At 46.5% G+C, this 71604-nt stretch overlaps 3 protein-coding genes across 3 annotated transcripts; 1 reads left to right on the forward strand and 2 right to left on the reverse strand.

Annotated features, from left to right (window-relative positions):
- The first annotated feature begins 20769 nt into the window (after positions 1-20769).
- Positions 20770-24456, forward strand: LOC103635065 (phosphatidylinositol 4-phosphate 5-kinase 4). Its single transcript, XM_008657625.3, has 8 exons — positions 20770-21169; positions 22164-22328; positions 22439-22604; positions 22715-22831; positions 22985-23178; positions 23259-23365; positions 23470-23539; positions 23630-24456. The coding sequence occupies exons 1-8, from the start codon at positions 21144-21146 to the stop codon at positions 23925-23927; spliced, it is 1143 nt and encodes a 380-aa protein (XP_008655847.1). The 5' UTR covers positions 20770-21143; the 3' UTR covers positions 23928-24456.
- A 452-nt stretch (positions 24457-24908) lies between these two features.
- LOC100281414 (uncharacterized) lies at positions 24909-37704 on the reverse strand. Its single transcript, NM_001154332.2, has 22 exons — positions 37391-37704; positions 36173-36209; positions 35550-35626; positions 34385-34455; positions 34207-34285; positions 33965-34109; positions 33766-33885; positions 33592-33669; positions 32879-32934; positions 32707-32776; positions 31439-31526; positions 30791-31034; positions 30404-30628; positions 29514-29828; positions 29327-29376; positions 28405-28465; positions 28241-28324; positions 26937-27050; positions 26681-26850; positions 26298-26364; positions 25469-25657; positions 24909-25387 (listed from the first exon to the last, which is right to left on the reverse strand). The coding sequence occupies exons 1-22, from the start codon at positions 37475-37477 to the stop codon at positions 25199-25201; spliced, it is 2616 nt and encodes an 871-aa protein (NP_001147804.1). The 5' UTR covers positions 37478-37704; the 3' UTR covers positions 24909-25198.
- A 3311-nt stretch (positions 37705-41015) lies between these two features.
- LOC100282536 (TRAF type zinc finger domain containing 1) lies at positions 41016-46596 on the reverse strand. The gene is made up of 5 exons (NM_001155444.2): positions 46249-46596; positions 42729-42864; positions 42123-42260; positions 41915-42036; positions 41016-41562 (listed from the first exon to the last, which is right to left on the reverse strand). Exons 1-5 carry the CDS (start codon positions 46314-46316, stop codon positions 41394-41396), a joined length of 633 nt encoding a protein of 210 aa, NP_001148916.1. The 5' UTR covers positions 46317-46596; the 3' UTR covers positions 41016-41393.
- Between the last annotated feature and the right edge of the window lie 25008 nt (positions 46597-71604).

A 71604-nucleotide genomic window follows, 5' to 3' on the forward strand; every position in this document is an offset into this window, starting at 1 on the left:
TAGCAGTTTATTAACGTTGTCTTTGTGTAATTAAGCTAATCCGAATTTTACTACTTATGGTACTTCCTGATGTTATTATGGTCAGTTCAGTGTTTTTTTGTTTTCTTCTTAATCCGAGAGCACTACGTATTTTCAAAACGTTACACTTGTTTTGCACTAGATGGACAAGTCTGGCAAAGTGATTGCAAAGTGGGATAGTAGAGCAACCAAAATTTACACAGAAATTTGTGTAGAAGAGGTCAATGCTCGGAACAGGCCACAACAGTTTCTAAATGCCGAAGGATATGCTAACCTCATAAGGAAGTTTAAGGAACGCACTGGTCGCACTTACACTAGGGATCAAATGAAGAATAGGTGGGACTCCTTAAAGAGAATGTTCACACAGTGGAAAACTCTTAATGAAAGGGCTACAAGTCTTGGTCGAGACCCTCATACTGGTTCAATCAGTGCGCCAGATGAGTGGTGGGCCAAGCAAAATGAAGTAAGTAGATCTTTTTTTTAGACTAACAATAGTATTGGCCATCTCAAACTAGGAACTACCATGTTGGTGCAGGCAATGCCAGGTTGTATTATGTTCAAAACAGCCTCCCTAGAGAATGAGGACGAGCTAAAGGTTATGTTTGGACCCATTGTCTGCACAAATGAAAGAACCCTTGTTCCTGGCGTCGAGGATGCTAATTCATCATCTGATGATCATTTCGAAGCCACTTTAGGTGGGGGTGAAAACAGCACACCTGACCCATGCACAAATGCGACTGGGAAGCGTAAGATGCGGCATGATTCTCCTAAACCAAAGAAAAAAAAGATTCGAGGGAAGAGTACATGAAAAGACTAGTGGAGGCTTTTCAGTCGCGTTCAATGACCACTAACAAGTCCATTACCTCTGCTGACAATGACCCAGTTCGAGTTGAGGTTAAGGCGCAGTTGCAACAAATTATCGATGATGGATCACCAGAAGGCAGCAAACTACATTTGATTGCCACTCATCTATTGATTGAGAAAAAGTATAGAGATGTATTTGCAACACTGCAGACAAAAGAAGGAAGGATCGCTTGGCTTCGCAAAGCTTACGAGATAGATCTTAAAAAGTGCACTTAGATGCTGGTCGTCCGACAACAGAGGCTTATGTTCAGTATTATGGTTGTTTCTGTCTGTTTTATGAGTCATGTCGTTTCTTTGTTATGAGGATTGTCGTCTTAGAACATAAACTTGTCGTACGCATCATTTTCCCTTTCAAACATTTTTCGAGATATTCGAGTTGAACTTGTATTTCAATAATCAGAGTTGTCAGCTTGTGAACAATGTGAATCTGTGAACTTTCTGTCTCCTTTGAAACATGAATATATGTGGCTTGTAAAATGTGGTTGTACATTAATATGTGACTTATAAACTGTGGTTACATATGAATATGTGGCTGTTGTTTGTGTGCATGCAGATGTGTGACCCTGCTGCACACACATATGATCATGAAATGGATGACACAGATGCCGAATTCCTTGTTGCAATATATGTTGTTGACATTTGGGGCAGGAGTTTGAGTCAGGTTTCTAGAAGAACATTGGTTGAAACTGGTATTCAATGGGTGGAGAGAACGTTGGAGAATAGTAACGACTACTTCGATTTGTTTCGCATGCGACGAACTGTTTTTAGACGATTGCATGACACATTGGTGGACAATTATGGTCTGCTTCCAAGCCGGGGTGTCAGTACTATGGAAGCTCTTGGCATTTTCTTGTGGGCATGTGGGGGTCCACAGTCATTTAGGCAGATAAGGAATAAGTTTGGTCACTCCTTGGAAACAATTAGTCGCAAGTATAGTGAAGTCCTTAATGCACTGTATAAGATGTCATCTGACATAATCAAGCCCAAAGACCCAAATTTCATCGAGATTCATCCTCGTTTGCGAGAGGCGAGATTTTGGCCACACTTCAAGGATTGCATAGGAGCAATTGATGGTAGTCACTTTCCAGCGGCAGTCCCGGCCTCGGAGCTAGCCAAATATATTGGACGGCACAGTTACGCATCGCAGAATGTAATGACCGTTTGTGACTTCGATATGAGGTTCACATTTGTTGTCACAGGATGGCCAGGATCCGTACATGACACTAGAGTATTACAAGATACTTTGATAACTTATGCGGACAGGTTCCCGCAGCCACCAGAAGGTATATAAATATGTTGTACTTTTTTTGTCATATGCTATTAATTAATGTCTTATGTATTTTACTTTTGTATTTCATGTTTGTGCAGGTAAATACTATCTTGTCGATTCAGGCTATCCAAATAGAAAGGGCTACCTTGCGCCTTATAAGGGTCAGAAGTACCACATTTCTGAATGGCAAAATGCGAGGCAACCTATTGGGAGCAAAGAAGTATTCAACTATGCACACTCTTCGCTACGCAATGTTATAGAGCGATCGTTTGGGAAATAAAGTGGAGAGTTCTATTAAGTCTCCCTTCTTTTTCGCTTACCAAACAATCCAAGATAATTATTGCTTGTATGACATTGCATAACTTCATTAGAGAGAGTGCTCTACACGATAGAGACTTTGATGAACTAGGACCTAGCCTCAGTCAAGATGTACCTTTAGGTGAGAGTAGTAGTAGCACATCTGATGAGTTAGACATGAGTGCTTTTCGAGATGCAATTGCTAATGCATTAGTGTCGTAGTTAAGTATGTCAATGTAACGGTACTTATGATGTAATCAACTCCACTAATTATTGTGTAATGACCTTTTGTTCGTTCTGGGTTTAATTTTATCGTTTGTTCGAACAGAATCTGCAATATGAGAATCTGATTATCCAAACACGTAGATTCTCACGAACAGCTTTTCTGCACAGCTGGCGAACCAAACACCTAAATTCTAACCACCAGCTTTTCCCAACAGCCAGCTTTTCCCCACAGCCAGCTTTTCAAAAAAGCTGGTCAGAAAAAAGCCGAACCAAATAGGCCCTATATCTATCATTCTCATTCCCCCTCCCCGCAAAGCCCATTCCTCATTCCCCCATACAGCCGACGCCTAGCTAAAATTAAAAAAAATACACATGACCCCAAAGGGATTTGAACCCACAACCTCTCAAGCAAATGCTAGCGGTAGCTACCACTACACCACATATGTGTTTATGTCTATATATATATAACAGAAAACACATCTACTACATCTCTCCACAAGCCCACCTGCTACCCTTGCACAATGTGTAGTAGTAGATAAGTATCACCGAGATTCTTGAATTATATTTTTGGATGAAGGGAGTAGTATTTAAAGAAGAGTCTTGCATGCAATTTCTTTTGTTTGAATAATGTTTTCAACTTAAATTCTTTTTTTGCATGCGTGACATTTATTCTTCGTAATATTTTTTCCATGGATCTGACTTATGAGTCATTTTTATAAACCAACGCCAAACATGAATTCATGTTTCTTACTTGAAAACCCCGAACAAACACCACTAGCAGGAGGCACTCGCGTTAGGGTCGCTCATCGACGACAAGAAGAAACTTGGCGACTGCCAGTTCTACCTCTAGAAACAGTCCTACGTGGTCGCATGTGCCGCTATGTACGACAAGCTCCGGCGCAGCCGCCGCTTGGACGCGGTGCAGAGCGGCTGCTCCACGTTGTCCATCGTCAAGCAGGGGGACCTCATGGTCGTCACCAACGTCGGTGACTCTCGGGTTGTTCTGGGCACCGTATTCGACGACGACGCCATCACGTCGTTCAGCTCATCGTCCACCTGAAGCCCAACCTGCCACGTAAGTCGCTACTGACTAGCCATGAATTCTTGTGCACTGAGACAATAGTCGTTGCTGACGTTGTATGAGTATCCTCGAACACGATGTATGTATAGGAGTAGCGCATCCGGTGGTGCAACGACCAGGGGTACTACCTTGCTGATGAGTCCGGGGTGCACTTCGTTTTACAGCACAGCCAAGAGTCATCAGTACTCGGTATGTCGCGCGCGTTCGACGACTATTATATCGAGGACTGTGGCGTCATCTTGGCACCAGAGGTGACGCAGGAGAGGACCGACAACAATGACCAGTTCGTCATCCTCGCCACCGTTGGGGTAGCTTTTGTGTCGACTTGCCTTTAATTCTCTTCACAAACACACACTTGCCTTTTTGTTTAAGCAAAAGCGTATGGTGGTACGTGTCTGATGACTAACAATGTACGAGAAAATTTCTTCCGGTATGTGTGGAACGTGCTCTCCAATGATGAGACCATGCAAATCGTAACATATATCGAAGTCTGCATGATACTGATGGTTGCAATGTAGTGGTGAAACAGATAGATTATAAATAACAAAATTTATGTATGGCCAGAATCACAAATTGGTTATGAAACATTTTCTCATAACGATATAACACACATTTTGTATATAAGTTATCGTAGTATACTGGTATTATATATTCCCGTTGCAACGCACGGGCATTCAGCTAGTTACAATATAAGGCTCTAATAGGTTCTACTTTGCAAACCAAGTGATATTGGAGTTGAAGAATAGGCTAGTGAACTCTCTAGCATAGTTTAGAGGCTCAATCTCTCAAAGAATTAAATTGAAAAGGTTGGGAGAAGCTTGAGGTGCTACAATGGAGTGAGAGATAGGGAGAGAGCTTTTTGGTTGAGCACAATGAGGTCTGATCACATGGGTTACCATTGGAGGGACACAGAAGTAGATATACATTTTTCCTACCCAATAGTCAATTTTAAATCATGACATTGTTGGAGAGCGACAGTGACGCTCCAAGAGTGGCAAATCCGCTTAAGCTAAGCCACCAAGAGACAGAAAAATGAGATACTTGCTAGTATGGCTAGACTTTGAGGATATATTGTGGTGGACATTTGAAGTACATGGTTGCACATTGAAACTTGCATATTGTATCCCTCTTAATGTTGCGACTTTTTTTGTACTCAAATTTGAAATATAAAATGAATTTAAACACCATTGAGTCGATTGCCACGTCCTTTTGTAATTGTGGGCTCCATCATCATGTGTATTATTCACTTTTCATTTAATAACCTGCTCATCAACTCGATAAATCTCACTAGTCCTCTAATTGTATGATTATAGTCACCATAACACATAATTAGAACTTGATTGCACTTACAACCTTTCCTTTTTGGTGATTGATGACAATATAAATAAAGATTACAGAAAATTGAAAACATAAGATAGATTTTCGAGTCATGGATGTAGGATCTCCCATAAACATGTGAATGGAGAGTTGAATCCTCAATTTGACGTAAACAACCAATATTTATAAGTTGAGTGGAGTTAGGGCTTCCCCTACATCCTTTAGATGTTGTGGGGTGTTGCACACAATGTCAAAATAGCATTGTCGGGGACCATAATTAGGGGTACCCCCAAGACTCCTAATCTCAGCTGGTAACCCCCATCAGCACAAAGCTGCAAAGGCCTGATGGGTGCGATTAAGTCAAGGCTCGGTCCACTCAAGGGACACGATCTCGCCTCGCCCGAGCCCAGCCTCGGGCAAGGGCAGCCGACCCCGGAGGATTTACGTCTCGCTCGAGGACCCCCTCCAGCAACGGACACACCTTCGGCTCGCCCGAGGCCCAGTCTTCGCCAAGAAGCAACCTTGGCCAAGTCGCCACGCCGACCGACCGTATCGCAGGAGCATTTAATGCAAAGGCGGTCTGACACCTTATCCTGACGCGCGCCCTTCAGTCGACAGAGCCGAAGTGACCGCAGTCACTTCGCCGCTCCACTGGCTGGCCTGACAAGAGGACAGCGCCGCCTGCGCCGCTCCGACTGTTGTGCCACTCGACAGAGTGAGGCTGACAGCAGCCAAGTCCGGCCTCAGGCGCCATAGGGAACTCCGCATCGCCCGACCCTAGGGCTCGGACTCGGGCTCAGCCCCGGAAGACGACGAACTCGGCATCGCCCGACCCCGAGGCTCGGACTCGGGCTCAGCCCCGGAAGACGACGAACTCCGCATCGCCCGACCTCAGGGCTCGGACTCGGGCTCAGCCCTGGAAGACGACGAACTCCGCATCGCCCGACCCCAGGGCTCGGACTCGGGCTCAGCCCCGGAAGACGACGAACTCCACATCGCTTGACCCCAGGGCTCGGACTCGGGCTCAGCCCCGGAAGACGACGAACTCCGCCTCGCCCGACCCCAGGGCTCGGACTCGGGCTCAGCCCCGGAAGACGACGAACTCCGTCTCGCCCGACCCCAGGGCTCGGACTCGGGCTCGGCCCCGGAAGACGATGAACTCCGCCTCGCCCGACCCCAGGGCTCGGACTCAGCCCTGGACTCAGCCGACGGTCTCCGCCTTGCCTGACCCAGGGGCTCGGACTCGACCTCGGCCTCAGAAGACAGACTCGACCTCGACCTCGGAGGAGCCTCCACCTCGCCCAACCCAGGGCTCGGACCGACCACGTCACAGGAGGCGCCATCATTACCCTACCCCAAGCTAACTCAGGCTACGGGGAACAAGACCGGCGTCCCATCTGGCTCGCCCCGGTAAACAAGTAATGATGGCGCCCCGCATGCTCCATGACGACGGTGGCTCTCGGCCCCCTTATGGAAGCAAGGAGACGTCAGCAAGGACTCGACAGCCCCGACAGTTGTCCTTTCGCCAGGCTCTAGCGCTCCTCCGGCGGCCACGACACCACACAAACCGGGTGCCAAAACATCTCCGGCTGCCACGACGGCATGTACTTAGGGCACTAGCTCTTCTCTGCTAGACACGTTAGCACACTGCTACACCTCCCATTGTACACCTGGATCCTCTCCTTACGCCTATAAAAGGAAGGTCCAGGGCCCTCTTACAGAAGGTTGGCCGCGCGGGGAAGGACGGGACGGCGCGCGCGCACAGGCCTCTCGCTCCCTCCCTCGCGGACGCTTGTAACCCCCTACTGCAAGCGCACCCGACCTGGGCGCGGGACAAACACGAAGGCCGCGGGTTTCCCCTTTTCCGCCTGTCTCCCCCCTTCGCGCTCCGTCTCGCGCCGACCCATCTGGGCTGGGGCACGCGGCGACAATTTACTCGTCGGTCCAGGGACCCCCCGGGGTCAAAACGCCGACAGTTGGCGCGCCAGGTAGGGGTCTGCTGCGTGTTGACGAACAGCTTCCCGTCAAGCTCCAGATGGGTAGTCTCCAGCAACCTTTCCAGCCCGGGACGGTGCTCCGTTTCAGGAGTCTTGAGTTCATGTCCCTCGACGGCAGCTACGACATGATACTCCTTCCTCCGCCGCGCGACAGCGACAATGGCGGTCGACAACCCGCCCGCCGGCGGCGGATTCGACAACGTCTTCCCCACGTGGCGGAAGAACGACATTCGGGCTTGTCCCGTCCCCTCCCCCGCCGACGGAGGAGGAGGCAGGGCAACCAAGGCCAAGCAGGAGGCGGCACCTCGTCGGCTGTCGAGCGAGTCGACGGCGCCGGCGCCCCAACGGGGGGCACGTCGGGCATCGACCTCGCGTCTAAGACGAAGACGAGCGTCGTTTCCCCGCAACACGCCAACTCCAAGCGGACGGACGACGCCAGCACGCTCGCAAAGGACTTGCTGGGCGTCACTCTCGTACCTGAGACGATCGTGCAGTCTACCCCTGACGTGACTTCGTCACTGCCCGTCGACCAAGAGGTACCGACCGATTCTCGTCTCGTGCCTTTTGGATTCAGCCTCGACCCACCAAGCGACTTCGCTTCGGTGGACACTTTCATAGAGGCGAGTCCAAACCCTCCGGAGTATCGTATGCGGTCACCCTGGGACCGGCTGACAGCCGTCTCGACCTACGGGCCCTCGGGTTCCGAGGAAGATGACGAGCCCGACTTCTATTGGGATTTCTCCGGACTTGGTAACCCCGGTGCCATGCGGGACTTCATGACCGCATGTGACTACTGCCTTTCCGACTGTTCCGACGGTAGCCGCAGCCTCGGCGACGAGGACTGCGGCTCAAGTCGTGAATGTCTCCACGTCGATCTAGGGGGTCCCGGCGAAGGCAACCATCTTGGTATACCGGAAAACGGTGATCCCCCTAGGCCTGTGCCTCGCGTTGACATCCTTCGGGAGCTACCTGTGGTCCCAGTCCCTGCGGGGGGTCAGGACGCACAGCTCGAGCAAATCCACGAGATGTAGGCCAGGCTCGACGAGGGAGCAGGAACGCTTGAGCCGTTCCGCCGGGACATCGGGCAGGAATGGGCAGGCCAACCTCCGGCCAGAGAAGCGTGTCATCTACCCCAGGGCATCCAGCACCGCATCGCCGACGATGCCAGGGCAAGGCCGCCACCGGCCTCTAGTGGGTCGGCCAGAACCTGGCTGCAGCGGCAATACTTCTCTGCGTGATGCCGGAGCCATCAACCACCGAGGGGCGGCGTATCCAGGGAGAGCTCAAGAATCTCCTGGAGGATGCCGCGGTCTGACGGGCCGAAAGCTCTGCCTCCCGAAGGCAGGGGTACCCCTCGGAACATCGCGCCGCGACTTCCCGATTCATGCGGGAAGCCTCGGTCCACATCGGGCGCACGCGCAACACAGCGCCTGCGGCCCCGGGTTGCCTCGGCAACGAACACCCTCACTGCAACCGTCGAACCCACCTCGACGAGAGGGTGAGCCGAGGCTACCACCCCAGGCGTGGGGGACGCTATGCAGCGCGGAGGATCGGAGTCCCTCGCCCGAACCACCCGGTCCACAGGCTTTCAGCCGGGCCATACGATGGGCGCCGTTCCCGACCCGGTTCCGAACCCCGACTACTATCACAAAGTACTTGGGGGAGACGAGGCCGTAACTGTGGCTCGCGGACTACCGACTGGCCTGCCACCTGGGTGGAACGGACGATGACAATCTCATCATCCGCAACCTCCCCCTGTTCCTCTCCAACACCGCTCGAGCCTGGCTGGAGCACCTGCCTCCGGGGCTGATCTCCAACTGGGACGACCTGGTCCAAGCCTTCGCCGGCAACTTCTAGGGCACGTACGTGCGTCCTGGGAACTCCTGGGATCTCCGAAGCTGCCGCCAGCAGCCGGGGGAGTCTCTCCGGGACTACATCCGGCGATTCTCGAAACAGCGCACCGAGCTGCCCAACGTCACCGACTCGGATGTCATCGGCGCGTTCCTCGCCGGCACCACCTGCCGCGACCTGGTGAGCAAGCTGGGCCGCAAGACCCCCACCAGGGCGAGCAAGCTGATGGACATCGCCACCAAGTTCGCCTCTGGCCAGGAGGCGGTTGAGGCCATCTTCCGGAAGGACAAGCAGCCCCAGGGCCGCCCACCGGAAGATGTCCCCGAGGCGTCAACTCAGCGCGGCACCAAGAAGAAAGGCAAGAAGAAGTCGCAAGCGAAACGCGACGCCGCCGATGCGGACCTTGTCGCCGCTGCTGAGTACAAGAACCCTCGGAAACCTCCCGGAGGTGCCAATCTCTTCGACAAGATGCTCAAGGAGCCATGCCCCTATCATCAGGAGCCCGTCAAGCACACCCTTGAGGAGTGCGCCATGCTTCGGCGCCACTTTCACAAGGCCGGGCCACCTGCGGAAGGTGGCAGGGCCCGCGACGACGATAAGAAGGAGGATCACAAGGCAGGAGAGTTCCCCGAGGTCCACGACTGCTTCATGATCTACGGTGGGCAAGTGGCGAACACCTCGGCTCGGCACCGCAAGCAAGAGTGTCGGGAGGTCTGCTCGGTAAAGGTGGCGGCGCCAGTCTACCTAGACTGGTCCGACAAGCCCATCACCTTCGACCAGGGAGACCATCCCGACCGCGTGCCGAGCCCAGGGAAATACCCGCTCGTTGTCGACCCCGTCATCGGCAACGTCAGGCTCACCAAGGTCCTCATGGACGGAGGCAGCAGCCTCAACATTATCCACGCCGAGACCCTCGGGCTCCTGCGGATCGATCTGTCCTCGGTCCGAGCAGGCGCTGCGCCTTTTCACGGGATCATCCCCGGGAAGCGCGTCCAGCCCCTCGGACAACTCGATCTACCCGTCTGCTTTGGGACACCATCCAACTTCCGAAGGGAAACCCTCATGTTCGAGGTGGTTGGGTTCCGAGGAACCTACCACGCGGTGTTGGGGAGGCCATGCTACGCCAAGTTCATGGTCGTCCCCAACTACACCTACCTCAAGCTCAAGATGCCGAGCCCCAACGGGTCATCACCGTCGGCCCCACGTACCGACACGCGTACGAATGCGATGTGGAGTGCGTGGAGTACGTCGAGGCCCTCGCCGAACCCGAGGCCCTCATCGCCGACCTGGAGAGCCTCTCCAAGGAGGCGCCAGACGTGAAGCGCCATGCCGGCAACTTTGAGCCAACGGAGACGGTTAAGTCCGTCCCTCTCGACCCCAGCAACGACGCCTCCAAGCAGATCCGGATCGGCTCCGAGCTCGATCCCAAATAGGAAGCAGTGCTCGTCGACTTTCTCCGCGCAAACGCCGACATTTTCGCGTGGAGTCCCTCAGACATGCCCGGCATACCGAGGGATGTCGCCGAGCACTTGCTGGATATCCGAGCTGGAGCCCGACCCGTGAAGCAGCCTCTGCGCCGATTCGACGAAGAAAAGCGCAGAGCCATAGGCGAGGAGATCCACAAGCTAATGGCGGCAGGGTTCATCAAAGAGGTATTCCATCCCGAGTGGCTTGCCAACCCTGTGCTTGTGAGAAAGAAAGGAGGGAAATGGCGGATGTGTGTAGACTACACTGGTCTAAACAAAGCATGTCCAAAAGTTCCCTACCCTCTGCCTCGCATCGATCAAATCGTGGATTCCACTGCTGGGTGCGAAACCCTGTCTTTCCTTGATGCCTACTCAGGGTATCACCAAATCAGGATGAAAGAGTCCGACCAGCTCGCGACTTCTTTCATCACACCTTTCGGCATGTACTGCTATGTTACCATGTCGTTCGGTTTGAGGAATGCGGGTGCGACATACCAAAGGTGCATGAACCACGTGTTCGGCAAACACATTGGTCGAACGGTCGAGGCCTACGTCGATGACATCGTAGTCAAGACGAGGAAAGCCTCCGACCTTGAAGCGACATTCCGGTGTCTCAAGGCGAAAGGCGTAAAGCTCAATCCCGAGAAGTGTGTTTTCGGGGTCCCCCGAGGCATGCTCTTGGGGTTCATCGTCTCCGAGCGGGGCATCGAGGCCAACACGGAAAAAATCGCGGCCATCACCAACATGGGGCCCATCAAGGACTTAAAAGGCATACAGAGGGTCACGGGATGCCTTGCGGCTCTGAGCCGTTTCATCTCACGCCTCGGCGAAAGAGGCCTGCCTCTGTACCGCCTCTTAAGGAAGGCCGAGTGCTTCACTTGGACCCCTGAGGCCGAGGAGGCCCTCGGGAACCTGAAGGCGCTCCTCACGAACGCGCCCATCTTGGTGCCCCCCGCGGCCGGAGAAGCCCTCTTGATCTACGTCGCCGCTACCACTCAGGTGGTCAGCGCCACGATCGTGGTTGAGAGACGAGAAGAGGGACATGCATTGCCCGTCCAGGGGCCAGTCTACTTCGTCAGTGAGGTACTGTCCGAGACCAAGATCCGCTACCCACAAATTCAGAAGCTGCTGTACGTGGTGATCCTGACGCGACGGAAGTTGCGACACTACTTCGAGTCTCATCCGGTGACTGTGGTATCATCTTTCCCCCTGGGGGAGATCATCCAGTGCCGAGAGGCCTCGGGTAGGATTGCAAAGTGGGCAGTGGAAATCATGGGTGAGACAATCTCGTTCGCCCCTCGGAAGGCCATCAAGTCCCAAGTCTTGGCGAACTTTGTGGCTGAGTGGGTCGATACCCAGCTCCCAACAGCTTCGATCCAATCGGAACTCTGGACCATGTTTTTCGACGGGTCACTGATGAAGACAGGGGCAGACGCGGGCCTGCTCTTCATCTCGCCCCTCGGGAAGCACCTACGCTACGTGCTATGCCTCCACTTCCCGGCGTCCAACAATGTGGCCGAGTATGAGGCTCTGGTCAACGGGTTGCACATCGCCATCGAGCTAGGGGTCCGACGCCTCGACGCTCGCGGTGACTCGCAGCTCGTCATTGACCAAGTCATGAAGAACTCCCACTACCGTGACCCGAAGATGGAAGCCTACTGCGATGAGGTTCGGCGCCTGGAGGACAAGTTCTACGGGCTCGAGCTCAACCACATCGCCCGACGCTACAACGAGACAACGGACGAGCTGGCCAAGATAGCCTCGGGGCGGACAACGGTTCCCCCGGACGTCTTCTCCCGAGACCTGCATCAACCCTCCGTCAAGACCGACGACACGCCCAAGCCCGAGAAGGCCTCGGCCCAGCCCGAGGCACCATCGGCCCAGCCCGAGGCACCCTCGGCTCGGCCCGAGGCACCCTTGGCTCGGCCCGAGGCACCCTCGGCCCCCGAAGGTGAGGCACTGCGCGTCGAGGAGGAGCGGAGCGGGGTCACGCCTAATCGAAACTGGCATACCCCGTACCTGCAATATCTCCACCGAGGAGAGCTACCCCTCGACCGAGCCGAAGCTCGGCGGTTGGCGCGGCGCGCCAAGTCGTTCGTCTTGCTGGGGGACGGGAAGGAGCTCTACCACCGCAGCCCCTCAGGCATCCTCCAGCGATGCATATCCATCGCTGAAGGCCAGGAGCTCTTACAAGAAATACACTCGGGGGCTTGCGGTCATCACGCAGCACCTCGAGCCCTTGTTGGAAACGCCTTCCGACAAGGTTTCTACTGGCCGACCGCGGTGGCCGACGCCACTAGAATTGTCCGCACCTACAAAGGGTGTCAATTCTACGCGAGGCAGACACACTTGCCCACTCAGGCTCTGCAGACGATACCCATCACCTGGCCGTTTGCTGTGTGGGGTCTGGACCTCGTCGGCCCCTTGTAGAAGGCACCCGGGGGCTACACGCACCTACTGGTCGCCATCGACAAATTCTCCAAGTGGATCGAGGTCTGACCCCTAAACAGCATCAGGTCTGAACAGGCGGTGGCGTTCCTCACCAACATCATCCATCGCTTTGGGGTCCCGAACTCCATCATCACCGACAACGGCACCCAGTTCACCGGCAGAAAGTTCCTGGACTTCTGCGAGGATCACCACATCCGGGTGGACTGGGCCGCCGTGGCTCACCCCATGACGAATGGGCAAGTAGAGCGTGCCAACGGCATGATCCTGCAAGGACTCAAGCCGCGGATCTACAACGACCTCAACAAGTTCGGCAAGCGATGGATGAAGGAGCTCCCCTCGGTGGTCTGGAGTCTGAGGACAACACCGAGCCGAGCCACGGGCTTCACACCGTTCTTTCTAGTCTATGGGGCCGAGGCCATCTTGCCCATAGACTTAGAATACGGTTCCCCAAGGACGAGGGCCTACGACGACCAAAGCAATCGAGCTAACCGAGAAGACTCACTGGACCAGCTAGAAGAGGCTCGGGACATGGCCTTGCTATCGACGCGGTATCAGCAGTCCCTGCGACGCTACCACGCCCGAGGGGTTCGGTCCTGAGACCTCCAGGTGGGCGACTTGGTGCTTCGGCTGCGACAAGACGCCCGAGGGCGGCACAAGCTCACGCCTCCCTGGGAAGGGTCGTTCGTCATCGCCAAAGTTCTGAAGCCCGGGACGTACAAGCTGGCCAACAGTCAAGGCGAGGTCTACAGCAACGCTTGGAACATCCGACAACTACGTCGCTTCTACCCTTAAGATGCTTTCAAGTCATTCATACACCTCGTTCACACACGAAGTCTAACCATCAAGGAAGGGTCAGCCTTGCCTCGGCAAAGCCCGACCCTCCCTCGGGGGCTAGAAGGGGGGAACCCCCTCTGCGTCAAAATTTTCCTCAAAAAAAGATCTTTTCTGCCAGAATGTCTTTCGTGCTTTTCGACTACTTCGAAAGTGGGATCCTGAAAACGACGGAGTACACGTAAGCAGCCTAGGATGACCGAGCCGATGGCCTCAGGGCGGACGCTGCTGCAACAATGCCCTCGCCCACGTCTCCGCTCGAGGGGCGAGGACAAGCTATCAAAGCCAAAGAGCCGGAGGCCCGGAGCGTGGATGGTGGCGGTGATCCCGTCGGCGACGAGGACTTCTTCAGCCGCCACCACCTCAGCGCCGACGACGGAAGCCATCTGCCCACCGGCAGATCCCCACTCGGATTCTCCCGGACGAGTGGAGCACTGACCTCCGCGTGGATGCGTCGTACCGGGGCAAAGGCAGGACAGCCCCAGAACACGAACGCCGCCCTAGCAGCGCGCGACGTCTTGGGCGGTCCTCCGGTGCACGCGGCACGACGACCGCTCTTGCGGCAGGAGGAGGCACCGGGAGCCGAGCTAGAGCCAGCTGAGCCAGCGAGCCCAACGCGCTGAAGCTGACGACGCTCGCCGTCGACCAGCCCCGCGTTGTCGAAGTCCGACCCTCCCGCTAGGCCGGTGAGCGCCCTCTCCCTCGAATGCTGAGGGAGAAGGTGACCCGCGGACCCGCGCAGGAGGCAGAGCTCCGGCTCAGCCCGGCCCCCGCCCCAGCCAGGATGATGAAGATCCTTAAAGTTGAGGGCGGGACCAAGATCGCAGCCCGGCTCGCTTCTCCCCACCATCAAACTGGAGGTCACCGTCTTGGGTGACCACTGGCGAGGGGATGCGGCCGGGCTGCCTGATGAAAATCCTTGAAGCCGAACGATGGCTGAAAGGTACCAACTTCCGCGAAGTTGCGTTCCTCCGGCGACAAGGCGGAAAGACTGCGAGTGTCCCCCATCCGGGGGCTCGGAAGGTGGAAAGACGTGATGCATAAGGGGAGCGCGAAGACATGGTTGCCTTTCAAGGGAGTCACCCTCCTTTTAAAGGCAACTCTCCCCACTTGCGTCCTCAGCCATCGCGGGCTAAGTCTTCTCCAACACGCTCCAAGGTCCTCCCCCTACGACACAGGGGTTGGGTCCCACGCGTCATGCAAGCTGGCCAGGGGCAGAAGAAGTCAAACCACCGCGCGCGCGGTACGCGCAACTGCCCAGCGGATACGAGCAATCCTCCACTTTCGCCCGGACCAGCGGGTGAAAGGGCGGACCGCCATGCAGGCGACATGCAACCGCACTGAAGGGGCGCACCCTTTCGACTTCGACGCGTCCAGCATGGAGGCCCAGGCCCACACGTCATATAACCGGCGCGCCGGTTGCTACGTGCAAGAAACTACACCGCCACTCGCGCCACTACCGCGCCTCCTCGACTGCGGAACCGGTACCGCAACTCGAGGCAACCCTGCGCATGACCCAACAGTGCCAACCAGGCACATCGGTCACGGGCCAGTCAGCTGCGGGAGAAGGCGCGACGGTCGATGCGGCCAGAAATGGGCCGGCAGTAATGGCGGCGGCAGGCGAGCGAAAGCAGCGGTCAAGTCGTCAGCCAAGCTCACGTCCCCTCCTGGGACAGCGGGAGAGCCCTCTCCCACGGCGTGAAGACGGCGCGCTCGTGTCCCGTTCCTCGAACGACTCGTGCACGCACAACGGCTGCCCCGCGAACCACTCGTCCCATCGCATTAACTCTGCGGCGGGACAGGCGGCACCTTTGGCAGGAGAAGCGGGCGACGTTTTGCCTTCGCCATAATGACCGCGTCAAAAAAGGTGTGCCACGTCATTCGATTTCGTATCATTTTCCTTTTCCTCTTTCTCTCTCTTACAACAGGGACCGGGAAAGGGGATACCCCAAAAGGGATCCTTCTCCGTGAAGGAAACGGGCCCCGAGCCCCCCTACTGATCAGAGGTTCGAAGGCTGGCCCCTCGGAGGAGTTCAACAGCCGCCTCAGAGCGCTCGGGCTCCGCGCCCACTACTGGTCAGAGGTTCGAAGGCCGGCCCCTCGGAAGGGTTCAACGGCCGCCTCAGGCCACTCGGGCTCCGCGCCCACTACTGATCAGGGGTTCGTAGGCTGGCCCTCGAAGGGTTCACAGCCGCCTCAGACGCAGAGCGAGGGATGACCCTGGGTACGTTCGATACATAACCAAGGCTCGGGCTACGCTCCCGAGGTACCCTAGGACATTTCCGAGACCAGCGGGAACGATCTTGTAACGGAATCCCATCAGAGGGAGGCATCGAGCCCTCGGACCCCGTCAAAAGGGGACCGGGTCCGGCAAATCACCCGCAGGTACTTTTGGAGCGCGCCTCCGGGCCTCTAGCCGACCCCTAACAAATGGGGCACGGGCGTCCACTCGGATTACCCGTTAGCAGCTCACTGGAGACACCATGTTCGGCGCCCTCCAAGGGCAACATGGCGCTTTCCCCCCTCCTCCTTGCGGAAAGGAGACGCAGGGGCGTATGTAAAAAAGTCGAGTCTATCCTTGACCGTCCTCTCGCTCTATGCGGAGGCTCGGGGGCTGCTCTCGCAAACCCGGCTCCGGCCAAACCGTTGACAGCGTCAACATACCAGCCCGAGAACTTGGGACCCGACCGTGCACCCGGGCTACGGCCAGCTCGCATGAGGGAACAACCAGAACGACCGAAGCATTGCGAAACGCATTAAGACCTCGAAGGAGTCAAACCACTCCTCCGAGGCCTCGGGGGCTACACCCGGCGGGTGCGCTCGCGCGCACCCACCGAAACAAAATGCAACCGAGAAAGGCCGGTCCCCTTGCAAAAAAGTGCGACAAAAGCCTCCAAGCGAGTATTAACACTCCCTTCGAGGCTCGGGGGCTACTGTTGGGGACCATAATTAGGGGTACCTTCAAGACTCCTAATCTCAGCTGGTAACCCCCATCAGCACAAAGCTGCAAAGGCCTGATGGGTGCGATTAAGTCAAGGCTCGGTCCACTCAAGGGACACGATCTCGCCTAGAGATGTCCAAATGGGCCGTGCCCGTCGGGCGGCCCGTGGCACGACACGATTTTGGCCCGTCACGAACACGGCACGACCTGGTGGTTGACGGGCCCGGGCCGGCACGGTCCGTTAGTCGGGCCGGGCTTGGGCCGCTGCCGTGGCACGCCGTGCCGGCCCGAGCACGGCCCGGTTTTTTTATTTTATTTTTCAGTGCATTTATTTGTATATTAGAAGCAACTTTAATAGTTTAGACACAAAATAAGTTTGGTTTAGTTGGCTAGAGTGGTGTAGCTAAGCATTTTAAACCCTCCAACCAAGGTTCAAATCCTAGCAAAGCTTATTTTTTAGTCTTTTTTTACTTATTTTTCTTCCCACCCGGTCAAAGCACGGCGGGCCTTAACGGGCTGCGGGCCGGCCCGGCACGGCACGTCTATGTGCGGGCCGTGCTTGGGCCTGGGGTGTGGCACGGTGGCCCAGCCCAGCACGGCCCGTCAACCTAACGGGCCGAAACGTGCCGGGCCAGAACGTGTCGGGCCGAAGGCGGGCCCGTGCCGGGCCGGCACGGCCCGCCCGTTTGGACATCTCTAATCTCGCCTCGCCCGAGCCCAGCCTCGGGCAAGGGCAGCCGACCCCGGAGGATTTACGTCTCGCTCGAGGACCCCCTCCAGCAACGGACACACCTTCGGCTCGCCCGAGGCCCAGTCTTCGCCAAGAAGCAACCTTGGCCAAGTCGCCACGCCGACCGACCGTATCGCAGGAGCATTTAATGCAAAGGCGGTCTGACACCTTATCCTGACGCGCGCCCTTCAGTCGACAGAGCCGAAGTGACCGCAGTCACTTCGCCGCTCCACTGGCTGGCCTGACAAGAGGACAGCGCCGCCTGCGCCGCTCCGACTATTGTGCCACTCGACAGAGTGAGGCTGACAGCAGCCAAGTCCGGCCTCAGGCGCCATAGGGAACTCCGCATCGCCCGACCCTAGGGCTCGGACTCGGGCTCAGCCCCGGAAGACGACGAACTCGGCATCGCCCGACCCCGGGGCTCGGACTCGGGCTCAGCCCCGGAAGACGACGAACTCCGCATCGCCCGACCCCAGGGCTCGGACTCGGGCTCAGCCCCGGAAGATGACGAACTCCGCATCGCCTGACCACAGAGCTCGGACTCGGGCTCAGCCCCGGAAGACGACGAACTCCGCCTCGCCCGACCCCAGGGCTCGGACTCGGGCTCAGCCCCGGAAGACGACGAACTCCGCCTCGCCCGACCCCAGGGCTCGGACTCGGGCTAGGCCCCGGAAGACGACAAACTCCGCCTCGCCCGACCCTAGGGCTCGGACTCAGCCCTGGCCTCAGCCGACGGTCTCCGCCTCGCCCGACCCAGGGGCTCGGACTCGACCTCGGCCTCGGAAGATAGACTCGACCTCGACCTCGGAGGAGCCTCCACCTCGCCCAACCCAGGGCTCGGACCGACCACGTCACAGGAGGCGCCATCATTACCCTACCCCAAGCTAACTCAGGCTACGGGGAACAAGACCGGCGTCCCATCTGGCTCGCCCCGGTAAACAAGTAATGATGGCGCCCCGCATGCTCCATGACAACGGCGGCTCTCGGCCCCCTTACGGAAGCAAGGAGACGTCAGCAAGGACTCGACAGCCCCAACAGTTGTCCTTCCGCCAGGCTCCAGCGCTCCTCCGACGGCCACGACACCACACGAACCGGGTGCCAAAACCTCTCCGGCTGCCACGACGGCATGTACTTAGGGCACTAGCTCTTCTCTGCTAGACACGTTAGCACACTGCTACACCTCCCATTGTACACCTAGATCCTCTCCTTACGCCTATAAAAGGAAGGTCCAGGGCCCTCTTACAGAAGGTTGGCCGCGCGGGGAAGGACGGGACGGCGCGCGCGCACAGGCCTCTCGCTCCCTCCCTCGCGGACGCTTGTAACCCCCTACTGCAAGCGCACCCGACCTAGGCGCGGGACAAACACGAAGGCCGCGGGTTTCCCCTTTTCCGCCTGTCTCCCCCCTTCGCGCTCCGTCTCGCGCCGACCCATCTGGGCTGGGGCACGCGGCGACAATTTACTCGTCGGTCCAGGGACCCCCCGGGGTTGAAACGCCGACAAGCATGTATGATGCATATTGTAAGGAAAATGACTCAAACCATATGATTATTGTATTTTGATGGTTGATGATTAACATAACCATTTAAACTAATGATGCTTGCTAGTGTTTATGTTTATAGTTCAAAGCATGCAATGTGGACTTGGACGAAGGCAAAGAGGTGATCAAGGAGATCAACAAAACTCGGTCGGGAGGGAAAGACCGCCCTCCCGGTATTATATTAAGAAGAGACCGAAACATGGCCCCGGTCGAGAAAATCCCCGAACCCTGCCCCCCCCCCATCACTAGCGAGTCGTCACCGCCCATTCTGCAATGGCCCATCCTCTGAAACATGGTCTCAGTCAAGAAAACCCATAAACCCTGCCCCCATCACTAGCGGGTCGTCACCGCCCACTCTGCAACAACCCAGTCGGAGGGTGGCACGCAGGATGTAACCCGAGAGCGATTGAGGCACAGCGAGGGGATTTTTTTAACCAAGTCGGAAAATTCACCCCCGAGGAGGATCAGACCCAGAACATGGAGTTGCTACTCGGAAGCCTTAACCATTACGCTAGAAGCCCTTTTGCCAAGGAGATCAACACCTTAAGCAAGACATTAGAAGACTCATTAAAAACCTATCAAGATCATGCAAGAGTTAAAGACATAACACATTAGAATCCCAAACGAAGAAACACAAAGATATGAAGAAAATAGGTCACATAGAGCCCAGACATGTTAGGTGGCACACTGGATGTCACACTGGACAGTTGTGGTGTCTATACTGAAGATTAGGTTGAAGACATAATGCTCTAGACGTTTGGGTGTGCACCGAATAGGTCACACCGGATAGGGCACACAGAGAGCCCTACAACGCGTACACGGACATCTACAACACATCGGACATATCCGATGATACACCAGATATGGCACTCATAGAGGTTGCAAAATGCAACCCGAGTTAGGTATAACTCATCAGATACTTAAGTGTCAACGGTCGACAACGACTAGCTTACAATAGCTAGTCGACGTGGAAGTCATCGGACGTAGAAGGCACCGGGATTTCTGCCTAAGATAGCTTGATCGATAGGAGCCTGCTTTGTAAAAACTTCTGGGTGTGTTTGCTCGGGATCAACCTAGTCTAGGTGATTTGGTCAGGGAATTAGGTTGGGTCCGCCATGGTCAAGTGATCGGGCAAGTTGTTTTGGGTCTGGCTTGGTTGAGGATTTTAGCAAGCCCTTTCCTTGTGTGGTTGTGGTGACCAGGTCGAAGATTTGGTGTAAACAAACCATTTTAAGGACTTATGCAAGGCCAAATTTCATGGTTTTAAATGATTTAATTTCAAAACGGACCATATGTTACAATTTTTTAGGAGAAACAATTTCAGCTGCTCTCTTTCAGTCTTTCACCACTCAAATGCACTTACTAGATGAGCCCCAAAAATCCGAAACTTTGACAAGGATGTGGTGTGATATGCAGACGTTGTAAAATCGAATTATTCGATTTCAAATTAATATAGAAGGATAAGTTGGGTGACTTAAAAAAATCTTCATGTTAGAAATTTATATATATATATATATATATAATGTTTTTAAAACAACTAAATCAACTGTAATATCTGCTCAACTTTGATTAGCATCGTGACATAATAAATGAATAATAATGTAGATCTTACCATTTTGTTAACATGCATAATGCCATCTTGCATGCAAGAATCATGCCAAATCCAAGTCAGGGCTTCTCTAGAAAGCTTGTGTGAAGTGTGTGATGTGGGTAGGGTGGTAATAGACCATGATCTAAATATTTCTTCATAAAATAATAGAACTCTAAATAAATTTTAGTTCAAAAATAATATAAATAGAGTCTAATCATAATCCGATACTATTCTTAAATCAAAATTTAGATCACTGTCACACCACCTGCGTGGCTGTACGCGGCACGTGTTGGGGAGACGAACCCGGGAGAGCACACAGCTCGGCGGGGCGGGCAGCGAGCGGGCGCGCGAGCTCGGCGTCGTGGCGGAGCAAAACTTCCGGGGGCGGGGGGAGAGGAGAGAGAAACTTTGAAAGGGTCCGGTTCTGCTGGGGTCGCGGGTCTCTGGATGGGGACAACACGTGCGGCATTGCCGAGAGGAGGTGCGAGAGCGACGCTTTTGGAGAAGGACGAAGACGACGACGAGGGGGCGCGCCGCGACGGTGAGGGTGGAGGACGCCGGCGATGGGAGGGGCCTGCCGCCGCCGTCGCCGGCGACAGGGCCCTACGCCGGCGGTCGGCGCGGGCCGCGGCGGCAGGGCGAGACCATAGCCAAGGGCCACAAGAACTACGAGCTCATGCTGAACCTGCAGCTCGGCATCAGGTAGGGGCATGCCCACCCTACCCAGCCGTGTCTCATTTCTTTTCTTCATCTGAGTGGTTGTGGTTGTGGTTCTGGCTGATGATCCCTTCCAAAGCAGAAACGCTTCGTTCACCACATTTGTCCGGTAATTGACGGCCTCTCTTGATGCCATGTGTGCTAGATTATTGGGCATTTCATCCCATGTTATGTAAATATGTGGATTTACGGTATTTGGTTGGGGATCCGTTCTTATCGTCATCGGAGATTAGATCATCGCGATTCTATATGTATTATAAAAGCTGCAAGATTTTAAGCCTAATGCCATGTTTTGCAATGTTTTTTTAACGAACATGTTTTTGCTACGATTGAGAGTTTGGTGGCTAACGCCGTGGAAATGATGACATAGAAAGGTCTGTCCCTGCTACTGCATTCAAAGGCAAAGGGTGCTATTATGCCAACACCGTGTGCCTTTAGACTGAAATTAATCGGCAGAGATGAATGCAGGGCACATGGCCTTTGGTTACACGCTCAAGCTTGCCAAGTCACTTCAGGCACACACCCTCATTTTCCATCCTATAAAGTTGAAAGCATAGCAGTTTAACAGATTGCGCAGGGGAATGTCGAAAGGTAAGGAGGCATAAGAGTTTTTGTAGATTGTATGGAGAAAGGCCAGGGACGGAACATAGGAGTTTAGCAGATTGTATGGGAACCTAAAGAGTTTAACAGATTTACACAGGATCGGCTTTTCTACATTCTAGTTCTCAACAGCATATTTTTGGCTGAATATAGCAGTCAGCATTTCAAGCTTCTTCTGGCATGAAATACACAGTAGCATATAATAAGAAACATGTAGCTACCTCATGGCAGAACCATGCTTTTTTTTTCCGTGACTAGTTTATTTTATCATGTACAGATGCAATCATACCCGTGATGTTGAGAATAAGCTTTTTAGTACATGAATACATGGATATAATAAATATGTTTACGCCCCCCACTCATCTTGTCTCCATGACAGGCACGCAGTAGGAAAGCAAGGCCCAATTACACTTGATCTCAAGTCATCAGCATTCGACCCCAAGGAGAAAGTATGGACAAGGTTCCCACCGGAAGGCTCGAAATACACTCCTCCACACAGTTCGTGCGACTTCAGATGGAAGGACTACTGCCCGCAAGTATTCCGGTCGGTCGTCACTCCCAATCTCCCATCCATCCACAATGTATACCTTACACTTTGATGGCGCTCATTGTTGGCGGTTTTTAACTTAGTTTGTCCCGAACATATAACTGTAGGACGTTGCGCAAGCTGTTCAAGGTCGATGCCGCGGACTACATGCTGTCTCTCTGTGGAGACCAGGCTCTCCGGGAGCTCTCGTCTCCGGGCAAGAGTGGGAGCTTCTTCTATCTCACGAGCAACGACCAGTACATGATCAAGACGATGAAGAAATCTGAAGTGAAGGTCTGTCTGTGTGTGCCGTGTCCTTGTCCTTCGACTCATCCGTAGATCACCAGTGGCTTCGTTGTTAATCAACTGAAACATTATTCGCTGTCATATATGATGCGATGTAGATATTTCTGAAGATGATTCGAGCTTATTACAACCATGTCAGAGCGTTCGAGAGCACTCTGGTCACCAAGTTCTTCGGTCTTCACTGTGTCAAGTTAGCTGGAGCGAACCAAAAGAAGGTCAGAAATGAGTATACCTATCTACTTCATCGTGGTATAGCTAGCTAGCTTAGGTAGTAGAGATACTCTTTTCTAGTTTACATACCATGGCCAGCATCCTGATTTGTTTTTCCCTTTCTTGTCCCGTCCTGTCCTGTGTACATGATGAGCCAGGTCCGTTTTGTCATAATGGGAAACCTGTTCTGCTCCGACTACTCCATCCATAGGCGGTTTGACCTGAAAGGTTCGTCACTGGGACGGACGACGGATAAGCCACAGACGGAGATTGACGAGTACACTACCCTGAAGGATCTTGATCTTAACTTCGTGTTCCGGTTGCAAAAGCACTGGTACCAGGAGTTCCAAAGGTGAGCGATGCTAGAGCTGGTGAGATGCCGCTGAAGCTTTATGCATATATTGACGTGGGGGGTTGGATCTGTTGGAGCAGACAGGTCGACAGGGACTGCGAGTTTCTGGAGCAGGAAAATATCATGGACTATAGTCTTCTGGTTGGTGTACATTTTAGGGACACTAGGGATAGGCTATTGACCGGAGGTTGGTTGAGATGAAAACTATTTTAGTATGTCTTTTACTACATGGTTTATCATGTATGTATGTACCTTACAAAGTGTGTTGCCGCATTAATGAATTACTTGAAGGTTCATTCGATAGCGACTGCAGCAGAGGATCGTCGCCTCACTTGTCTCGAGGAGATACGGATCCAAACAGGTAAAAAAAAATGGGACTCATGCCTTAACCTATTTCATCTATTAATGCTTTTGTAACATGCACAGTAACAGAGTGTCTTTTTTCGAACAGGTTAGCCAAGATAAAACTTGGGTCTAACATGCCGACGAGAGCCGAACGGACGATACGAAAGGGTGACTGTGAGGTGCAGATCATGGGAGAGCCTACGGGGGAGTTGTACGATGTCATACTGTACTTCGGGATCATAGACATCCTCCAGGACTACGACATCAGCAAGAAGCTCGAGCACGCGTACAAGTCCTTCCAGTACGACCCGACGTCCATTTCGGCGGTGGATCCGAAGCAGTACTCGAGGCGCTTCAGGGATTTCGTGTTCAAAGCGTTCCAGGAAGACAGGTTCGACTTGTGAAGGGACGCGTGGGAAGCTCGATCGGGAGGCTACCGTTGCCGCTGACACGGGTTAACCAGTGTTGAGATCCGCACTGCAGCAGAGCTTTTGGTGACCCTACTTCCACTTGCACTCGCCGGATTGATGAAGCTCCTGCATGCATTGCATGCGGAGTCTCCAAGGGGATTTCAGCTGGCACTCATGCATTCAAGTAAAGGCTCCAATTCGAGATACCGGTGCGTTTCAATAAGCAGGTTCAACAGTATCTTTCATTACAAAAAAAACAGCTCTGCTTTTCGGGCAGCTGCTATGTCGCACTGCACAGTGTGGCGTAGCGCAGCGATGGCAAGCTAAGCCTAAGAAAAAAACATACGTGCATATAGAAACCACTGATATTAGTGTAGACGCTGACAACCTACGGAGAAATTTGTAATTGCAGTTCAGGGATGTAAATCTTTTTACGAGGCAACAGGTCACAGTTCTTATTGTCTGGTAGTGATAGCAGTGTGCGCATTTCAATATATTCTCTGATGGAATTGTCTTGGGTTTGGATCATAAGTTGTTTCGGCTACTTTCTCAGATCACTTCGATTGTAAGTACATCCAGATTAGTCTCACGTTCTCTATTTTCAACTACCGGCTCACTGCAGTCCGCGGTGGATTGCGCTGGCGGAGAGGGACAGGGTGGAGATTGGAACGGACATTTCCTTGTTCTAAGATTTCTATTAATAACTGAACATTCAGCGGGCACCTCGCGAGCATCCATACCTTCTCCTATTCATAAGAATGTATGAACTACATAGAATTTGCCTGGAAGCCACTAGCAGACAAACAACACGGAGCGGAATCAAGCCACTGGCGATGGGAACTAATTGCAAGGATAAAATAAAACACAGCCTCAAGCCTACCCCCGAATTATTTATAAACTCGTGCTGGGTTCTCATTTGATCCCAGTTTTCCTCATCCTGTCCTTTGCCCTAGGCATGAATCAAACGGCCATACAAGCAGTCAACCTATTCAATTTCTTCGCCAAGTCGCACAAAATACATATACACCGCCACAACACTGGAAAAACTTGTCTAAAAGGCATCTCTCCATGACAACGTGTTATACAGAAAAGACTATATCACACATCCCACTTAAGGAGCTATCCTCGCACAACACGAAAGCTAAAACCATATCGAAGAGCAAAATACATTTACACTCGTATATGCAGTTTTCTGCAATCGCCAGGCGGGGAGAAAAGAACCACTACTGAAGAATTTACAATCATGAAATCAAACGGTCATCCTCCTACCTCGGGTGGTTCCAAGGAGAGGGTGGCTTGAATGGAAAGCCCTGCGGAGCAGATCCACGTCCCAAATCAAGGCTATGAAGTTGTTCCATCAGTTGCGACCTTCGCTCCTTGAAGAAATCTAGTCTAGTTGTTAGCTCTACCAAAGTGGAGGATGTGACCATTGGTTGCCTCCCAAATTCAATGCCCTAACATACGAAAATATAAATCATCTTAGAAGCTACAGAAGCGCATACTTAACAACAAAGCACACTGTGAGTCTCGCTTACCTCTGCCAGCTTTGGGACGTTGATGGACACAGAGGTGTTCTCTGTTGACATACTTGTTGAGGGTTCTGTGCCCCTTGATTCACTTGAGGAGGCATCAAATGAAAGCTTTCGTGTGAGTGGCCTCGAAGAACCATAAGGTAGCACATGCTGCTTGATGTTTCTCCATTGTGATGACTCCACCGAACTCTCCTGCAGACATGATTCAATGTAAGTATTGCTTGATGAAGTATCATCCCCCAGTTTTGCATCAGATTTAAATAGGGGTGACACACAGAACCAGTCATTTTAGCATATAAAATTTCCAATGTAGTTGATAATGGATGTACATGTAGACTAGCGTGTTATGAGCACCAAGACAAAGCTCCCAAAAAAATCTCCATTTTTTACTAGGACAAACTCAACTTTACCAGCTGCAATTTTTACAGTAAATATTAGACCTCCAGACTAAAGGTCAGTCCATTTTACCAAACCACAGCAGACCTGTGCAAGTTAACTTCGAAATTATAAGCATTAAACTCCAAGTGCTGCTTCTGCATAATTTGGCAACTAACAGACTTAATCAGTAACCAAGGCATGATATTCAGGTATTCATTTTCTATCACTTAATTTTTGCTTAACAGATGGATAGGGTTTATTTCTATTATACCAGCCATGAACAATAGGAGTACCGTTATATTGCAAAACTGAAAGTTTGTAATCAACATAACATTTCAACTGAGAACTGAATCATGCATGCTAAATTGCTAACAAGTCAAGCTGTAGAAATTGAAATTTCAACAGGTTTCAGCACTAATACAAATATTGTGTAAAGAAGAATTTCATAGCATACCTCATTTCTCTGCTTCTCTTGATTGCAGAAAGCAAGGTTCATATCAAATCCTTGTTGAACAAAGTTTCTGGTTGATAAAAAATATCATGTCAAAATCTGGGAACATGGGATATACAACACATATCTAGAAGCATTGACCTGCTAATTACAAATGCAAGAATAGTCTAATCCAGTGACATAGCGCATACAGTAGAATCTTATAATACAACTTACAACACAAGTATAGTGTGGTTCTCTGATATTTAAGTAATGCATTTGCTTGAATGGCTTAGAACTACAGACAAATGCCCTTGGATTCAGACAGTTGCAAGAAACCAAATTCCAACACCGCCAGAGATCAAGAAACATCCCAAAAGAACTTAAAAGAAAGAATTTAATCTTACTGCTGTGAGAAATGACCAGGGAGGCGGTGATGACGATCATTTGCATCTACTACAGAGCCATACTGGTGTTGACGTTGTTGATTGAGTTGGAGGTGAAGCTCTGCAACCTTCTGTTTTAACCTTGCAACATCAGCTTCAGCGAGAGCAATCTCCTCAAGTTCTGCCTTTGTCTAAAGTACACAGGGAAGAAAATGATACTCAATAAAACAAAGGTGGTAAGTGTAGGTATGGTTGCAGCTTGCAGGTAGTAAGGTACCTTCACGTCCATCGAACGAGCACTTGAAAACTGTCCAGAAGACATGCTCAAGCCAACCTCCAATGCAGCTCGCAGATCCCTTTCAGCTTGCAGTTGTTCTTGCAACCTGGAGACCTACAATTATAACAGTTGTAGAAAGTACTGTTATAAAAGTTATAAAACCATGTACACATCTGGATTATTCAACAATAATATCAGCAGGAAAATAAAGAGGAAAGTACACATTTGACACCCAACTATTAGACTATGTTCAGTTTAATAGCACGGGTAATATTTTTGTCCCTTTGCTTATTGAGTGAGTTGTGTGCGATTCAAGCCTTCCATACAGTTTCCATGTATAGGCAGGACCACTCTATCCTAGCAGGGTCATAAATTTTCAAGCCTATGCTTCCTCAGACTCCCCCCCCCCCCAAAAAAAAAAGAAGGTAAGCATATTTCCATTGTTGCGAAGCAACCAAGATTTTCACTTGTGTCTAGACTGCATATGAAGTGTCCCTCCCTCCCTCTCTCTCTCATGTTGCAACCTTGTCGAGGGATCTTTTGGGCTGGAAATAGGGCATGCAACTTAAAACTTTTTTCCTACTTCAATACAGAGGCAGAACCCCTACCATTTATCATCTTTAATGGGAAAAAACAAGTTCACCAGAGGAAGAGTCTGAGTCAAAGAGGTTTCCAGTTTCCTCACTCCTTTCTCATGTAAAACTGTGTGCAGGAGACTTTCATCTCGTAGAACAATTAAGTATACAAGGCCAAATCCATTCTTTCAAAACGAATTTTGAAGAACTACTTATCTTTTCAAGGAATCCTTCATTAGTGGATGAGAATTGTTTTTCAACTCTTTCAATCTTGGTATCACAGACACTAATTATATCATAGGTATAGGGTGTTACAAAACTATTTTAAGAAGCACATTAAAGCCAGCAGGAGAATATAATGACCTCAATCATCACATCTCCCAAACAGTCAGTAGCAAGTTCATAGTAAAAGCTCTTGAGAGTTTGAATAACATGCTCCAGAGATAGGGGACTATACCTAGAAGTCCAAGGTAAACAGGACATCCCTGTGGCTATGGTACCAAAGTTATACTCCGTAACAAATTATAAGTTATTATGGCTTTTCTAGATATACAGTTTTTGCTATGCACCTAGATACACATGATGTCTAGATACATAGTAACAGATATGTATCTAGAAAAAGCCGGAACGAATTACAATTTGGAATGGAGGGAATACTTTCATTCTTAAAAGTTTCTAAAAAACAAATCACGGATAAGCAAACTGACAAGACAAGGAAATGGTACATACATCCTGTTCCAAAGCCAATCTGCGTTCATGTAGCGCTTGTTTTCTTCTTTCCAAACTCGCCTGTAGAATTGCATTCCCTCTAGCCTGAGAGGCACTTACACTATTAGACTAAAGGAAACCACTAGATCAAGATTAATGAACACATATATGCATTCTTCCCCTACCTCTTTTGCAATTCTGTTTTGCAGATCATTCTTCGCAATCTCTAGTCTTTGAATAGCAAGCCTGAAATGTTTATTTGCATAATAAAAGAATAAATTGAACTCTAGTTACAAGCATTCAAGAAAAGAAGGTACCAAAAGAAAAGTGGGCTTTGTTTGTAAAACACAGAGGCCAATGTGACAACATAACAAGAAATCTAAGAAACAATTATTGTCATTGTTATATAGGGGAAGATATCCTATGCAATCAATCATATTGGTGCACGCCTACAATCAAGCGATCTGGTACATCCAATCAAAATCCAATGGTGACTGCTATTTTATATTTAATCTCTTCTAACTAAACCCTAGTACCTATTTTACATTTAACCCCTTCTATATGAAACTGTTGGATCTAGATTGGGTGCTTTGGATGGTTTGATTGCACGCTTGCACCAAATGAGTGATTACACGGGATGTCCTCGTTAAATAGTGAGCTTCAAATACAAACATTATTCCATATTTAAAACTAAGTACTCCCTCCGTCCACATGATTTAGTTGTTTTGGGTTTGTCCTAAGTCAAATTATTTAAACTTTGACTAACAATATATATAAGGTTAAATTGTTTTAAACTAAAAGAATTATATATTATGGTAGTTCAAGTCATGATGAATCTAAAAACTTATTTTTATGTTGTAAAATCTTATGAAACATTCAGTATAATCAGTCAAAGTTGATAATAATTGTCTTAGGACAAACTCAAAACGACTAATTCATGTGGACGGAGGTAGTAAGAATATACAATAATATGCTACAAGACTACTGTCATAAAGGGTGGTATAAATTCCCTCAATGCAAATTACTTCTTGTAGTACAACAATCAACAAATTCCATTCCATGAAAATTAGTCACATATGGTTAATGCTTCAATAGCAATGAGCTTACTCTTCTTCTCCAGATGAATCGACTGATTCAGAGTTTTGGCCCTTCCTTGCCTGCATGAATCATCCATATGAATCAGGATTATGAACGAGGTTAAGGCTATACTTAACAGGAAAACGAGAGCAAAATAGAATTCAATTAGAGATCGAAGTAAAACAGAAAAAAAAGGTAAACTACTTTTCTTGCTTACATTATTCCTCCCCCAAAAGTTACTCCGCTTCACATGTGGGTGAGATCCATTAGTTTTGTTTGTCTGTCTCTCTACAGAATATTCAGGACTATGGGTCGGTACAGAAATTCCAGGATCAAAAGAAGAAAGGATCTCCCCCATAGACAAAGTCTCGTGACCAACTGTTGGGTTAGAAGGATTATTTTCGCTTAGTAAGCTATCCACATTCGCTGAACCATTTTCAGTTGAAAGGCTGTTCTGTACTTTGCTCAAATTCAAATTTCCTTCCAACATCTTCACAGGGCGTTCAGCATCTGACTCCTCAGCATTGACTGCCTGTTCAATCAAGAAAAAGGTAGTAAGCAACAGACAGATTATGGCATGGAAACTAGGACATCAACAAATACAGCATTAAATATTAGAATTTGGTATAACAAAACCTAGAAAACATACAACACAAGAAATGTTGGCACCAGAAATGAATGTAACAAGCAAACATGCTATCATAAAGATTAGAAATCCACCAACAGACCTTAAACATAGTTATCCCTTAGATGCATATCGAAATTTTAAGGCAGACAAAATGAGGTTCTGGTCAGCACTATCATTTAATTGCATACACACTAGATGCTGCTAGGTAATAATGAAAATTGGCAACACTTCCACTCAAACCAGTCAAATTTGTCTTGACCAATGACAATGTTAAGTATATCAAGCCCATATATTACAGGCACATATGGGCTTGGTATACTTCAAAAAAACAGGACACATCATACTTTGTATGCCACCATTTTATATCATCTCTTCCACACCAGTACCAAACTCACATTAAAGACTCACAGTAGTAATAATAAAACCACCAAACACCAAGCATCAGAAAAATCAAAAGAATGAAGCACACAAAACCAAACCTTGTAGTCATAGAGGTCACTGCCAGCATATCCACTGCTCTCACTCAATTTCCCACTAAGTATACGTTCCACGCCATTGTCATCATCCATTTCTTGATCTACATCATTTTCTGCATCATGAAATCCATTGCCCTTGGCTTCCAAATTACCATCATCAGTTGATGCTTCAGTACCACTATCTTCAATTTGAGATTCAGGTGACAAGGAACATCTGAGGTGTTCATCCTGTAAAAATGGTAATCATAGATGATCAATAGGAAGTGATGCTTTCTATCTCTCTCATGTGCAAACTTTTAAAGCACTGCTAACGTGATATATGCTCAAATACATTTTTCTTGAGACATTCAATGTGGATACTGCAATGATCCAAGGCTGAAAGAATCTTACATGAAAAATGCCCTCATATTCCTCCAAGAGAGTTGCGACAATTCCTTGAGCACTGTTTGCGGCATTTGCTGCAGCAAGAAGCTGCGCAGAATCGTCACCATCCATATCAAATACCTCATCCATCTCACATTCACCAGCCAGAAGTGGACGCAACAGAAGAGGCGCCATGCAGGCAGCAACTGCCGATGCAGTCATTCGATTTTCAGAAGTGTGAGATGCAACAGTGTGCATCATTTTTAAAATTCTACACACAAAAAAAAACATTACAAGCATTTGAGGGATGGTTTTTTGTAATAATAAATGTTCCAATACCAATGTTTCACATAACTAATAGCAGGGATGAAGAAAAATGCAATAAATATATTCACTTAATGTTGTGAAATTTGTAATTCTGAATTAAGTAGACATAGTGTGAAGCCAAGGAGTATTAGTGATTATTTTAAGTGCAAGTAGCATCTGCAAGACAACATGTTTAGCCGCATCCCTCATTAGCAACTATATCACATACAAATTATCATGCAGTCCAAATAGCATAAGCTATTAACCTATCTGACCAAGAAAAAGTCTAACAATAACTTATCCAAAAAAGAAACTATATGTTATCCAGTGATTAAGGATATTGCTACGATAAAAAAATGAAAAGCGAACCTCTGCAGCAACCTCCGATTGGGCTCAGGAAATGTCTCAGATATAGCTGAACGCATAGCATTTATCCTAGCATCCTTAGTCTCCAGACCTAAGCAAGTGAAACAGGGTATGAACAGTAAACCACATAGTAAACATCGAATGAAAAGGAATGCATGAATAATCCTGGGCTCTTGGATACATACATAATAATCATCTGAGTTGTTAAGATGCAACACCACTACTAAAGTTTTAGTCTAAAACAATTTTCATAAGCTTCAGATGAACCCAACATGATCCACCAACAAAGAGAAATCCATAGGTGCAAATTCTGCTAGTTATATTTGACCAGTGACCAAAGTAACATGTGTTACTCAGATACCCAAGTCCTACATAATTGTGTGAAGCTGGACACCCTCACCTGTGTTGGATTCCAAATGGTATCTTGACCAGTGACCAAAGTCACAAGAGCACCATTTTGGACATGAATTTTGACTGCTTGTTTCTACTACAGTATGTTTACAAACCATAGCAAAATATATATTAGATTTTTTTAGACAAACCTACATGCACCCTACCAAATGTTCAAGCTTAACAAGCACAAAGTAATTTATTATCAAAGTTTTCATAGGCTGACTGCAAACAGCCCAAACCATCACTTGTATGGTTGTTTACCTCTTTACAGTACTAAACAAGATAATTCCTAGACAATTATCAGCCCCAACGTCAATCTTCAAAGCTTGTCTCCATGGCTTCATAGTCGAGGGTTTATGGCTTGGTGGGAGTGGGTTTCTATGCAGATTTCCGGGATTGCGCAGAAGGGGATCAACTCCTTGATAATCCTTGGAGCTTGGACATTGTGGAAGCAGAGAAATAGAAGTGTCTTTGACAGTTTTCCTCCTAATATGGGTGCTGCTATCTCCCAGTTCAATCAGGAGTTGGAGAGGTGGGTTTTGGCCGGAGCTAGGGATCTCTCCCTCCTTACTGCTCTCATTCCTGCCTCCAGCTGTAGTTTGTTGCATCAGCTATAATGTTGGATGTTTTATGTTTTGTTATTTTCGGCCACCATGAGCTATTTGGCGACAGACTTTTGTATTGGTCTATTTTAGACCTGTTTTTTCTTCTTAATATATATGATGTGTAGCTCTCCTACGCTTTCGAGAAAAAAATCATCAGCCCCAACACACCATCCATAAAGAGATTTAAGGCATATAATACTTACATCACATCAAAGAACATATAAATAGTCAAGCATAACTGACTTAAACTAATTATAAATTTATAATACTTACGAAACGCTTCCAATAATGCTGTACAGCAAGAAGCAGGCACGGGGGATGATGGCAGCTCTCGGAGAACATGCTGAAGAGGCATCCCAACCAATACAATTAGTGAGAAACAATTATCAATTATTCATGATCTACGAAGCATCAAGAAAATATGAAATTGCAATTGCATGCGTACCTTTACACAGTCACCGACAACATGAGCGTCTTCATCTGCTGAAAACTCAGTCCTTCCTGTAAGGAATTGAAATGATATATAGGCTAATCAACAAAATGTGATCATACTAACACAAGAAGCTGCCAAAAGCAACAACCTGATAACAAGTTCTTAAAGCACCAAGCCCGCTGTGCGGCCATTTCTCTCCTCCAAAAATCCATACAAGTGGCAGGCGGAGCCGATATGAATATAAAGGAGGAAAGAAAGGATAGGGGGCTATACTGACCCAGCCCATCCACTCCCATAATGCCATAATCATACTTCACTCGATGTCTCCCTGTACCTCCACCTATGTTTCTGCATTCCCCTTTCAAAGCAGCACCAAACACTAGATCCATGTATCCCTCCCTCATGCAGCACTGTTGCTCCTCCTTGTCACTCTCCATGCCCTATCACTGCTTGCACCACCCGTCAGATGGAATACCGATGCATCACCCTTCCAGATTGACTTCAGCCGCTACTCCCCTCTAAATCAACCGCTACCACAGCTAACTGGAGATGGTGCTTCTCTGGCCCAACAGCCAAAGCCAGCAGGGAGAGTCTTGAAGTTGCTAATTGGCCTTGTCGGCAAGTTCCCTTCCTATCTTTTCTCCCTCCCTCCCACTGAATGCCATATGCCTTGTCGTCTAGGCGAACAATGTTTAATAATATTATTCAAAAGAAATGGTTCCAACCTTGTTCATATTCTTGCAATCTCCTGTCAACTTCTTCCACATCTGCAGACTGCCTCAAAATTCCTTCCACCTTTATTCCTGCAAGAGGAGATTTGCAAAACAATCGAAATCACGCCAAGGAAACTAACTTAGCAACATGTAAAAAATCAGGTTCAAGATAGTTTTTGCCCCCACCATGTTTCTCAAGAAAGCGCAGGGCTTTTTCTAAAAAAGAAGGGCTGCCATCAATATCCTCAAGTGCAAGCAGAATTGGCCTGCCTGTCACCAATGACTTGATCGGTCTCTTCTCTCTCCCTGTGGACAATGGGGAAAGGCATAATTAATAAAGTTCTGAAGATGAAAAGAATGAAAACAAACAGTGCAACAGGCTAACAATTTGGAATAGCTCCTTCATATGTGTCAGCTGTGTCATTACGAAATATCCCATTATGTCCCATCACAAGAGCTGCATTTGGAGCTTGTGCAAGAGCTTCTTCCAATGCTGTTTTCCACTCAAACAAGTCTTCAGAAGTTTCTGCCTGTATTACGATATACAGAGGTGAACGTTTGAAGAGTAACACAAAAAGTTTTGATCAGAAGGATCTAATTATTGAGTTAAAAAGAAATTATGAATACCTTAAGAGTGAATGCACGACCATCACGGCCATCTGGGAAAAGTACAGTCAATAACTTCTTGTCTTCTCTGACTACCACACTGCAAATGAGAAGTGCTCATACTACAGTGTTACTGATGCACAACAAACACAACACAAAGGAAGATAAAAAAAAGGAATTACAAGACTGAGATAAATACCTCCCAGAATTGTTCAAATCAATCCCTCCTAGAGTAACATTCACTTCACCACCTCTCTGGGGCAAGGTACTCTGCAACTCCAACAAACAGTTATTACTAAAGTGAGACAAGGTGTGCTCACACGAGATATAAATTGGATGGGTAAAACAAGAGAGAGAAAAAGGAAATGGACATGAAGTAATTCAATTAAATTCTACTAAGAATATCAGGGAAGAACAAACTACTATGCACAGATAAGAATCTTGCTCTATAGGCTAGAACAGAATTGGGGGATCAATTCTGTAACTTCCTTGTCTAATTTAATGGGCAACAAAAAAATGCTGATTGTGCACTTGCTGCTGCATTTTCATAACATGGGGTTTACCATTTACAAATAAGTGGATCTTTGATGAAATGATATTTTTATACAACTATATAATATTCGATAACATAAGTTAGTTCTGATACATCCAAAGCAAGGAAGCAGCACAGTACAGAAAAAGATGTAGCACATAATAACATACTGATGCGTGTAAGACATATAGCAGAGAAGCGCTTATAAACATATCAGCACTTCAACAGTGAAATCAGCCAGCAGCCTGCTATTGAGGAAGTGAACCACTCATGCATGTTGTTTGTTTCTATATGAATGCAGAATTGCAGACAAAAACTGAATTTCCAGGATGCAATTTGGAGAGAAGTATCCAAGTTCTAAGTTAGGGTCCAAAAATGATGAGCCCATTACGTATGGGGGACGAGTCCGAATTTAGTGTCACTTAATAGCATGCATGCTGTTGGCAAATCTGGCTAGCTCTTGTTGTTTTCTGTTGTATGTGTGATGGGCTAACACAAGCTGCACTAGTTGCATCGGCGTTGTCACGTGGATCTCACAACCATGATTGGCTGCACGTGGCTCCGATACAACGACGATTAATTTAAATGCAACATGGAGAGGGATTTCCTCCCGTTAGTCTCAGTGCCCAACCCTTAGGCATTAATCTGTTCTGGATGGAGGGAGCATCATTGTATCAGTTAAGGAAATCTGCATTGTACGACAAGAAGTAAACCAGCCAACAGATGTTACAGTTGATGGTAATTTCTCCTTGAAATGATTTATATTGAAGTTCCAAACTAGCCAAGCATAGAATTCTGACGACACAGAGAGTTCAGGTAAAGAGGTACTAACAGGATCACTCTTGAAGAAAACCAATGATGTTCTTGTGAGGATGAACCAACGTTTCTTCCATGATTTCCATCCAATCCCTGGTAAAAGCAAGATGCATGAGCTATCTTTCTCAATAAATAATAAAATGTACTAACAGAAGTAAACATACTTAAAAGAGCATATTAACCATGTGGAACTGAACTAATGAGATCAGTGTCGTGTCAAATAAAAATTATATGGCAAAAAGATCACTTGATTTAAATAATAATTCCAATAGCTCAAGTCGTTTGAGCATATAGATTGAGAGGGTTATTTAGTTGGTTGATTTGCTGTCAAGCAAAAAAAATTTGAAAAACTAGTGTCCAATACATGACTGTATATAACAGCAGTTACTTCTCTCACACAATTAACTCAGAAGAACTGAGAAAAAAAATGATACAAGCAATGATGTTTTTTCATGCATAAAACAGCTCCTTCAGCCTCATCTTTAAGAAACAATCTTTTCATTTTTTACATACAATTCTGGAATTTTCTTCAAGTTCCTGGTGAACATATATTTGATTGCTCAACGAGGAACTAAAATGAAATGAGCACCATGTGGGAAACATTATGTTGAAAAAGATAGATAGGGGACAAGGGATTACCTTTGGATGATATGAAAAGAGGCCCACTCTTGAAAACCTGGTTAGAATGGTTATAGCATCAGACATGTAATACAAACAGCAAATAATAAAAGAGTTCAATACTGCACTAGTCCACCCCCAAAACCCTAGTCCTAGTTTTCAATCATGTACAACCAAAGGCCGATTCAGTATAAGTAGTGTGGAGCAATAAAAAAATGCCCTGCTCAGTTAAGTAATTTGATTTCAGCTCTAGTGATAACAGGAAATGCCCATCTGTATCCTAAATGTGGGAAGCATGAAAAGGTACTAGGAGTAACTGAAGTGGTTCGCTTCAATTGGTCAATGCATCTGTGTTTTTTTCTGAAATAAATAAAAAGATGTTAAGTATCAGGGTTGGTCCATTATCGACAAATCTTTTTTGAATTTCATGAAGCATCCATGTTGATCCACAAAGAATGTACACATTTTTTATGGTTGATGGCAGGTTGTGCTACAGCAAGTGTATATCTCCATATCAGCCTCATAAATTCTTCCCCTCGTTGTATTGTTGCTTCTCACAACCACAATATCACTAGTTGCTTCGTTTCCCATATTTGATATACTCTAGCATGTTTTTACTGTTTCTGCCCCATGTTGCATACCACGAATACCCTAGACTGGTCTTCCTTTACAGCCTGCCCCATGTTAATCAATATCACTTTCTTTTGCGGAAAAAAGCAATGTCACTTATCTCAGCAGCCCGCCAAAACCCCTAAGTTCTCAAGGCAGATCAGACCCACAATACTCTTCCCACCATTGTACAGCCAACAGTCCAACACGACAGACTATAGGAATGCACTTCTAATTTGTATCTCTGGCGCACCCTGATGGCAAATTTCGCCTACAGGCAGTCTGAATCTGAACTGCACTGCCAGCAATCCACCAGTATCACCATCAATCCGTTCAAATGTAGCTACCGAGGACCAAGCGGGCGGAAACTCTACAGTCCGTCACATCAGCACCGCAATCTAACCAAGGTCCAACCCGCTCTATTAATAGCAATAGAAGCAGCGACTTGTGTAGACCAACACCACAGTGGAGAAGCGCATCCTTGCAGCTCAAACCATGCAAACTTGACAAGCAAGGTACCGGGCACCCAGCGATACGCGAAATAGGGGAGGGAGATGCTCATCAGCACCGGATACGCAAACCGCACCAGACCCCCGGTACCCACGCAAGGAACCACGCGAACGCACGCACCGTGTTGCCGTTGGCCGCCGCGGGGCCGCCACCTCCGCGCTGCTGGTACCGCTCGAACGCCGCCCCCGCCACCGGCGCAGACGACATCCCTGTCCCACCTGCGCCAGCGCCGCCGCCGCCGCCTCAGATCGGCAGCTCCCGCGCTACGGCAGCCGCTGCATTGGATCCGGAGCAGCAGCAGTGGGCGCCGCCGCCGATCTGGCGCGCCTCGGAGGGGCGGCGGTTAGGGTTTGGGTTTTGTGCGGCGGCTTCTGCAGGAGGAGGCAGAGGCGGAGAAGAGGAGCGGGTGGTGGTACGGCGAGGGAAAGGGAGGAAAGGAAAGCGACGCAGACGGTAGCGCTGTGAATGCGATGGCAGCAATGGCGCTGTCCGTCTTTCCCCTCCCTCCCTCCCCTCTCTCTCTCTCTCTCTCTCTCTCTCTCTCTCTCTCCCTCGTCCAGGTCCAGCTGCACGGGCGGGCTGTCCACTTTGGAGCCTCTCGGGCGGTGGGGGAGTGGGGTTGGGGGCTTGCTCTCTACGCTTTCTCTCCCCGCTAAGCTAAGCCAGCGTTCGGATAGGAGTAGGTGATTTGTGTTAATTCTTTCCGTTAAGCCCCTGGCCCATGGTTGGGTTTGGGTCCTAACTAATCTTACCTATTATGCAAGGTACATATAATTCTTGTTTTTAATCAATCAATCAACCAACCTTAAATTTAACGAACTATATAGAAAATATGCACATTCGTAACAGGTAATAAACATCAATAAATTAAAGAGATGTATTTTTATAATAACGTATTTGAATATATTAATGCCGGTACTATTTCATATACCTTGTCAATCTTGACTTAGTTTAAAACTAGGATTGCATTTTTTTAATGGATGTAATACTGTGTGCTTAGATTTTTGAAATCAAATAGAGCGATTTTCCTTCAGTAATTAAGTATATTATTCTTTAATAAATTTATTTGGTAAATAAAAAATGAACAACAGTAACTAGAAGAAGAGTATAAAGAAAAATAAAATATAAATAAATCGATTTAGTAAATAAATATATAAGAGTAAAATGGAAAGAGCAGGCATAAACTATGCCATATTTGACAAACTCTAGCTCTAGCAAAAATATGTCGATTATGCATTTGCATGACTCCTTTCATTTATAGTTTAGATTAAATATAAATATTTAAATCACTTTAATTTAGTGCATAGTTTGTAGAGCCAACATAGATCTTGGAACCTTAGAGATATGTCAAACGAACCCTTAACATTGTATTTTGTTTGGTCATCCAAAACTCGACCTGCGAGGGGTAAGACAGCCCTCGGGCATTGAATTAAAAAGAAGATCTTCTCACACAGGTCGAGAAAAACCCACAGACAAGGGGATTTTTTTAACCACAGCCTGAAAATCGCTCCCACGGGGAATCGAACCCAGGACCTGAGGAGTGCTACTCAGACCACCTAACCAACTCAGCTAGAGGCCCTTTCGCTGTTTGGTCATCCAAAACGAGGGCAACAAAACTTCTTTTTATAATTTCATGGTGATGAGATATATGGTGTTGTTTGGTTCAGACGTTGTTAATAGAATAGTAATGGGATATCTTAGCAGCGGTAATGGTTACCGGTTATAATTGTATTAGATAGTATTATCTAGTGCTGCTGAAAAGAGCTCAACTAAACAAAAAAAAAGAATCGATGTCCATTATCTCATATAAATCATTTGCTTTACATTTCCGCGAAACAAACGACACCATAATTGGATAGGAAGGAATTTCAATGTGGTCACGCATATAGCTAGCTTCACAACAAATTTGTGATATATTCATCACTACAAACATGGTGATTTTATTGTTACAAAGAATTGACGTGTCTAAAATTAATCATAAAATATCAATCGAGACTAAGAGACAAGAGTTTGAAGTAGTCTATGGCTTGTTTGGTTTTTTTTTTGCTGAAGACCTTTTCAGAGCATTTGGATTCCTAGATAAGCTAGCTATCACAAGAATCTCACGAGCCTTGCGTTCTAAGAAAGATGAAGAGTTTTATTAGGTTTAGGTTTAGGAAACGATAAATTTCTATCATAGTAACGATTAAGCAGATTTTATATTTACGTTGATTTAGACGATTTTTACGAGGCCAGAAGCCAATACTGTCGGTTAGAAGAAAAAACAAATAGGACATATTTCTCGTCATATTCAGATGTAGCGACTTCTACGAGTTAGCCTTTGCCAGCGAGTCAGTAACAAGTGGGCGTTATGAAATAGTTGAATGCAGCGACGATTACATATAATAAAAAAAGAAAAGGTCGAGCCGCCCGTCTACGGCTTTTTTTACCCGTGTCAGTGGTGCCGCACCATTATTTAAACAGACAAGGGCGTATTAGCTAATGTGTTAGTGGGGGTGGGCTGCCCGTCCGCCTGGCTGGGCAGTTGAGACGCGTGGCTCCGCCTGCCTCTCCTTTCGCTCTTTTTTCCTCGTCCTCACCTGCTTATTTTTCCCCGTTTCCTCACCTGCTACAGTATCCGGCGGGGGATGGATAGTCTACTCTCGTCTCGTGTCGTGTCCTCGCCCGGGGCACGGGCGCGCCGGAGGCCGGACCACAACCGCTGAGCAGTGAGCGAGCGAGCATCTCTCGAATCACGACGCCCGCGTCGTGGTCTAGTGGCTCCGAGCCCGCAGAGCTGTCGCAGGTTCGACACGTTGAACGTACTGCCGTTCGGGCACGTACGTCGCTGCCGTATTATTATACGCTGAAAGTGTAGTATTGCACAAGGCCAGGTTGTGTTGTACGGGATCGGGTACACGACCCCACAACGGAACATTCCTAACGGCCGGAAACACGAAAGGCTCGAAAACTTAAAACAGCGTAGTAGGCAAGCAAGTAGTACGAGGAGTTTGGTTTTTTTTAAAGAAGACTGTTTTAATAAACAATTGCAAATCTGACGAAAGGCAAAGCTCAGAATTTGAAGTCTCCGCACGAGCTCTCAGATGCAGGTCGGTTGGTGTGGAGATGAGGTCGTGATGTATCTTGTGGGAGGGATGTTTTAAAAAAAAAACTACACAAGCCAAAGCTGGTTAAGGCCCTGTCTCAACACTTAGACAGTCGTAACAGTAAAGCATCACATGCAAGCTGCAGCCCTCATGCCATGGCCATGGGGGCTCATCGTCGCAGCCAATCTTGGCCTGTTGTCGAGGAAGCAGCAGCTTCTGCAGAGCAGCAGAGAAGATCACAGCAGTAGATGTAACCATTCTCATCAAGGCTCACACAGTAACTTTATTAGTAACCTGTCGAGTAAGCCTCTGTACTAAACTGTCGTACGTCCAACAGAAGGGCCTGCCTGTCTCTGGTCCATCGCCTTTGCACCAGTTTGTAGCTTGGGGCCAAGGCCAAGCGGTGCACATGTATGGCTGCAAGGTATGTAGTGCATTTCACGTCCTCATCTCATCACATGGAAACCAAAACTTACAGTAACTTCACCGGAGAACATGGTTACCGGGGTAAATCCAAGCCAAAGCCTTGTACGGCAGAGGTAGATTGATTTGATGAGTGTCTCATGCAGTTCACAGCAGTCAAACCAAACCGAGCGCTCCAACCTACATGATGTACTCCGTAGCTGACAACACCGATACAGCGTTCGGAGACGATCCAGTTCCCCACAAATTGATACGCTATACTCATTCCAACAGCAAAGTATCATTACAGGATATAAGCCAAAGTATTAACAGCTGCTGCACCGTGTCGCAATTCCAGATATGACACTGGCCGATTGTATAACTCATCTCTGACTTACAGATGAACAAATTCAAGTGCAGTGTCAAAGCAAACACAAGTCTCAGAACTGCCAGGGGCAGAACATAACTTCGCCTTTTGACGAATGCATGCCTGGGGCTATACTCCCTAACAAACTCCAGTTATTGTAATTGATTCGAACGAGTTATTATACATTAATACCACCTTCCTGTGGCATGACCGCATGACTCTCCCGGTCAAGAAGCACCTTGACAGAGCGAGTCCATGGCTACTGGAGCTAGAAACCCTCGTCCCTCTGGAACAGTATGGAGCCGATCATAACTGCTATTCCAGTGACGGCGATTGTGAAGAGGAGCCGCTTGTGTGGTGAAGCGTGGGCAGGACGTGCTGGTCGCGCCTGTCGCACTGGCGGCGGCGGCGGTCGTAGTTCTCTCTCTGGAATTGCTCTGGCAGTTGAAAGACATTGATCTGATTAGCTCTGAACTTGTACACAAGATTTGGCATCTAACTTCCTTAAACAAAAGCCCAAATATGATACCATATGTAAACAAATTTGAGTATCTTTACCATCTTCATGAGAGAAAAAAAATTCAAATTGGAAGCAGGATGGCCTGGGTATTTGATATTGGTAATGAATTTTAAGCATAATGAATTCCATGGATTTGGTTTGGTACGGTAATATCTAGGTTCACTAGAAATATATGATTACAGTACGTTTATATGTTGGATCATATCAATGTTATAAATACGAATGATAAAAGAATTTCTCTGTTCATGGAAAAGGATATCTGTTTATACCGGGATGTGTCTGCAGAACCATTTGAGTTTGTATGGCACTGTATTTCGTGCCCTGTCCATTCACGCAGTCTAATATACTTCCTGCATGTTTGGCAAAGCTCTGTTCGGTTTCCACATACATCCTTTATGGCAAAATAGTGTGATCAGATCATGTACAATATTTTTTTCAAAATATACAAAGTCCCGCAGCAAGTAATAAATTGTATACCTGATGTTCATGGAGATCAACTGCAGGCAATTCAAACTCGCAATATTCACAAGCGACAATTCTTTGTGGGCACTTTTCACCTTTATGAAGATCCCAGCTCTCACGTTCTATTGTTTCTTTACAAAGGGAGCAATTGATCTGTATGAAATAAGGAAAATATATTTAATGCACTAAAATATATAATTACCTAAACCAGATGTTCTAAACATCCTGGGCACAAAATGTAGTTTAATCCTCTTGATCCTATATATCGACATTATTTCACCAGCTCATAATTTCAATTGCTCAATGTAACACAAAACAAAATGTATACGCAAACTGCAAGTATATGAAGCAGCTACCGCATAATCAAGGTGATAAAAAAAGGATCGGTGCCATAAATTGACTGTAATGTTGATTCTAACTCTGAAAATTTCGCAATAGTGCAATTAGCTTAAAAGATAAAGCATGGTGCAATCATACATATGCTCCCATTTACTATGTATATAAGAGCTACAAATTTAAAACATCATTAAAATGAGAACAGGTTTTGTCAACCATGCAAAGAGAGAATGATTATGTCATGGATGTCATAAGGAGTCACATTTAAAACAATTGCAAACATACCGGGGCATGGTTTTCATCATAATGTTCATCCATAAGTTTCCTAGGAATCATTTCGCCGCAGTGCTGGCACTTTTGGAGGTTGCGGGCGCAATGTACAGAGTGCAAGTCGATGTTCAAAAATGGGATTTCTCGCTGACTGATTAACATAAAAGGTAAAGCAAATTAAGCGATACCAAACATCTAATCTGGCAAATAAAGTATGACTGCTTGAGCTCATCAGAGTATCATATTACAGTTGACCAGCAAGTAACAAGATGCATAAAACTTGACTAACAACAGTAGTTGGGCACACTGTATAATGAAAAAAAAATAGCTGATCCAGAGGAAAATCATATTCTAGAAAGAATGGAAATATAAACAGATTTAACATTTAAGTGTGCTTAGATATCGATACCCTCTCCCATGACTGATTCAATATAATTTCTAACAACTAACGCTGTGAAGAACAAACCATGTTATTGTAGGCGACCAGATACAGGATCCCGTAACTGGATGGCCGTTATCATTACCAAGTCCACCGGTTAACTGTACAACAGAATACCAGGTCTTGATCCTGCCTTCTATGTTGTATATGTACTGCACATTGTGTTGAATACAAGTCAAGCATTCTGTAACCACCTACTCTTACAGAGTTAGAGCATCTCCAGCAGGTGTGCATTAAATATATTTTCCTTCTAGCAGGGACGCATGACCATGGCCATGGCTGGGGTAGAGGGGCGCCATGGCCGGTAGGAGTGCACACATCGAAGAACTGGGCGCGGCGGAGAGGGGAAGAAGACGGCCACTGATGTCATGGGTAGGGAAAAGAAAAGAAAAAAATGCAATTTTTTTTACATGAGTCCCATCTATTGGGAGAGATTATTGGTGATATGTTGCAGCATCTTCCCCAATAATTTGAAATTTGATAATGGGCAACCACCATTATCAATTTAGGGCGAACTAGAATGTGGAGCTGCTCTTACTCCCTCCATCCCCAAAAGAATGTAAATCTCGCTTTTCGAGAAGTCAAATAAAGTTATTTTTAACTAAATAAATATAAAAACATTAATGTTTATGGCGCAATAATTTCAAGTCGTCCGATTAATCGCGATTAGTCATGATTAATCGTCCAAGTCGGTTTAGACCAATCGTGATTAATCGCCAAGTTGTCTGACTAATCGTGATTAATCGCCAAGTCGGTTAGCCAGAACGACCAGCAAGTCACCTGACTTGAAAACATTGTTATGGCGTGTACCAACTACCAAGTATCACTAGGTTAATCACATAATATATTTTCATAATAAACCTAATTGAAAATTTCAAATGTAGATAACATCTTCTATAAATTTAGTAGAATTAGTTCATCATTTTGAATAAGTAATCAAGTGAAATGACGTCTAGCTGAGTTAGTTAGGTGGTCTGAGTAGCACTTCTCGGGTCCTGAGTTTGACTCCCCGTGGGAGCGAATTTCAGGATATGGTTTAAAAAAATCGCTCATCTGTCCTATACCAAAGCATAGCTCTAAGGCCTAGTCCTAGTCACGATCATTCTCACATGGGCTATGATGCCTCTATGTATGGGTGGGCAGGGGTTCGGAGGGTTTTCTCGGCTTTTGTGAGAAGATCTTTTTCTTAATATAATGACCAGAGACTGTCTTACCCCGCAGGTTGAGTTTTTTTATAAGTAATCAACAAATGAGCCTAAAGAGAATAAACATGTGATTGCACATTGTCCTTACATTGGATAAAAACGAATATCAGTGCCTTGGTACTTTTGTACCAATGGTTAGGAAACATATCTCTTTTTTTTTCTTCAACCAACAGTTGATTAGTCCATCTGAGGTTAATTGAACAATCTGTGCAGAAACACCAACCATCGCACAAGCCACCATTCATTCTGATTTACAATTTCTTTCGCCAGCTTGAAATGAAAAATTATGGCAGATCTAGGCATAGTCACTAAGGGGCGTTTGGGTTGAGGATCAACTCATCCTAGATGAGGTCAGGTGGTGTGCATTATGAGTTCATTTGATGAATCCGGTGGAATCACCCTATTTCTCATTCATTCTGATTTGCAATTTGTTTCGCTAGCTTGAAATGAAAATTATGGCGGATCTTGGCATAGTCACTAAGGGGGCGTTTGGGTTGAGGACCAACTCATCCTAGATGAGATGAGGTGGTGCATTATGAGCTATTTCCATGAATTCGGTGGAATCACCCCATTTATCATGCTTATTCGCTTGGGTGAGGAGACTTAAAAGGATTAGGGTCAGTTTGAAAGTAAAGTATTTTTATAGTTTCTAGGAAATACTATATATGGGGGGCATACCCAGTGTCGTAGGCTTCCCGCACTGTGCGGGGTCTGGGAAAGGGTATCTTTAAGCGTCAAGCCTTACCCGCAGAGGCTGGGGCTCGAAACTATAGTTTCCAGTAATACTATAGTATTTTATGCCATAAGGCCCTGTTTGGGAACACAGTTTTTCCAAACTACAGTTTTTCAAATACTAAAGTATACTTTAGTCATGATATTACTATAGTTTACAATACTTCAGTTTTCGAATACAACAGTATCCAATACATCAAGGTGTTTGGGGAAAACTTTGGTGGAGACCAATCAGCCAGAGCGGGACCTAGCTGGCGCTCTCTTTACAGAGAAAAACTTTAGCTGAGACCAAAGTTTCCAAAACTGCAAAACAAGTGCAGTATTTACAATACTACGGTTTAGTATACAGAGATTTCAGATGAGTTGTCAAACACCTCAAAGTATATAATACCACAGTATTGCTCAATACTACAGTATTGCTTCAATACTGCAGAAAAACTTTGTTCCCAAACACCCCCTAAGTTGTTTGGTTGCATTCCTGAAAACTATGTTTTCAAAAACATGGCATTCTAGATACCATGGTATTTTTAGAGTATTGAAAACTCCACTCTAATCTAAAGTTTTCATGGCATGACTGGAATGTTGTATCCAAACTATGTTTCTCAAAATCACGGTATTTTGGGGGCTGGCCAAAACTAAGGTATTGTCATGACAATGCAAAATATAATATTATAAAGCGATGGTTTTGAGAAACATTGTTGCCAAACAGGGAAACAAAGCTAACCACGTGCCTCAACCTTACTTTGTGGCTTGGCTTCAGTACTAAAAGGCGCTTTGTTGTCGTTGTTGACGGATGAGAGATTGGTGGAGAATCTAGCTCATAACGTGTTACGGTGGACCACTACATTCCTCAAACCAAACACACGTAAAGAGTTGGACATCACATATCTCTTTTAACTCCAGATACGGTGCTAGGCCAATAACGTCATCAACATACTGATCACGCGTTACGGTGGATCAGAACTCAACAAACAGCGTCTCTCGTCACCGTAGAAATTCTCGTCGTCGTCGACCGAATCGGGGTTCTCTCCAGTCCCCACCTCAGATCCAAGACTACGAGATCAAGCGCACCACCGACACGGCGACACACGTGCACCAATAAACCGGGAAGCGGGAGAGACAGGGAGAAGGAAAAAGAAATTCTGAGGCAGGAACGGACCAGTGGGCGCAGGTGGACATGGCGCCCACAGCTGCGGCGGTGTCGGAATCGGCGGCGGCCGCTGCCATGGCGGTTCCTGACGGGCTCACCTCGACGCTTGGCCTCCGGCTCCCGATCAGATCGGCGACGGGGCGCTCCCCTCTCCTGCAGTCGAGACGGCGACACCGAGCAGAGGCAGGATGCGGTTGAGAAGGGTGCTCCGAGACGCGGTCGGGGGAAGCGGGGTGGTTGATCGGTGGGCAGCGAGAGAGAATTTATGAGAGGGCGAGACGGGTGGCCGGGTGGTGGGTAGATTAGGCGAGGAGGGGGGCGGTCAGGCGTGGCATGCTTCAACAGTTCTTCGCTTTTGCCGGCTGTAGCTTACCGGCACCATGTCAAAATCATGCCGGATTTTATTTTTAGGGCTATTTTCCCTAGGATTATCGTTTACCACACAAAAATAAACTAACTTTCCCTAAAAAATGGAGTTCAAACTAGTTTGGTAAATCTATTTTTCTAAAAGATTCTCATTTATCCAAGAAAAAAACAATATTTTTTGGAAAAATGGAAATCTTTCGAAAAAATAGGGTTGTCAAACTAGTCCTTAGAGATTTAATTTATCTGCTTTTGAGTATTTTTTAAATTTAACTTACGGTTTTATTATTAGAGCTTGACTATACGTGTATACAAGAGAATGGAAAAAAGTGTGTTGCACATAGATGATCAGAGATCATAAATGCCTAGAGCTCATCGAGAGAGACAGATTCGATCGAATGTTAACTTGTTTTGTTTGGATTCCGAATGAGTTTTTAGGGTGCTCGAAATCTGTTTGAAATTTATAAAAAACGCAGTTCATTAGAGTTTATGTTTGTGAGAGTTTTGTTCTACATTTCGAGCATAAAGCAGATTTGAGATGGTTTATGATGATGGATTTGTTTGACACATGCCCGTAAGACCAATGGCGTGAGTGCAATGTGAGCCTTTCGTTAGGCTTTAAGGCAAGTGCACAAAGAACCACATGTTCAACCCCTATAAATGATTGTTCACTTTGTTCTTCCGAATCTCCATGGTTATGTGAAAGGGAAATGAGCTTAATCATTTTCTATAATCGATTTTGGTAGTTGACGTCCATTACAAATCACGTGGAGTAATTAGTTTGCCAAGATGTCTTTTATCTCAGGTGCATAAGGTTCAACGTAAATCAAGAAAGAAATTAAGTTATGGACTCAACAAGATTTGGAGCAAAGTCTTAAGAGTGTGCTGCCAGTGGCGCACCAGACAGTGTCCGGTGCCCCAAGCCGAGCAACACTCAAACCAGCCACTCTCAGGCTTTTCTAGGGACGCGCTCCGCTATAATTCACCGGACTATCCGGTGTGCACCGGCCATATCGGGTGAGCCAACGGAGCAACGGTAACCTGATGCCAACGGTCGACTGCAAAAGGAAACAGTGCAAGTCGGAAGTCAGAGCAGAAAGTCAATGTGGCACCGGACTGTTCGGTGCAGCTACAAGACAAAGGGTTCCAACGGTCAAGACCCTCCAAACCCCAACGACCTACTGACGTGGCGTGCACCGGATAGCGAACAATACTTGTTCGGTGCACCACCGGACTGTCCGGTGCGCCCATCGACAGCAAAAACAGCCAACGACTAGGAAGTGGTTGGAAGCTATAAATACCCCAACCACCTCCTTCAATAGTATCCAAGTTTTCCGAAGTTCACATTCAATACAAGATCAATAGCATTGACTCCAAGACACATTCCAAAGATCAAATCTTCTCCAAGCCTCCAAATCAACTCAATTCTTTAGTGACTTGAGAGAGGGTGTTTTGTGTTCTTTTGTTGCTCTTGTTGCTTGGATTGCCTTTTCTTTCTCATTCTTAATTCACTAAGTGCTTTGTAAAGCTAGCAAGAGACACCTAAGTGTGTGGTGATCCTTCCCGGGTCTTAGTGACCCAAGTGATTAAAGAGAAGCCACGATCGGTCTGTGTGACTGATTGAGAGAGGGAAAGGGTTGTAATAGACTCGGCCTTTATGGCCTCCTCAACGGGGATTAGGTTCTTTGAAACCAAACCTCAGTAAAACAAATCACGGTGTTCATTTGCATTGGTCTTCACTTGATTTGTTTTCCCTCTTTCCTCTCTCTAAAGTTTCCTTGCTAATATTGATTTGAGTTTGCTCCCAAAGTCATACACATCAACTTGAGCAACTCATAGCAAGAGAAACAATCTTCCGCACTTCGATTTAATTCTAACGCTAACCCCGGCCTTAGTACGTGTTTAAAGTTTATAAATTTTAGGTTTCGCCTATTCACCCCCCTCTAGGCGACTTTCAATTGGTATCAGAGTCGGTGCTTCATTAAGAGTATAACAAACTCAAAGTGATGTCTAGAGATCACACCAAGAGGGAGATTGTCATTAGCGACAAAGCCATAGGCTCGGGAAGGACTCTGTCAAGGGAGTCCGGCGACAAATACAAGGAAGAATCCTCTTCCTCAATCAAGTCACATAGGAAGGTGACAAGAAGAAAAATAAAATGAAGAAGGTGGTCTACTACGAGACCGACTCTTCATCACCTTCCACATCTGGCACCGAATCTACAACTTCGAAGTGCCACGAGCGTAAGAAGTATAGTAAGATGCCTCTACGCTATCCTCGCATTCCAAAGCGCGCTCCTCTACTTTCGGTACCCCTAGGCAAACCACCATAATTTGATGGTGAAGATTATTGTATGTGGAGTGATAAAATGAGGCATCATCTAACCTCACTCCACGAAAGCATATGGGATATTGTTGAGTTTGGAGCGTAGGCACCACAAGTGGGCGACGAGGACTATGACTCGGACAAGGCCGCCCAAATTAGACATTTTAACTCCCAAGCAACATCTATACTCCTCGCCTCCTTGTTTCGAGAGGAGTATAATAAGGTGCAAGGGTTAAAAAATGCCAAAGAAGTTTGGGACGTCCTCAAAACGGCGCATGAGGGGGACGAGGTGACCAAGATCACCAAACAAGAGACGATCGAGGGAGAACTCGGTCGATTCATCCTCAACAAAGGAGAGGAACCGACTCAAGACGATGGTCAATCAAGTGCGCAACCTCAGGAGCACCAAATGGGATGACCATGAAATGGTCAAGGTTATTCTAAGATCTCTCGTTTTTCGTAATCCTACTCAAGTTCAATTAATTCTTGGAGATCCTAGATATAAATAGATGTCTCCCGAGGAAGTGATTGTCAAGTTTGTGAGCTTTGAACTAATGATCAAAGACTCCAGACATATTATCAACTTGGAGCAAGGCGCCACCTCCACACCCGAGGTGCAACCCGTTGCATTCAAAGCAACAGAAGAAAAGAAGGAGGAGTCTACACCAAGTAGACTCCCGATCGACGCCTCCAAGCTCGACAATGAGGAGATGGCTCTTATCATTAAGAGCTTTTAGCAAATCCTCAAGCTAAGAAAGGGGAAGGATTACAAACCCCACTCCAAGAGGGTTTGCTACATGTGTGGTAAGTCTGGTCACTTCTGCAAAATGTCCATATACAAGTGACAGTGACAGGGACGGCGACAAGAAAGGGAAGAAGAAGATGGAGAAGAAGAGGTATTACAAGAAGAAGGGTGGCGAGGCGCACATGGGACGGGAATGGGACTCCAACGAGAGCTCCACCGACTCCTCCAATGAGGACGCTACCAACATCGCCATCAACAAAGGTCTTCTCTTCCCCAACGTTGGCCACAAGTGCCTCATGGCTAAGGACAACAACAAGAAGAAGGTACATTCAAGATATACCCCTAAATACACTACATCCGATGATGAGGGTAGCTCTAGTGATGATACTGATGATTCAACTTCTCTTTTTGCTAACCTTACTAAAGATCAAAAGAAATAAATGAATTAATAGAATCCATTAACGAGAAGGATGATCTCTTGGAATGCCGAGAGGACTTGCTCGTTAAGGAAAATAAGAAGTTTGTTAAATTGAAAATTGCTTATGCTCTAGGGGTAGAAAAATGTGAAAATTTATCTAAAGAGCTTAATATGTGCAATGATTCAATTTCTTGTCTTAGAATTGAGAATGATAATTTGATTGCTAAGATTGAAGAATTGAATGTTTGCAAACCCTCTACATCTACTGTCGAGCATGTCACTATTTGTACTAGATGTAGAGATGTTAATATTGATGCTATAGATGATCACCTTGCAATAATTAAAGAACAAAATGATCACATAGCAAAATTAAATGCTAAAATTGTTGAGCATGAGCTTGAGAATGGAAATTTTAAATTTGCTCGAAGCATGCTCTATAATGGGAGACGCTCTGGCATTAAGGATGGCATTGGCTTCCAACAAGGGAGCCAAAGCACGCAACACCAAACTTAATGCCCCAAGAACAGACTGACTAATTTTGTTAAGGTTAAGGCTCCCATGGTTTAGGATAGAGAAGGTTATATTTTATACCCTGAAAACTATCCTGAACATAAGATTAGGAGAATTCATGCTAGAAAACCTCATAATGTTTCTCATCATGTTTTTATGTATAGGAATGAGGCTTCTAGCTCTAGGCATTCAACTCATATTAAAATGCCTAAAAAGAAAAATGTAAATGCATCAAATGAGCATGGCATTTCATTTAAGACCTTTGATGCATCTTATGTGCTTACTAACAAATCAGACAAAGTAGTTGCCAAATATGTTGAGGGCAAACACAAGAGCCCAAAGATTTGTGTTTGGGTACCCAAGGTGCTTGTTTCTAATGTCAAAGGACCCAAGACCGTTTGGGTACCTAAGAACAAAGCCTAAATTTGTTTTGTAGGTTTATGCATCCAGTGGATCAAGTTGGATAATCGATAGCGGGTGCACAAACCACATGACAGGGGAGAAAAGGATGTTCTCCTCATATGAGAAAAATGAAGATCCCCAAAGAGCTATTACATTCGGGGATGGAAATCAAGGTTTGATCAAAGGTTTGGGTGAAATTGCTATATCTCCCGACAATTCCATTTTAAATGTTTTTCTTGTAGATTCTTTAGATTACAATTTGCTTTCAGTCTCTTAATTATGTAAAATGTGCTACAACTGTCTTTTTACTAATGTTGGTGTTACTGTATTTAGAAGAAGTTATGATTCAATAGCATTTAAGGGAGTGTTAGATGGTCAGCTATACTTAGTTGATTTTAATGATAACAAAGCTGAACTAGACACTTGCTTAATTGCTAAGACCAATATGGGCTGGCTCTGGCATCGCCGACTTGCCCATGTTGGAATGAAGATTCTTCACAAACTTCTAAAGGGAGAGCACATTTTAGAACTAACAAATGTTCATTTTGAGAAAGACAAGATTTGTAGCGCATGTCAAGCAGGGAAGCAAGTTGGAGTCCATCATCCACACAAGAACATCATGACGACCGACAGGCCGCTTGAGTTACTCCACATGGATCTATTCGACCCGATCGCTTATATAAGCATCACCAGGAGTAAGTATTGTCTTGTTATTCTGGATGATTATTCTCGCTTCACTTGGGTATTCTTTTTATAGGAAAAATCTCAAACCCAAGAGACCCTAAAGAGATTCTTGAGACAAGCTCAAAATGAGTTCGGACTAAGAATCAAAAAGATTAGAAGCGACAATGGAACGGAGTTCAAGAATTCTCAAATTGAAGGATTTCTTGAGGAGGAGGGCATCAAGCATGAGTTCTCTTCTCCATACACACCTCAACAAAATGGTGTAGTGTAGAGGAAGAATATAACTCTTCTGGATATGGCAAGAACCATGCTTGATGAGTACAAAACACCGGATCAGTTTTGGGCGGAGGCGATTAACACCGCTTGCTACTCCATCAACCGACTTTACCTTCACCGAATCCTCAAGAAAACATCATATGAACTCCTCACTAGTAAAAAGCCCAATGTTTCCTATTTTAGAGTTTTTGGGAGCAAATGCTTTATTCTTATTAAGCGAGGTAGAAATTCTAAATTTGCTTCTAAAGATGTGGAAGGCTTTTTACTTGGTTATGACTCAAACACAAGGGCATATAGAGTCTTCAACAAGTTCACTGGATTAGTTGAAGTTTCTTGTGACATTGTGTTTGATGAGACTAATGGCTCCCAAGTGCAGCAAGTTGATCTTGATGAACTAGATGATGAAGAGGCTCCGTGTGTCGTGCTAAGGAACATGTCCATTTGGGATGTGTGTCCAAAAGAATCTGAAGAGCCTCCACAAGCACAAGATCAACCATCATCTTCCGTGCAAGCATCTCCACCAACTCAAGATGAGGATAAGGCTCAAGAAGAAGAGGATGAAGACCAAGATGATGAGCCACCTCAAGAGGAGGACATTGATCAAGGTAGATATGAAGATGATCAAGACAAGGAAGATGATCAAGAAATTCGAGATCAAAGACCGCCACACCGAAGAGTCCACCAAGCAATTCAAAGAGATTACCCCGTCAACTCCATTCTTGGTGACATTCATAAGGGGGTAACCACTAGATCTCAAGTTGCCCATTTTTATGAACATTACTCTTTTGTGTCCTCATTGAGCCATACAGGATAGAGGATGCACTAAGAGATCCAGACTGGGTGGTGGCAGTGCAAGAGGAGCTCAACAACTTCACGAGGAATGAGGTATGTCATTTAGTTCCACGTCCTAACCAAAACGTTGTAGGTACCAAATAGGTATTCCGCAACAAACAAGATGAGCATGGTGTGGTGATAAGGAACAAAGCCCGACTTGTTGCCAAAGGTTATTCACAAGTCGAAGGTTTGGATTTTGATGAAACCTATGCACCCGTAGCTAGGCTTGAGTCAATTCATATATTACTTGCCTATGGTACTCACCATGGCTTTAAGTTATATCAAATGGACGTAAAAAGTGCCTTCCTCAATGGCCCTATCAAGGAAGAGGTATATGTTAAGCAATCTCCCAGCTTTGAAGATAGTGAGTATTTTAATCATGTTTATAAGCTCTCAAAGGCGCTTTATGGGCTCAAGCAAGCCCCAAGAGCATGGTATGAATGCCTGCGAGACTTTCTTATCACTAATGGCTTCAAAGTTGGAAAAGCTGACCCTACTCTATTCACTAAAACAATTGCTAAAGACTTGTTTATATGCCAACTTTATGTTGATGATATTATATTTGGGTCTACTAACAAGTCAACTTGTGAAGAATTTAGTAGGATCATGATACAAAAATTTGAGATGTCTATGATGGGGGAGTTGAAGTATTTCCTTGGATTTCAAATCAAGCAACTCCAAGAGGGCACCTTCATCTGCCAAACTAAGTACATTTAAGACATACTTAAGAAGTTTGGAATAAAGAATGCCAAACCCATCAAGACACCCATGCGAACAAATGGGCATCTCGACCTCAACACGGGAGGTAAATCCATAGATCAAAAGGTATACCGGTCGATCATAGGTTCTTTACTCTATTTATGTGCTTCACGACGACATTATGCTTTCTGTATGCATGTGTGCAAGATTCTAGGCAAATCCTAAGGAAGTTCACCTTAGGGCCATGAAAAGAATCATGAGATATTTAGTTTTCACTCCTATGTTTGGGCTATGGTACCCCAAGGGATCTACCTTTGATTTAATTGGGTATTCCGATACCAATTATGCTGGATGTAAAATTGACAAGAAGAGCACATCTGGGACTTGTCAGTTTCTAGGAAGATCCCTGGTGTCTTGGGCTTCAAAGAAACAAAATTTAGTAGCTCTTTCCACAGCCGAAGCTGAGTATATTGTTGCAGTCCATTATTGTGCACAATTGCTTTGGATGAGGCAAACCCTTAGGGACTATGGCTACAAGTTGAACAAAGTCCCTCTCCTATGTGATAATGAGAGTGCAATCCGTATGGCGGATAATCCCGTTGAACACAGCCGCACTAAGCACATAGACATCCGGTATCACTTTCTAAGAGATCACCAACAAAAGCGGGATATCGAAATTGCTTATGTTAGCACCCACAACCAATTAGCCGATATCTTTACCAAGCCACTAGATGAAAAGACTTTTAGCAAATTTAGAAATGAGCTAAATATACTTGATTCTCGGAACTTTGATTGAAACATTGCACACATAGCTCATGTATATAGTTTTGATCATATCACTTTCATTTGGTACAAATGCATATTTCTTATTATTCTTGTGCCAAGGTTAAGACTAATGTGATTTCAAGTGTATTTCTATGATTAGTCTTAAATTGAAAAGTAAATGGAGTATTCGGCGAAGACAAGGCTTCCACTCAAACTCTAACGGTACCATTTATCCTTTGCCGTTACTCAGAAAACTCTCAATTGGTATGACCCCTTTACTCATATTTCTTTTACCAATGGGGGAGAAAGTATTAGGCCCCACAGGGGCAAAATTCAAGGGCTCTAAAGTTCTTCATTTTTGGCGATTAATGCTAAACGGGGAGAAAGTATTAAACCCAAAGCAAAAGAACCGCACCACCATTGCAAAAATTTGAAAAAATTTATTTCAATTGGTATTTCAGTTAGTCTCAAAATTTTCAATTGGTATTTCATTTGGTTTCAAAAATTTCAATTGGTATAATTTCATTTGGTATCGGTTTTTAAAAGGGAAAACCATTCCAAAAACCCTCTTGAAAGCTAAGGGGAGAATTTCTTTAGGGGGAGCTTTTATTCAGTCAAAGGAAAATCATTTGAAACAGGGGGAGAAATTTCAAATCTTAAAAATTCTTCTTGAAATCATATTTTATATACCTTTGGATATTTGCAAAAGAATTTGAAAAGATTTTTCCAAAAGATTTATAAAAAAACAAGCAAGTGGTACAAATGTGGTCCAAAATGTTAAATAGGAGAAAGCAATCATGTTTATTCTTAGACTTATGTAGAAAGTCTTTCAATTGGTTTAAATCTAAATAATCTATGCACATCTATCATATTTACAAACTAGTTACACTTTTACACTCTATATTTGCTTTAGTTTGTGTTGACATCAATCACCAAAAAAGGGGAGATTGAAAGGGAAATGAGCTTAATCATTTCCTATAATCAATTTTGGTGGTCGACGTCCATCACAAACCACGTGGACCAATTAATTTGCCAAGATGTCTTTTATCTCATGTGCATAAGGTTCAACGTAAACCAAGAAAGAAATTAAGTCAGGGACTCAACAAGATTTGGAGCAAAGACTTAAGAGTGTGCTGCTAGTGGCGCACCGGACAGTGTCCGGTGCCCTAGGCCGAGCAGCACTCAAACCAGCCACTCTCGGGCTTTTCCAGGGACGCGCTCGCTATAATTCACCGGACTGTCCGGTGAGCCAACGGAGCAACGATAACCTGACGCCAATGCTCGACTGCAAAAGGGAACAATGCAAGTCAGAAGTCAGAGTAGAAAGTCAAAACACACCAGACATGTCCGGTGCAGCTACAAGACAAAGGGTTCCAACGGTCAAGACGCTCCAAACCCCAACGACGTGCTAACGTGGCGCGCACCGGACAGTGAACAGTATCTGTCCGGTGCACCTGTGGACTGTCCGGTGTGCCCATCGACAGCAAAAACAACCAACAACTAGGAAGTGGTTGGAGGCTATAAATACCTCCCAACCACCTCCTTCAATAGTATCGAAGTCATACACATCAACTTGAGCAACTCATAGCAAGAGAACCAATCTTCCGCACTTCGATTTAATTCTAACGCTAACCCCGACCTTAGTACGTGTAAATTTCAGGTTTCGCCTATTCACCCCCCCTATAGGCGAATTTCATTATGTCCAACTTTGTGATTCAAGATTCAAGGTTTTATTTACATTCAATTCATGTCTTCGTATATTCGGTTGTGTATTTAGTTTTAATTTGAGTTTCAAATTATTTATTTATATTCAACTCATCTACCGGTATATCCGACTATATAATTTGGTTCTTATGTTCATGTTCTTATGAGTAAGTAATGGCCCCATTTACTCGTCTTTACTGGTAAATGCAAAGAAAATACTCAGGATTGTTCGTTTGAGACAGAAACTATAGATTACTGATATTCGGTTTGATTTTTATTCGTTGATTCATGTCTTGTTTGATGTTCTGGTTCTGAGTTGTACTCGTTGAGCATTATTGTTCACTCTTGTGTTCTTTTGGTTCTTTGGTAATAGGGAAAGATAGGAGTAGATGGTTTGTATGAAGCGCACACACATATTAAACTGCATTTCGTTATGTCATATAATCAATGTTTACTCTTTGGTCTAGAGATTGGCGATAAATGTTATTTGTTAGAGATATTTAAATTCTTAGGTTGGATAATTACTCTCTCATATTGGGTATGGGTTGTCATGTATCATTTAACTTCTATGTCTTACTCGGTTGATATTCATGTGTATGTGTTTCATATGCCACTATGAAGGGAAATCTGCTAAATTTCTAAATTTCATATCTCAAAGTATGCTAGTGTTATCTTAAATAATTATCCACAATTATGATATAATAGATGTTGCCTCCTATACTGGTATATTATGTTGTACAAATAAATTCATACATAGGAGCTCTAGTGATCTTAATGAGCGAAGATTTTGAAAACAAGATTTTGAAATGGATAGAATGAGTTGGTGCAAACCATTCTGAAAGGATCACGATGCCCAAGAGGGGGAGGGGTGAATTGGGCTTTTCTAAAAATCAACACTAATTAAAACCTAAGCAAGAGCTAAACAAGAGCCCAACTTCACCCCAACAACTAGCACTAAGATAATAAAACTAGAAATACAATAGTGCTAAGATAATACTTCAAATATTTGTTAAACAAAATACATAATGTAAAGTGCTTGAATTGAGTGCGGAATGTAAAGCAAGGTTTAGAAGACTCGTCCAATTTTTCCCGAGGTATCGAAGAGTCGGCACTCTCCACTAGTCCTCGTTGGAGCACCCGCGCAAGGGTATCGCTCCCCCTTGGTCCTCGCAAGAACCAAGTGCTCACTACAAGATGATCCTTTGCCACTCCGGCGCGGTGGATCCCTCGAGACCGCTTACAAACTTGAGTCGGGTCACCAACAAGATCTTCACGGTGATCACCGAGCTCCCAACGCCAACAAGCCGTCTAGGTGATGCCGATCACCAAGAGTAACAAGCCGTAGACTTTCGCTTGACCAAGAGAAGCCTAATGCAAGTGGTGTGTGCTCTAGGTGGCTCTCGCTAGCGCTAATGAGGAACAAATGCGGGATTAAGATTCTCTAATCTCCTCACTAGGCTTTTGGTGCTTGCAATGCTCTAGCAATGTGCTGGAATTAATGTGGGCTGCAAGACATTGAATATGGTGGGTGGAGGGGGTATAAATAGCCCTCACCCACCAACTAGCCGTTACCAGCACCTCACTGCGCATGGGCGCACCGGACAGTCCGGTGTGCCACCAGTGCGCCAATGGTCGTTTCCAACGGCTAGTTCTGACAGGTAGCCGTTGGACTGATGGCACACCGGACAATGAACAGTCACTGTCCGGTGCACACCGAACAGTCCGGTGCACTGTCCGGTGCGCCACTAAAATTCCTTTCTGAAACAGGCGCTCTCGGGTTTTCCTGCTCGGGGAAGCCTTCCCCTGGGCCAGCCTGGCCCACCTGGCAGATGGTGCACCGGACAGTCCGGTGCACACCGGACAGTCCTGTGCCCCCGGGCCAGAAACCCTATCTCTTGTTTTTCAGCTGATTTTCAAATCGGTTTTCGTTCTAACTTGTGAGTGAGTTCTAGAGTGACACCTAGCACTGTATGTGAGTGTGATTGTGCACCAACACCACACTAGAACTCTCTTGGTCAAACTACTCATCGACAACCCCTCTTTATAGTACGACTAAAAGAGAATAAAAGACCTAACTAAATCACGAGTGTCCACATCTCCTTGACACTCGGACTCCGTAGTCCTTCACCTTTTGTTTCGTCGTTTTAGCCGTCGCTTCGAGTTCTTATCTCCGGGATTGTTTTCACCATTGTAGTACTTCTACCTGTAATGCAACCTAACTTACAATTTGTCTCTGCAAAACACACGTTAGTCACATATAACATTACGTTGTCATTAATCACTAAAACCAACCAGGGGCCTAGATGCTTTCAATCTCCCCCTTTTTGGTGATTGATGATAACCCTACAAGATTTGTGAGAGTAGTTTGTTTTGAAATTTCTATCAATAGAAAGGATGGTTAGTTATACTCAGTAATCTTTGACAGAAAGAATGTGTACCACAGTACTAAGAATGAGCGCATATACATCGTAAGTTTCTTGTTCATATAAAAGTGAAATCAAATCGATGAACAAGCACTAAAAGACTGGTTATAACATATAAGGTGAAAACATAATACACACAATCAATCATAAGCATCGAGAGTATATATAGAGTTTGTGAGCCAAAAGCACCAAGCTAGTACAGAGAGTAACAAGCACATATATTACATCAAAATGACTCTCTACTAACTCCCTAACTCCCCCTAGCTCTCACAACTCATATCTCTCCCCCTTTGGCGTCAAACACCAAAAGGGTACCCGAACCTACACATCTGAAGCGGGAGGAGGTGACGGGGGCGCATCCTGACGCGGTCGAGGCAGGAGAGCGAACGCCAACTGGGGGTCAGAGTCAGTCTCGGATCCAGGATCTGCTGTAGAAGCTGGAGCTGGTACTGACTCGGACTGAGGCTGCGCTGCAGAGGCTGCCAGAACTGAAGTGGTCACAGACACCACCACAGCAGTAGTGGGAACAACAGAAGCTGGTGGCACTGGCGGCTGAGGGCAGACGGAGCTGAGAACCGGTGACGTGAAAGCCAGGGTGACCGGCCGGAGCGTAGAGGAAGACGGACCAACAATAGGAAGAATCGCTGGCACAACAGGAGCCTGAATAGGTGGTGGAGGTGCCGACTGAACCAGGAGAATCGATACACCAGAATGCTGTAGCATAAGAGTCATGAAGGCCCTGCTCTCAGCCCGATCCTGAAGAAGCTGCTGCTGAAGGGAATCCTGCCTGTCCTGTATGGTATGAAACATCGAGAGCATCCTCTCGGACAACTGCTGATGGGCTGCTGCCTGGCGGGTCTGCTCGGCTGCCAAGTGAGTCTGCTATTGAGAAAGTGTCTGGAGAATCGAAGCCAGAGCAGGGTCAATAGCAGGAGGGGCAGCAGGGGTAGCACTAGAGCTCCCAGCCTCATGATCATGTGAGCGTGGAGGCATAGGAGGCGGAGGCGGAGGTGGAATCCCAAAATCATCATCATCATCAACTGCTGCATCTTGAGCTTCGAACTGATGAAGAGCAGTATCCTCGGCCCGAGTGTCAAAAACTGGAGCAGAAGCTGGCACAGGAGCCTCAGGCGCAGGACGGTAGGACCCAAAGACAAGGCGTGAGGCCTCAAGTGTCCCCTGGAACTGGGGAGGCCGAATCAGCTGAGCAAAAATGTGACATAGGTAGTGAGCATACGGCAGCTGTCGACGGGCACGCAGACCATCCAAAATGGTGTCCTCGATCTCACAAATAAGGTAATCCACAACGTCAAACTCGGAGTGAGAGACCAGGGCACCAAGGAGCCAGAGCTGGATATGTGTGGTAGCCTCCCTGTATCCCATCCGCGACAGAAGTATCTGTCTCATAAGCTGAAATAGGAACTTTGCTGCTGTAGTGAAATCTGCCGGTGAGCGTCACGACCCATCTGAGAAGGGCGGTCGGAACAGAGCCGCGACGTGAGCTGTACCCGGAGCCACACCGTCGTGAGGGCGACGAGGAGGGTCAGAGGTGCCATAGCATAAGCTGTGAAGTCGAGTCGACGACTCGTGAAATCCAAAGAGCTGGCGAATCTGGCTGGCAGAAATAGTGACATCCTCTCGCTCAAAACGAAACCTCATCCAGTGGTGATCTGGGTCTATCCATACAGTCACGTAGAAAACTCGGACCCACTCCTCAACATACCTGCCGCTGGTAGACAAAAGAGTCAGAAGACCAGACAGATATGAGAGGTGCACCTCAGAGTCAGCACCGGCGGCTAGCAAAAAAGCTGGAAGGTCCAAAAGCCGGTGCACTCACAGAGCAATCGGTGCAGACATTTGTGCCCTGAAGAAGGATTCCTGAATCCTGGTGCTGAAGAGGTCAACTGCAGCAGGGTCCCTCTGAGCCGGTAACCAAGAATCCATGGGTACGTATCTGAACCTACGTACCTGTGCCGCTGTAGCACGCTGAAGGTCAAACAACCTGGGATCTGCAGCCAGAGGTCACACCTCAGTCTCATCGCGCTCCCGGTAGCGAGCAGGTGGGATAGGAGGAGCAGAAACAAGAGCGAGAGGAGGAGCAGTGGAAGCTGGTGTAGTGGAGGTGGTGGATGGGGCAATAGGGGTGACAAGAGCAGGCAAAGTGGGTGGTGGAGTGGAAGCTGAAGCAGTGGTGGTAGTGGAGGAGCGAGACTGGGAGGCGAGACGACGAACACGGTACGCAATCTGATCTGAAGGAGTCTGAGGCTGATCTCCTAGCTCGGCCTGCTCAGCGGCTGCTGCTGCTACTGCTGCTGCTCGGGCTGCTCTGTCCATACGCCGCTTCTTGCGGCCTTCCTGCTGCTCCAAGTATACGGTCTTGCCCTTGACCTGCCTGAAGGGACGACGAGGATCCTCATCATCGCCTCCCCCTGGCGCCGACACATTCTTCGTGCGCAGCATCCTGACCTGACGACTGCAAATGAGAGAGAGGCTAAGCACAGGTCGATAATATCCGATAGAACGTCAAAAGAGGAGATGGCTACCTGGAAAGCTCACACGAGAGGTGAAAATTCAGGCAGGACAGGAGACGGCACACGGGGAGTCAAGGTCACTGAAATGACAGAAGAGGTGAGCACGTATTAGTCACATAGTCATAAGTATATGAAATATGAATAAATACATACACAGAGAAATATGGCACAGAAAACGAGAAATATGACGATCGAGATGTCAAACGACGCGAAAACGACGTTTTAACGAGAAATAGTGCTATAGGAGGTTTGGAAATCGAATTGAGGCACGAAATGACATGGAATGGAGCCGATACTTCACGAAAAGGTTTATATGGGTGAATATGAGTGAAGTGTGTGCTTGGTTTGAAGTTAGGCGAAGAAAATGAAATTTGGGCACTCGGCTCGGAAACGGTCGCTCGAAACGGGGAATTTGGTGAAATTAAAGCCTAGAATATCGGATTGGCGTGAAATTTGGCGAATATGTTACTGGAGGTAGTGTGAAGGTGCCTAAAAAAATTGGGGTCAATCGGAGCATTTTTGGCTGGTTTGGACATTTCACCGAACACGTGACGTGCGGAGTTCTAGGGTTTTGGAGAAATGGCTATTAGAGGCTGTGAAACCCTCCCTAAGGAGCTAGAAACCTGCAGGAGTACTCAAGGAACATAAAGGGACTCAATCATGCACTTGGATTCACAGGATTTGATAGAAATTGGAATTTGGATCAAAAGGTGGAATTGGAAATTGAGTGAGAGCTCCAGTCTGGTGAAGAACAGAGAGAGAGATAGGGAACCAGGGGAGTCTCACCAGAGAAGAGGGCAGGGCTGATCACTGGTTCGCCGAAGGATCGCCGCCGGTGAGAGAGGGATCACCGGAGAGCAGGTGGTGACGCTAGAGACCGAGAGAGGGGCAGTGGCCAGAGAGAAACAGAGCCTGGCCTCGGGCTCGGGCAGGGAAAAGATTTTTAAAAACCGAGTATGGGCGCACTGGACAGTCTACAGTGCCTGTCCGGTGCACACCAGATAGCACAAAGTAGCTGTCCGGTGAACCACCGGACAGCGCACAGGAAAAAAGATTTTGAGCACGCGGCTGCCGGTGCACCGGACATTGCACAGTGCAGTGTCCGGTGCACACCGGACTGTCCGGTGAGCCGAGACAGAGGGAAGATTTGAAACTATTGAATTTTTCTATCTAATTTCCAACCAAACCAAATACCAACTTATAATCACACAAAATAACACTTGTTGGGACAGGTATTGGCACCCTCATATATTTTCTCATAATTTTCAAAATATTTTGCCATAGGCTAGATAATTTTTAGAGAAAATAGGCAAATGGTGAAATTTGCATTTTGGCCTTGCACTAGGGGTTTTCATGAGTGATTTGAGTTTTGAATACTCCCCCTAAGTGCAGTACCTCATGCATATTTCAAGAACCAACAATTGCATAAAAAGTAAGAATTCAAGTGCTAAAAGCTTAAAACTAAGACTTGTCAAGTTTGATCCGAGTTAAGCTTTTTCACTCGCTTTGTTGGCGGTTATCTCAACTAGGTTAGACAAGCCCTAGATGCAATACAAGAAATTTAAACATGCAATGCAAGCTTGACAACACCATTTGACATCTTACATAAAATTTCTGAGATCAAGAATATTTAGTTCATTCCTCAACATGCAAAAGCGAGTCTTATCAAGTGGCTTAGTGAAAATATCCGCTAATTGATCTTCCGATCTCACTCCTTCTAAAATGATATCTCCTTTAGCAACATGATCTCTAAGGAAATGATGACGGATATCAATGTGCTTGGTGCGAGAGTGTTGTATAGGATTATTAGCAATTTTAACAGCACTCTCATTATCACACAACAAAGGTACCATTTCTAGAACTACGCCATAGTCTAGAAGAGTTTGTTTCATATACAAAATTTGTGTGCAACAAGCACCTGCAGCAATGTATTCCGCTTCGGCAGTTGACAAGGCAACACTATTTTGCTTTTTGGATGTCCATGAAACTAGTGATCTACCAAGCAGATGGCATCCCCTAGAAGTACTTTTCCTATCAATTTTGCAACCGACATAATCCGAATCAGAATAGCCAATTAAATCAAAAGTAGCTCCTTTGGGATACCACAGACCAACGCTTGTGGTGTGCCTGAGATACCTAAGAATTCTCTTAACAGCGCGAAGATGAGCTTTCTTAGGATTAGATTGAAATCTAGCACACATGCAGACACTAAACATGGTATCGGGCTTAGATGCGGTAAGGTACAATAAACTACCAATCATAGAACGGTAGAGAGTTTGATTAACCGGGTTACCTCCCTCATCTAAGTCGAGATGTCCATTTGTTGGCATGGGGGTCTTGATTGGTTTGCACTTCTCCATGTTGAATCTTTTCAACAAGTCTTTGGTATACTTCTCTTGTGAGAGAAAGTTACCATCTTTCATTTGCTTGACTTGAAAGCCGAGAAAGTACGTCAGCTCACCAATCATTGACATCTCGAACTCCTTTGACATCAACTCACCAAATTCCTTGCAATGATGGTCATTTGTCGAGCCAAAGATTATATCATCAACATATACTTGACAAATGAAAATATCACTGTTATGTTTCTTTGTGAATAGAGTTGTGTCGACGGTCCCGATCTTGAAGCCCTTTTCGATGAGGAAGTCGCGATGGCGCTCATACCAAGCCCTTGGAGCTTGCTTTAGCCCATATAGTGCCTTGGACAACCTGTAAGCATGGTTAGGATATCTAGGGTCTTCAAATCCAGGTGGTTGCTCAACATATACAAGTTCATTTATGAAGCCATTTAAAAATGCACTTTTTACATCCATTTGATAAGTTTTATATCATAGCATGATGCATATGCAAGTAGGATACAGATGGCTTCCATTCAAGCAACAGGTGCAAAGGTCTCTCCAAAATCTAAGCCTTCAACTTGAGAGAATCCCTTTGCAACAAGTCTTGCCTTGTTCCTTACAATCACACCTTGATCATCTTGTTTGTTTCTGAACACCCACTTTGTTTCAATGATTCTTGCATCTTGTGGGGGCTTCTCCAGGGTCCAAACTTCGTTACGGGTGAAGTTGTTAAGTTCTTCATGCATGGCATTCACCCAGTCCGGATCCTGTAGCGCCTCATCTATACAAGTAGGCTCAACACAAGAAACAAAGGAGTGATGTTCAATAAAAGAAGCATGTCTATGTGGTCGAGTAATAACCCCTTGTGAAGGACTCCCGATGATTTGGTTTTGAGGATAAGCTTGAAGTAGTGATGAGTTTCTCCTGTCAACCACTTGGGAAGAAGATCCTGGAGCATCAATATCTTTGGCTTGTACCCTTGCTTGTTCATGAGAGACAAATGTATCTTCATTTGCATGCCTCTCATCTTTTTCATCATCTTGTGGTACATTTGATGAAGAAGGTCTGTCAATGTTTTGCACCTCTTCTTCATCTTCTTTTGGTTTGATAGCTCCAATTGGCATGTTCTTCATTGCTTCCCTAAGTGGCTCATCACCTACATCATCAAGATTTTCAAGTGCTCCTTGGGAGCCATTAGTCTCATCAAATTCCACATCATATGTTTCTTCTACCACGCCAGTGGCATGGTTGAATACTCGATATGCTTTGGACTTTAATGAATAACCCAAAAGAAAACCAATATCACAACGTCTTTGAAACTTCCCTAGATGATGGCGTTTCTTGTAGATGTAGCATTTGCACCCAAACACCCAGAAGAAGGAGACATCTGGCTTTTTCCCATTTAGCAGTTCATAGGGAGTCTTCGCAAGTAGCCGGTGAGGAAATAGCCTGTTTGATGCATAACATGCAGTGTTGACAGCTTTGGCCCAAAACCTCTCCAGTGTGTTATACTCATCAATCATTGTTCTTGCAAGTGTGATCAAGGTCTTGTTTTTCCTTTCAACAACTCCATTTTGTTGAGGTGTGTATGTTGCAGATACTTCATGCTTGATCCCAATTTCATCACAGTACTCATGAATGTTGGTGTTGTCAAATTCTTTGCCATTGTCACTTCTAATCTTTTTGATCTTGCAATCAAATTCATTTTGTGCTTTCTTGGCAAACTTCTTGAATATAGATGCAACTTCAGATTTGTCATGGAGAAAGAACACCCAAGTGTATCTTGAGAAGTCATCAACAATCACTAGACAATAGAGGTTGCCACCGACACTTACATAATTTGTAGGTCCAAATAAATCCATATGAAGTAGTTCCAGTGACCTTGATGTTGACATGAAAGCTTTAGTAGGATGTGTATTAGCAACTTGCTTTCCAGCTTGACATGCACTACATGGCTTGTCCTTTTCAAACACCACATCCTTTAATCCTCTAACCATGTCTTTCTTTAATACCTTCTTGAGTGTGCTCATCCCAACATGTGCAGGCCTCCTATGCCAAAGCCATCCAAGTGATGCTTTGGTGAAGAGGCAAGTTCTTAAGTCTGCATCTTCTGAAGTGAAATCCACTAAGTAGAGATTGTTGTATCTAAATCCCTTGAACACCATTGATTCATCATCCATCTTTGATACAATAACCTCTGTTGGAGTGAATAAGCATTGAAGTCCAAGATCACAGAGTTGACCCACTGATAATAAATTGAAGCTCAAAGGTGCAACTAAGAGAACATTTGATATTGATAAATCATTTGAAATTGCCACCTTGCCAAGTCCTTGCACTTTCCCTTTTGAATTGTCTCCAGATGTGATTTTGTCTTGTCCATTAACATTCTCATCAAGTGAGGTGAACATCCGTGGGTTGCCTGTCATATGTTGTGTGCATCCACTGTCAATAACCCAATGGCTCCCACCGGTCTTGTAGTTCACCTACATCCATAGACAAATTAAGCTTGAGTTTTGAGGGCCCTATATTGCATAGGACCAGTGACTCTCTCAATTAAGAACTTTGCAACCCAAATTTGTCTAGGTCTACTCTTGTTTGGTGGACCTAGGAATGTAACTTTGACCTTTCCATTTGCAACTTTTCTTAGAACATAAAGAGCATTGAAAGCAAATGGTCTTGAGTGCTTAGGCAAGGGAGTTGGTGGTTTGGCTTTGCAGCTGTGGGCAAAATGACCTTCATTTCCACACTCAAATCATTTGATAGGCTTGTGAGTCTACTTTGGCTTGTATTGAGCAGTAGCTTTCTTTTGCACAAAGGCATTGTATCCAATACCACTCTTGTTGTTTTTCATGACAGTGTTCATAAGCAACTCATTTTGGAGGTATTGGCCCTTGTTGAACTTTTGCACACTTGTTGCAAGATGTTCATTTTCATTCTTAAGTTTCTTGACCTCATTTTAAGCCTTTCATTATCCACTGCCAACTCATTGTTGAAATCATTGTTCTCAATAGCAACCTTTCCTCTAGTAGTTGCATCAGTCAAGTATCTCTTCAATTTTTGGTTGTCTAAAGTCAAGACTTCAACTTTTTTAGTCAATTCAGCATGTAGACTAGTTTGCTCTCCTTGACTCAAATCATCACATGAGGTTGCTACATCAATCTTAACAACAGGGTTAATAGACTCATGTGTTTTGCAAGATAAAAGTTCGTTTTCAACAAGAAGATTATCATGATCAAATTTAATCTGAGTATAGTCTTCCTTGATTTTTACTAGTCTATCTTGCAACTCCCTATTAGCTTCATTTAACTTGTCACATTTATCCTTAGCATCTTTTAGGGAGGTTGTGAGCTCATTTACAGTTGATGACATAGTTTTGTTCTCTTCTTTCATTTCATCACTAGCTTTCATAACTATGTCATATTTGGCATTTAAAGATTTATTTTCATTTTTCAACCTATCACATTTAGCTTTTGACTTCCTAATGATTTGAGTATATTCTTTAAGCAAGTCAGCTAGCTCATCATATGAAGGTGAAGCAAATTCCTCATCACTATCACTATCACTATCATCAGTAATATCAATATCATTTTGTACCTTCTGTTCACCTCTAGCCATGAGGCATAGGTGAGAAGTCGATGATGGCGATGGTGGTGGTGAAGAGAAGTCCTCGGCGATGGCGGCAACTTTTTCATCATTCTCTTCTTCACTTGAAGAAGATCCACTTGATGACTCAATGTCAGTGAGCCAGTCACCAACAATATATGCCTTTCCATTTTTCTTCTTGTGGAACCTCTTTTGCTTCCCATCCTTCCTCTTGAAGAATCTCTTTTCCTTCTTCTCATCATCGCTGTCATCTTCTTTCTTGCCCTTGAACTTATTCTTCTTGGGCTTGTTACATTGATGAGCAAGATGGCCAAGCTCTCCATAGTTGTAGCAATCCATCTCAGAAATGGGCTTTCTTTTGTTGGAAAAGAATTTCTTCTTTCTTGAATCAAATTTGATGCCTTCTCTATTGAGCTTCTTTAACATCTTGGTGGTCTTCTTTACCATCAAGGCAATGTTAGCATCAAGGTCATCATCACTTGAGGATTCTTCCTCGATTTGTATTTTAGCTTTTCCTTTTCTTTCTTGATTTGCTTTGAGAGCCAAATCCTTTCTCTTGGAAGATGACTCATCTTTGTCATTGATGTGCATGTACATCTCATGAGCATTGATCTTTCCCAATATTTGTGTAGGTGTGGTAACTGAAAGATCCATTTGATGTAGCACAGTGACAATGTGTCCATATTTGTCTATTGGGAGGACACTGAGAATCTTCCTCACAACATCCGGTTGTGAGATTTGAGTAAGCCCCAATCCATTGACTTCCTCTACAAGAATATTGAGACGTGAGTACATAGCATTGACATTTTCATTAGCAAGCATTTCAAAAGAATTTAACTTTCTCATAGCAATGTGATATCTCTCCTCACGCTCACTTCTAGTTCCTTCATGTAGAGCACAAATGTCCATCCACAAATCATGAGCATTTTTATGATTTCTTACTCTATTGAACACATCTTTGCAAAGGCCTCTAAAAAGGGTGTTTTTGGCCTTGGCATTCCATTTCTCATAATTAAACTCATCACCTACAAGATTTGTGGGATCTCTAGGTGCGGGGAATCCTTGTGTGGCGACTTTGTAGACACCAATGTCTATAGCCTCTAAATATGCTTCCATACGAATTTTCCAATAAGGAAAATCGTCACCATCAAAAAATGGGAGGAGGTCCATCCCCACCGGACATCGTAACTCTAGCGGTTAAGCTAATTTAAGAGCAACAAGGCTCTGATACCAATTGAAAGGATCACGATGCCCAAGAGGGGGTGAATTGGGCTTTTCTAAAAATCAACACTAATTAAAACCTAAGCAAGAGCTAAACAAGAGCCCAACTTCACCCCAACAACTAGCACTAAAATAATAAAACTAGAAATACAATAGTGCTAAGATAATACTTCAAATATTTGCTAAACAAAATACACAATTGAATTGAGTGCAGAATGTAAAGCAAGGTTTCGAAGACTCCTCCAATTTTTCCCGAGGTATCGAAGAGTCGGCACTCTCCACTAGTCCTCGTTGGAGCACCCGCGCAAGGGTATCGCTCCCCCTTGGTCCTAACTACGAGATGATCCTTTGCCACTAGAACCAAGTGCTCACTACGAGATGATCCTTTGCCACTCCGGCGCGGTGGATCCCTCGAGACCGCTTACAAACTTGAGTTGGGTCACCAACAAGATCTTCACGGTGATCACCGAGCTCCCAACGCCAACAAGCCGTCTAGGTGATGCCGATCACCAAGAGTAACAAGCCGTAGACTTTCGCTTGACCAAGAGAAGCCTAATGCAAGTGGTGTGTGCTCTAGGTGGCTCTCGCTAGCGCTAATGAGGAACAAATGCGGGATTAAGATTCTCTAATCTCCTCACTAGGCTTTTGGTGCTTGCAGTGCTCTAGCAATGTGCTGGAATTAATGTGGGCTGCAAGACATTGAATATGGTGGGTGGAGGGGGTATAAATAGCCCTCACCCACCAACAAGCCGTTACTAGCACCTCACTGCGCACGGGCGCACCGGACAGTCCGGTGCGCCAACGGTGCGCCACCGGTGCGCCAACGGTCATTTCCAACAGCTAGTTCTGACAGGTAGCCGTTGGACTGATGGCACACCGGACAGTGAACAGTCACTGTCCGGTGCACATCGGACAGTCCGGTGCACAGTCCAGTGCGCCACTAAAATTCCTTTCTGAAACAGGCGCTCTCGGGTTTTCCTGCTCGGGGAGGCCTTCCCCTGGGCCAGCCTGGCCCACCTAGCAGATGGTGCACCGGACAGTCCGGTGCCCCAGGGCCAGAAACCCTATCTCTTGTTTTTAGCTGATTTTCAAATCGGTTTTCGTTCTAACTTGTGAGTGAGTTCTTGAAGCGTCCCGATCCTTTGGGACTCAAATGTGAAACAATTACTAGTCCCAGGAGGCTAGTAAACACATTCCTTACTTCAAATAGTACAGAGTTTAGATAAATTTATTACAATACCGGGGTACAAGCTCGAGAGAGAGAGCCAAATAGAGAAGCGTAGTAGGAAAATACACTAGCCCAAGCCACAGGCAGAACTGGGTGCAGACACAGCCCTCTTAATCAAGCATAGCAGAAAAGAAGTCCTCGGCTGCTGAAAAACATAAATAAATCTGGGTGAATACACTGGGTATTCCGCAAGCCCACCCCGCTCCCGTAGAGAGAAAGAGACCTATGATGTACATGCTCAATTTGGTGGAGTTGTAGTCACTCATCATTTTCTTAGAGAGAGGCAGTTACTTGAAGGTTTTCCCATGATATTATAAGTAACCAAAAACTCAACTACCACTGAGCTTCCCGCTCCAGTGGCTTTATTTCTTTTTCAAAACCCATTAAACACACCTTTCCTTTGGTAAGAAACTTAGAGAAAAAGTTCTAATTGTCATACCATACCAGACTCATCCATACCGGTGGACACGGACTATTCGAATAGGTTTCAACTCTGCGCAGAGGGGTACACCTTACCCACTAGCCCGGTTTCTGCGATCTCACCGTCGCGAGACCCGAATGCCGGATCTCTTTACTTACTCGTGCATCCTAACCTTAACGGTTATCCGGAAGGAGTCAGGCCACCACCATGCCCAAACCGGACAAAACTTTCCCCCTCCTTATCCTCCCGGTGCTCCCCAGCCTTCTTAACCCTGGGGTTGGACCGCACGAGTTCGGATTGAGTGACTGCCCACACAGTCTCAAGTGGTTGTACGACAAAGGAGTACAGGTAGTGAAAATGACAAACCGGTCCTTATATGAGGGGACAATCCTTCTGCTCACGCCTAAACCAGCTGAGCCAACACCTTAGGCCCTCCCCTAAACCAGGGAGTCCTTGATCATCCCACTCCCGGGGTGATGAGGGTGAGTACCCTTCATCGCAAAACTTTTCAAGAAGAGACTTTATTAGTGGAAACACATTGCCCTTCTTTCCAAACCACATTACGTATCCAGAAAGTATATGTTAATGCGGGCCATCTCTCACTCACAATGCAATATTCCCCCATGATTCCCGGCCTAGGCAGTAGTAGAGAGAATAGGTAATTTATGCATCAAGGGAAGGATGGACTTGCCTTCGTCGAAGCTTTCCTGGCACAGAAGACCTACTTCCGGAAGTTCGGGCTCTGGTCCCTCTTCCGGGGCTACGGGTTCCGGATCAACGATCCCCGCTTCTTCTAGGAAAACAGGCAATAAAACAATACATCAACAGGGATTTACAAATTATAGTGTGTCATTTTCTAACATCATTGTTGTATGAGATCTTTAGAAATTATTTGGATGATTTTTGGTGCATAAAATATTGAAGAATACTATTTAAATGGGAAAAAGGGGGTGAAAAAGAAAAAGAGAAGGGAATCCCTCTTATCTGGGCCGGGGGCGTGAATTTTGGCCCATCCCGGGCGCGAGCGCGCGCTGAGGCGCTTTTGGCCCAGCGGCGGCCCACGAGCGGGGAGAACGGCACGGCCGGGGGGGGGGGGGTGACGGCGTCGCATAGGGCCCACTGGCCAGCGAGAGGGGGGGGGAGGAACGGCGTTACGGTTGACGGGGGGGGGGGGGGATGAACCGGCCGTCCGCGGGGAGGACTCGGCCGCCGGTGGGCTTGGCGGCGGTTCGCCGCCGGTGGCCCGGTTCTTGGGCAATGTGTAGGCGCCCTAGCATGGGGAGGGGATGGCGGACCTAGAGGTGGGCTCAATTTGGTCAGAGGATGTCGGGAGGGGGCTGCCCGCGGGGAGGTGGCGGAGCTTCGCAGCGGGGTTGCCGCCGGTGAGCTCTGGGCGAGCAGTCGAGGTGGGGGGGAGGGGTGTATTGCGTTCGCGGCAAGGTGAGGAAGCTGCTAGGCTAACTCAATTGCTTGCTGGGCTAACCGAGAGGGAGAGAGAAGAGGGGGAGGGACTCACCGGAGAGGGGGAAGACGGCGGCGCTTCGCGACTTGGGCTCGGGCGAGGGGAGGAGGGTAGTGGTCGAGGCTGGTGCGAGGAAGAAGGGGCTCGGGGCGAGCTTTTTATAGGCGCGCGGGGGCGAGGGGAGCGGTGGAGCTCCCTGACTCCGGCGAGCTTCCCGGTGCCGCCATTAATGGCGCACAGCGCCGCCGAGGGGACGCTACGGCGGGGCAGTACTGGCGAGGACGCCGGTCAAGGGGAGGAGGACGGAGCGGTGCCAAACTTTCCTGTGCGGCGAGGAGACGGCGGTGAAGAGACGGCGGTGAAGGACGGCGGTGAAGGGACGGCGGGGCGTCGTATGCGGGGAGGATGACGA

This window comes from Zea mays, chromosome 1, assembly GCF_902167145.1.
Source record: "Zea mays cultivar B73 chromosome 1, Zm-B73-REFERENCE-NAM-5.0, whole genome shotgun sequence".
Lineage (NCBI taxonomy): Eukaryota > Viridiplantae > Streptophyta > Magnoliopsida > Poales > Poaceae > Zea > Zea mays.

What these genes read in the sequence shown, in the direction of transcription:
- LOC103635065 (XM_008657625.3), top strand. Translation starts at nt 21,144, where the DNA reads ATGCTGAACCTGCAGCTCGGCATCAG. An exon ending in AACCTGCAGCTCGGCATCAG is followed by an intron (nt 21,170 to 22,163) that starts GTAGGGGCATGC and finishes TCTCCATGACAG; the next exon opens with GCACGCAGTAGGAAAGCAAG. An exon ending in GGAGATACGGATCCAAACAG is followed by an intron (nt 23,540 to 23,629) that starts GTAAAAAAAAAT and finishes TTTTTCGAACAG; the next exon opens with GTTAGCCAAGATAAAACTTG.
- LOC100281414 (NM_001154332.2), bottom strand. Translation starts at nt 37,477, where the DNA reads ATGTCGTCTGCGCCGGTGGCGGGGGCGGCGTTCGAGCGGTACCAGCAG. An exon ending in GTGACCTCTATGACTACAAG is followed by an intron (nt 29,829 to 30,403) that starts GTTTGGTTTTGT and finishes TTGATTGAACAG; the next exon opens with GCAGTCAATGCTGAGGAGTC. An exon ending in GATTGGCTTTGGAACAGGAT is followed by an intron (nt 27,051 to 28,240) that starts GTATGTACCATT and finishes TTATAATTGTAG; the next exon opens with GTCTCCAGGTTGCAAGAACA.
- LOC100282536 (NM_001155444.2), bottom strand. Translation starts at nt 46,316, where the DNA reads ATGGCAGCGGCCGCCGCCGATTCCGACACCGCCGCAGCTGTGGGCGCC. An exon ending in TTGATCTCCATGAACATCAG is followed by an intron (nt 42,037 to 42,122) that starts GTATACAATTTA and finishes TTTGCCATAAAG; the next exon opens with GATGTATGTGGAAACCGAAC. An exon ending in GGTTCTGCAGACACATCCCG is followed by an intron (nt 41,563 to 41,914) that starts GTATAAACAGAT and finishes TTCAACTGCCAG; the next exon opens with AGCAATTCCAGAGAGAGAAC.